Source organism: Bidens hawaiensis, unplaced genomic scaffold (genome assembly GCF_021521415.1).
Source record: "Bidens hawaiensis isolate Kalapana, Puna unplaced genomic scaffold, B.hawaiensis_p1.1 tig00031104_1, whole genome shotgun sequence".
NCBI lineage: Eukaryota > Viridiplantae > Streptophyta > Magnoliopsida > Asterales > Asteraceae > Bidens > Bidens hawaiensis.
Window position 1 is genome coordinate 1 of NW_027495211.1, and position 72089 is coordinate 72089.

General features: G+C 33.9%; 3 protein-coding genes across 3 annotated transcripts; all 3 read left to right on the forward strand.

Annotated features, from left to right (window-relative positions):
- Window positions 1-5862: 5862 nt before the first annotated feature.
- Window positions 5863-8571, forward strand: LOC143581580 (transcription factor MYB83-like). The gene is made up of 2 exons (XM_077064338.1): window positions 5863-6360; window positions 7748-8571. The coding sequence occupies exons 1-2, from the start codon at window positions 5957-5959 to the stop codon at window positions 8451-8453; spliced, it is 1110 nt and encodes a 369-aa protein (XP_076920453.1). The 5' UTR covers window positions 5863-5956; the 3' UTR covers window positions 8454-8571.
- An 8686-nt stretch (window positions 8572-17257) lies between these two features.
- LOC143581581 (ATP synthase subunit O, mitochondrial-like) lies at window positions 17258-19445 on the forward strand. The gene is made up of 5 exons (XM_077064340.1): window positions 17258-17384; window positions 17495-17738; window positions 18726-18838; window positions 18929-19015; window positions 19106-19445. Exons 1-5 carry the CDS (start codon window positions 17313-17315, stop codon window positions 19229-19231), a joined length of 642 nt encoding a protein of 213 aa, XP_076920455.1. The 5' UTR covers window positions 17258-17312; the 3' UTR covers window positions 19232-19445.
- Window positions 19446-32275: 12830 nt separating this feature from the next.
- LOC143581582 (transcription factor MYB83-like) lies at window positions 32276-34854 on the forward strand. Its single transcript, XM_077064341.1, has 2 exons — window positions 32276-32643; window positions 34031-34854. Exons 1-2 carry the CDS (start codon window positions 32276-32278, stop codon window positions 34734-34736), a joined length of 1074 nt encoding a protein of 357 aa, XP_076920456.1. The 3' UTR covers window positions 34737-34854.
- The last annotated feature ends 37235 nt before the right edge of the window (window positions 34855-72089 follow it).

The window sequence follows — 72089 nt, forward strand, 5'->3', positions numbered from 1 at the left end:
TCACTACACCATTAGCTGAAAATATAATTCACTAAGTTTATAAGGAAATGCAATTTAAACATTTGACATATGTAAATAAACGTTTTTCTATAAAACACTAAACATTTAGATAATTCTAAATATTCTTTTACTCAAACTAATATTATTTGATACCGTAAGTAACAGTATCTTCATATAGAAGCAATATCAAAATATGGTAAAAAAATGTAGATTGATAAGAATGGAAATAGTTTACAAAGATAACCACAAAAACGTAGATGAATTATGAACTAAGCATTCTCATTTCTAAATAATCTCTGAGCGAATATTACAACTAGCATGATTTGAAACATGCTAAGTAACTCATAGTAGATGAGATTATCCACGCCGATTATGCCATTATTTGATCAGTCACTTAACAAACATATAGGGGCCATCGTGAGAAAAGTGTCGGAGATCAATCAAATTTCGATAATGTACTTAACATATAAGAAAAATCCAAAGTGTAGTGCGATAGCTTGAGCCCGTATCGCAAACTGATTTATGTGCAGTTTCTTTCTATTGAATTTGAATTTGTTTTGAAAATATGCAATAATATGTGTTATTGTAGAAATACTTGTTATTTGCCATTGATATATTATATAGGCATATATGCTGATTTGTGCTAGTTTATAGAAATTTAATATATAATATATATTTGTTAATGTGCTAAATCATGTTAACTTGAAAATATGAATCTGATCGCTCAAACATTAAAAGGGTAAAAAAAAAAACATGTGAGGTTGTAAACTTGTAATTAAGTCAGATGATAATGTTGTTGGGGTGATGATTATGGCTTGAGATTCTAGCTTGAAGTCTCAGGTTTAAAACATGACTTAATGGAGTTTTCACACAACAGTCAGTTTCCTCATTGATGATGCTCTTGGGTGAGTCAAACATGAGACATCTAATTAGTATGGACGGTTGATAACCAGTCTCAGAAAAAGTCACTTGGGTATTGAGAGTAATTTCAACGGCTATTAAGAAAAAGGTGAGAAAATAATGTATTAATGTTATTACTAAATTTGAAATCATATAAAAAATATTGGTGAATCGATCTTTCTTTATACCAGTAAACCATGATGCATTTTTTAGAAAGGGAAAAGATCTAATAACTCATAGAGTTATAAGACATTTTAGCTTATCATGTCGACAAATAAAAAAGCGATCAAAATACCTAATTCGTCAACGATAAGATTTTTGTTAAAAGTTAAGAACTTTTGAAAATCAAAATATCTAATAAACACCATCATTTGATGTGCATCTTGTTCATATATTGTGAATCGACATGATGCAAAAGCTATTTCATTTCCTCCAGGTTATATATAATATTCATCTTTTTAAAATAAAAATACCAAAACAAGTAAGTAAAATAGATCTTTGGCCATTCATTTACACAATTATCGTCACAAAGGATGGAGATTATCCCTAACTCCCTTAGTTCAACACTCATTTAGCCACCACATCTTAAATTATGCACGAAGCCATCTTTGAGCAACCAATGAGCGGCCTGTTAACACAAAAAAACAAGTTGAGGCTCGATCTGGGCTCCATATATGTAATAGGCTGTTAGTTTGTAGTCTAGATCCGTACATCATTTTCGATTAATTAGTTGAATATGCATGGTTATGCAACTTCTAGCCTAGTAACATATTAGAAAGTGTCGGATAAGGACTTTATGCCATTTTTATCTTCGTGATTTTGGGCATGATCGAATAGATGATTAGGGATTAACTTCGCTAATTTTCACGTTTTGACAAGGAGAACAAAACATTAGTATACATGGAAGAATTTTCTCTAAACTAATTTAACTATTATTACCATTCCAATATGATCCAAGGTGTTAAGATCCTAGGAAAATAAATATATATATCGTTTTATAAGAAAGAATCCATATTTTAGAATACCAAAAGGTTGAGCTGCCAGCATAGCGCTAATTAAGATTCATTTTATGAAGCTTGGACGCTATAGTAGGTCTCACTTAGCAGGCATCTAAAGAAAGATGATAACATAGAATATCAACTGGTATTGGCACCTGTAGGATCATCATAATTTTAATATTTTATGTTGTGGTTTTCTTGTCTTTATGACCAAGTACCATGTTGCTTCGCATGGCTTCATAAGCATGCAGACACTTTCATTCCAGCTGTTATTTTATTTTGATTTATGGGAACCATTGAGTAACTTGACAGTTTTTCTTCTTACTTTATCTATCTTTTATTAATCTATATAACAAGATCGATCGAGTGATTATCTATATATAAATTGCTAGTCTCAATCCTCAGGCAAGATCCTAGAAATGCATATATAACTAATTAATTCTGCATGAAATATTCCGCCTATTTAATATTTTTGTTTAGGTGTTGTTCCTTAACATCCACATCACAAATAAAGTCTTCAATTGTACTATAAGAAAAATACAGAATGTTTTCAATTAACCAAAACCTATCGTACACTTTATAGAGATGCAACACAATTCCCTTATGCTTATGGTAAACGTTCAAATATTAAGACTTCTAATAATTAGCGAGTTAATATTCCACGTTCAAGATTTAGGTTGGCTAGAGGTGGACAAATAAACCGGTTAGCTGAACCGACCCAAAAATTGAACCGAAACCAAACCGCTTTGAAACTGATTATATATAAACCGGTTTGGAACTGATTGAAATTGTCACCGGTTTGTAATTTTCTCCCCACAAAAACCAGTTAACCGAACAGAAACCGTCAAAACTCGAACCAAAACCGATCGTAACATGGTCAAGAAGCCAGTTTTAACCCGAATCAAAACTGATCATAAACTGGTTTTGACTTCTTGTTGACCAAACATAATCAGTTTCAACCCAAACCGGTTTATGCACCTCTAGGTTGGGCGCTCTTACACTTCTACCTTAATATATGATGTTTGCCATTATTATTATTATTATTAAGTTATATAATTATATTTACTTATAAGAAACAGATTATTTCAATTACAACTAGTCAAATAAACAATTTTCATAATCATTGCTAAACGCCATATAATTATGTGAGAGGTAGGATCCAATACAAATAGATCTTACAATGACAAACGTACAAATACCTTATGCACCTAACATTAGAGTAATTATTATTACATTTATAGTTTTTTTTTAACTAGAGCAATTGTAATTATGCTACAACAAAAAAAAAAAGCAAAATAATAACATTCACTTTAATTTAAAAACTATATTGTAATAATAATTAATCTAGTTATTTGCATGTTCTTTATGTTTGAAGTTATTTGTAATTGACCCTAACACTTGAATCTATTAGCCTAATTGGTATTAAATTTTGGGGATTTATATTTTAATTTTTTTACCATGTTAAAACGGATATTAATCTTATATTTTGTTCAATTTGCAATTAAATTTTACATTTAAATTTATTTTTATTTATGCTATTTAAAAGTGTAGAGTAATAACAATAATAACAATTTTAGAATAGTTTTACGAAGGTAACATTAAAATAATAATTTGTCCATTTACAAAATTGAAATCGCGTGACATTTTCCTTTAATTCGTGCTATTCATATGGAAATTTCTACTTGTATTGATCCTAAGTAAGTTTATCTCTCTCTCTTTCTCTCTCTCTCTCTATATATATGTATGTGTGTGTGTTTGTGTATATATATATATAGATATTCACATATATGGGTACCGTGTGTATATCTAACTATCTATATAATTGCCTACCATAAAATCCTAGGTGTCATTCTCAGGTTGTTCCCCCATTCTCTAGAGCCACCAGATTGCTTGATTTATAAATGGAGGCTTCTCATGCATTTGACCCGAAATCATGGGAATGAGTCTTACCAAACCTAGATAGTCTTTAAATGGGTTATAACATCTCATTTATTTCTGAAACTCCTTCATAATCAAACAATAATTTTTGCGGGTCATGGGTTTCACCAAACATGGATAACTCTTAAACGGACTATAAAATCTCATTTATTTGTGAATTAACCCCTTAATCATCAAAGAATAATTTTCACGGGTTATAGGTCTTACCAAACCCTAATAGCCATCAAATGGGTTATAAGATCTTATTTATTAGTAAACACTTTCATCATCAAACCCTAATTTAATTTATCTCCTTTACATGTTTTCCGTTATTGGTCTATCATCACCATCGCCGGTTAAATTCTGATATTACCCACCATCGTCAACTACATCAACGCCCCCTTTTTCATTATATAAATATTTATATTTATTTAAAAAAATAACATGCTCATGTTCGTTTATATTTGTTCGTTAAAAGTCTAAAAAACCTACACATCTCAATTGAAAGTACCCAAACGCTAAAAATATCATAACAAACTAATATATATGTAATAAATTAAAACAAAACTACGTTATAAAATAAAATAAATCATTATAAAATAACAAAACGATTAAAAACAAAAACTTAAATAAACCCCCGTAACACGGGAGAATCAAACTAGTGTATGTATATGCATTTACGGGGAGATTTAAGTACCATCAAATAGTAATTAGTAAAAAAAAAAAAGAAATCAAATTTGAATCATTTAATTTCTAGCCAGGGATCTGTGTTTGTGTATATTTATATAGATATTCACATATATGGATACTGTGTGTACATGCATTTATGGGGAGATTAAGTACCATCAAATAGTATTTAGCAAAAAAAAAGAAATCAAATTTGAATCATTTAATTTCTAGCCAGTGATTTATATTTTTAAAATGTTATAATTCTTACATAGTACATGTTTAGATTATGCACATACGTTTGTTTCATGAATGAGAATGCTTCATTAAAAATTCATTTGAAAATAAATTTTATGATCATGTCACACACATAATCATGCATAAGTATTAAATGAAGTCAATATTAATGAGATACCTATTTTCAAGGTTAATTAATTGCATAAGGCAGTTATCCTAACCCTAACTAGATACACATACATTATGTTCGTACAATTTGGTCTCCTCTCTAGTTCATCTTTCACCAAAAAATTCATACTTATGAAAGTTTCTTGTCTCAAATTCAAAGTTTTACCTGATTAAATTATTGAGGAACCGCCAAATAACTTCTAATATGAATGTTTCCATACGACTCTCTGAAAATTCAAGTATAATTCCCAAAATCCCCAACATTTTATTCATTAAGTGGAGATTTATAATGTATATCAGAAAATTGAAACCAGATTGATCAGTATGGTCTTTATTGAGAAATGAAGTCCACATGTGATGGATAAAATAAGAATATGTTCATGTCAAATCGTAATAAATTAATGATGAAATAAACGAACGACAAAGAGTGGTTTGAGGAAACAGTAGTTAAAGATAGATTGGTTGTTATTATATGTAGTGTGGTTAGCATCACTCATCTTTAATGATACATATATATGATTTTAAAGGGATAAAACATTAGCTGCCGACAGTTATTTTGCTTAGGAAGTGGTTTACCTCAAAACATAGACATGCTTTAATGCGTTACTGTCTTTTTTTCACGTAACCTTTAACTACTCCCATAAACACATTAACCGTAAGTTTTCACAAACATCATCGTATGCACAAAGAGCTAGTACTTCTGTACTATCTCTCATATTTACACGTGTATATACATAGGGTGGGGGGGGGGTGGCTTCTCGAAGTGGCAATGGTGATGATGATAGTGATGCTTGTGGGCCCTTGTTAATTTGATAGATAGAGTAGAAAACGGATTGGAGGGGGACCTTTGTAGGGTCATAGAAAGATGAATATTATGTGAAGTGGAAGCAAAATGGTTTGTTTGTAAATTGTATGAATTAATTCTCGTACACATATGATGATTACCTTGTGAGTGAAGAAAAATGCATCGAAAAAGACAAGCTTGAGTTAAAAACAAGACGACCATCCATCTCTTTCTCTTTCTCTCTCTATCTCTAGAATTGCTTATATGTACTTTGTGATTTCAATCAATGACCAACTTCATTCTCTTGTTACTTAGAGCATTAAAAAACTTAATTGTCTTTCCAATGAGAAAGCCAGAACTAATAGGGGGAGACAAGGTGGGCAAGAATAATAATAATAATAATAATAATAATAATAATAATAATAATAATAATAATAATAATAATAATGTTGTTACAAAGCTTAGAAAGGGGCTGTGGTCACCTGAAGAAGATGAGAAGCTAATGAATTACATGTTAAGGAATGGTCAAGGTTGTTGGACTGATATTGCTAGGAATGCCGGTCTGCTACGGTGCGGGAAGAGTTGTCGTCTTCGTTGGATAAATTACTTGAGACCTGATCTCAAGCGCGGCGCGTTTTCCCCTCAAGAAGAACAACTTATCATTCATCTGCATTCTATTCTTGGCAACAGGTGTGTCTCTCACCCTCTCTTTGTTTTTATGGCAAGTAACAAATAATGTTTAGAAGTAGGCGCATGTAGGTGTTTACACCAATTCACACAAAGGTGAAAGGTACATTAATTGATGCCTCATTTTACTGTCAAAAACATTCGTTGAAATGCCAAAGTTGGCTGTAAATTTATGTGTTACACACATGACAAGTTGTACAACCAATACCTTCCTAGCTAGTAACAACATTTTCATATATATATATATGATAACCTGGATTGATTTCTCTTGGTTTCAAATATCAAGAAGGTTTTATGATTCCCATTTGCTTCAGAGTTTATTTCAAATTTGGTGGATAGATATGTATACTTATATTCTTGAATAATTCTTAGATGAACTGTTTGATGTTCATATAAGATAACATAATATATTTGATGGATGTTTAAAATAATTCTGAATGTGATTAAATCTAAATATATTAGTTTAACACATGCAATGGCCATGTGGTCTAACGGCATGTTAAGTTTGAGATCTTTGTGGTCTCAGGTTCGTAACCAAATTCAAATGATTTTTTTCAAAGTGATGAATTTCCTCTTCAGCGGTATATTTGGGTGAGTTAGACCATCTGGCTTCTGTTAATAAAAAAAATAACACATGCAAACACAGTATCATTTGTCGTTCATTAGTCAAAGTACAAAAAGTATCTAGTATCTAGAATAAGAGTCGCGAACATGGGTGTTACGTTGGTCAAGTTGCTACCTTAAAGTTTGATCATGTTTTGCTGTCTGTTCTAATTTTTCTGTTTAGTTAGGCATTGGTCTTTGTATCTTCAAAATGCATGGTTTTTTTTCGTAATATTTATATAACCGGTGTTCCATATTCATTTTCTAAAACAAAAAATCTTTTGCTTAAATTACACATCATCTCAATAACTACTATATACAAGTATACAACTTAAAACTTATAATGAACTAATATAGAAATTCATGTATTTTTAACAAACAAAATGCATGTTAAATGACTTGATAATGAGTTTTAATAGCGACAAGAAAAAGTCATTTTCATTTACTTTCACAAACTTTATTGAAAGTTATACAACTCTACGACCATGTTTTGCTTAAGAAAATATAAATCCCTAAAAACTTTTTATTTCATTTTATATAAATTAAGCTCAGGACTGGAAGGTCGAAACTACAATATACTTTTTATATTGGTTTTAACTTATCTAACACTAGAATTAAAAGGGTCCCATATAAGAAATGATAGATATTACTATGTTACATAGTTTTATGAATCAAAGCTGTTAATGACCAAGTTGTCAAACCGAGCCCTAGAAATTATATGTCATTAGGCACAATTCCTTTCAATGTGTTGTTGACGGCATGTTACTTATTATGTACAAAAATTCAGGTGGTCTCAAATAGCATCTCGTCTTCCCGGAAGGACAGATAATGAGATAAAGAACTTTTGGAACTCAACAATCAAGAAAAGACAAAAAGTTAGCAACGTCTCTAAAAGCTCACCAAACAATAACACTGACGAGACGTCCCCCGACCCAAGTAGAGATATCATGGGTGCTGCTATGTTCATAACCATGCACGATCACGACCATACGGCGATGTGCATGGAATCATCATTAACATCAACCACGACAACATCATCATCATCCATGCATAGTAATTCTATGCCTATGAAAGGCCATGACCACTTTGGTCTATTGCCACCACTTCTTCAAAATAACACCAACCATGAAGCAAATGGTACATCAAGCTTGTTTAATGTTTCCCCATGCATAGGAGATGTTAGCATGGGAGGATATGATGATTGTTGTATTCTTGAAGTACCATACATGATAGGAATGGAAAATGACAATATTAACCTTGGGTGTGGGGTCATGGATGGAGATGTTAATGCTAATCCTACTAATTACATGGTTGATAAGAGATCAACTAATTTTAACCACCACTTTAATAATAGGGATATTGATGGTAAGGTTAAAGTGGAGGAGGTAGTTGGTTTTGAAAATCATTGGGCAGGAGAAAGCTTGAAAATGGGAGAATGGGATTTGGAGGGCTTGTTTGCAAGTATCCCCTCGTTACCTTATCTTGATTTTTGAACACACAGGCATCCTTAATTTTTAGGAAAATAAGAACTTGGAGATAGAGACATTATACCTTCTTTTATACTATTTTTTATTGAAAGATGAACATCAAAATTTGGGGCATATAGGGTCGGATATATACGTGATTCGGAACAGGTCGATCGATTTTGACGAGCTAAACTAAGTTCCTGGATCAAGTGGCATGTTACGGATATAAATGGAAATGTGAATAGTGAAATGTAATTAAAAAAATAAAGAGAAGATGTGAAAAGTGTAGTATTGTGTACAACAGAAATAAAGTGAGACATGAAAATGAAATTGTGTAACGGTGCATTTGGTCTTTCTATGTACATGTTTATCATTTACATAGATGCAAATATTTTTTTAGAGTTAATTACTCTTATAGTCGATCTCTATGTGTTTGCTTATTTAACACTTTCAATCTAAAATGAAATATTTTTGCATATGATCGATGCCATTATGTTTAAATTTTATAAGTATTTCAGACTCTAGTCTTAACTTCTTTCATTTTTTCAGCAAATCTGATTATGTGTGTCTCACATGTAAGACATTTAAAAAGAAATTGAAAGAACAACTAATAAAGTGAATAAAAAAAAGAAAGGTAAATTGAAAATAAATAATCATAACTTTTATGTATTGATCGATAATAATTCTAACTTTAAAAATCACTATCAACATTCCAACTTTTAACTATTTTTGTCTCAGTGTACTTCTGTTAAATAATAGATAAAGTTGTTAAGTTTTTTTCCGAGTTTCAGACCGATGTTTTAGGGATTTTGATCGAAAAAACGATACGAGTCGACCGATGTATAACTTCTCTCGCAACGGTACACAAAAGTTGGGATTATTATCCGTGCAACCCACATGTAAATCACTAGTAAAGATTAAAGAAGATATTCTGTGCAGCAATAGCTTTCATTTGGTCAAGTGGCAGAACACCACCGAGCCACGTCAATTTTTATATTATTGTTTTGTTTTTTTTTAATTTCGGTATCGTAATGAAAATAACTGAAACCGACTGAATTTGTGTCGACTCATCGCCACAACGCTTGGATTTTACCAACACCTGGGTTTTATCGAGCAAATAAATATTGTTTTAAATATTTTAATTTTTTTATAATCCGCTATACATTGTTTTAGTTTTAAATATCGAGCAAATCTGTCGAGTGCTGCTATTTTTTGAGTTTTTATTTTAAATATGACGAATTTATTTTTAGGTTTATTTTTGGTACTGTAATGAACATAGCCAATACCGACCTGATTCGTGTTGGCACGCTCTTGCAACGCGCACAGGAAGATCAGTGTTGTTACAATTATGAACTTTCTAATATATTAATTTTTCTATTATTATTATAAGTTATACGAGCGCTGTTACTATTTTCTTCGTTGACAGATTAATTTTTTTAATTTAGTGTCGGTATCTTAATGAATTTAACTTATACCACCCGATTTCATATTAATGCACCTCAACAACACGACGGGTACATAAACAGACCCAACTGAATAAAACACAAGTTTGTTGCACGGGGTAAAACACTTGTTCAATTTAAGATCAAACGTTTCCAATATCTTCATTCCCCTTTTCATGTTTTGGATTGGTTTGATCTTCATGGGCTTTCCACCTCATCGGTGGGCTAAATCGCTAATCAAGTTTCACCCGTGTAAGTGTGTAACCAACCATTTGGGGTTTTAAATCTTATTAATGAATCATACCATTCAATTTTGACATTAACACCTTTATGTGAAGTTTTTACTTTTCATGCATATGAATGTAGTTTTAGATACTTTAAGAAAATAGGAGCTTTACTTAACAAATTATGGAATCTATCACATGAAACTTACAAAAGTTACTAAAAAAAATCTACAACTAAGTTAATCTGAAAATTGAAAAATGTATCACATTAATTTGAAACAGTTTTGTAATTAAAAAGGTATAAATGTGTTGGTGATCGATATTTAGATTTAATTGACAGCATGTTACTTAAGTTTTAAACTAAGAGGATGGACCATTATTAATTTAAAATTTAAAATTGTTATGTTAGCGATTCAAATCATTCCAACTTTTAAAATACCTTTTTATAATATATATTATTTACGGATGATAACTTATCTATTAACAAGTTGATCTCCGTTCAAAAACAATAAAAAAAACTATCGACTAGTTGGTAACTTTATAACTTTTTGATACATATTTTTTTGTTCAAATTTATACAAATAAAAAAAACACAACAAACCTACAGCTAGACGCCGAAAAGGCCCAACTATATTTAAACATCATTTTTTTTAACCGTAAAATTCCACATTTATCTTGATTTGAACTCAAAACATCGTAATCGTAAAAATGGACTTCATACCACTAATAGGTTAGTGTCATGAGAACAACACTTATTGGGATCACAAAGAAATCGGTATTGTCAAAAAGTGTGTTTGTACTTTTGTAGCAATCCATGGCCTAACAATTACAATGGGCTGTGTAGCAACTTGGAGAAGCCCGTGAACCAAGAGAGAAGCCCACACATGAAATAAAATAATAATAAACAATTAACAAACCATTATAACAAAGCTTGAAATTAAAACGAAAGATATTTATGTTTTGTTACACAACCCCTCAACTTAATAAGTTTATATGAAAACCAAGTCAAATAAATTAATACATCTGAACTGCTATTTGTATTCTTTTGTGATGGTTTACCTAGAGTTCTTTTGTAAAATTCTGTCAATTGGTATTTTGACTCGGTTATTTTGTTTTTTACTTTGATAAAGTCAGAGGTGATTTTTTTCTAAGAAAATAGGTCAATTTGAAAATGTTTAGTCGTATCATGAAAGACAAATTTACAATGGTATATACGTTCTCAACATTTTTACGTTTAACTTGTTAACATTTTCACTAGGTTAATAGGATCTAGAAGTAGAGACCAATATTAACAATGAAACGTGACATGCGTAGCATATAATGCTTGCTTACAATACATATTTTTCCATGATAAAGAGACGTTTTAGGATATAAAAATGAAAATAAGCAATAAGCAATTTAGGAGTTCAGAACTGATGTGATCAGTGACGGATCTAGGAATTTTTTAAAACGGGTTCACTATTTGGGTTGGTATGACGGTTCGGGTTGGTACTTGGTTTGACGATTTCGGGTCATTTCGACGGTTCATGTCAGTTAATTAAGGTTTATCATATAATAAAAATACGATTCAATAACAAAAAACAAACATCGTCATTAGAAATTAAAAATAAATAATATCTCTTTATATTCATAATGCCTGCAAATCAAATTTAAAAGTATATGTAGATTTAGAGATTAAAATGAATCGTTAGTTTGATACTTAGTTAGTAGATGTTTAACAAGTATTTTTTTACAAATAATCTGTAATAAGTATATACATATTTTATACTCTGTTTAACAATTATTTTATTACAAATAATCTGTAATATGTATATTACATAACCTGCACATTGGTTCTATCCCACTATCGCAAAATAACTTAGATAAAAAAACAAACGTGCTTTCAAATGAATTAACTAGTTTAAAGAAATAAAAATAAAATAAAAAGATGAATAATGAGAAAACGGGCATACACCGTGAATCAAACTTAGATTCTCACATTAAGAAGAAGGGATGTTTACCACTAGAACAAGAATCCACTTTGTTTATTGATTCACTCACAATATATATATGGGTTCATTCTCATGTTTTATTTATACGTTCTATATAAAATCCGAATCTCAGTGGGTTCTCGTGAACCCGGTCTCGTATGCATAGATCCGCCCCTGGATGTGATTTTCTATGTTCTCATACAAGCATGATTTACTCATACCCTTTAATTTACATCATGAGACGCACAACCTAACGTATAACAACCGGCGCTAATGATTGTCCCTAAAATCATAAATCAAAAATACATTTTTTATGGGCACGCATTTTGTATGAAACTTTATTGATGTATTTTTTTATTAGCAAATTATCAATTATAATGATTTAGATAGATCTATGTGTTTCTGTGTAGAATTCAGTTTTTTCTTTCTTTCTTTTTAAATTATATTTAAAATAAAACTTAGACTATTTTGTCAAGACATGCACTAACGGTATTGTAGTATAATGGTATTCAGGAGTTCATAGAGTGGTGTAGGGCCGTCCAAACTGCTCGCCGCTCGTTCGTCGTTCGCTTGAAAATTGCTTGAAAAATGCTCGTTCGATTTCGGCTTGGTTTGAAAGTGAGTCGTTCGGCTCGGTTCGGTTTAAAAACAATCCAAACACGAGCAAAGCTTCGCTCGGTTTAGTTCGGTTCGTTTTGCTTGAATTATTTTTTATTTATTAGTTTTATATATAAACTTTATGTGTATATATAAGAGAAATCTGCATTATGTCTCCCTGGTTTATATTCACATTCGATGGGTTTACCCCTGAAAAAGATTTTGCGAAGTATGGGCCCCTGTGTTTCTCCGGCGGGTTCCTCTGACTCCTACCATCAGTTGACCCGTCGTTTACCCGTTAAAAAAAAAGGAAATTACTTTATTACCCCTGATTCGTTTATAACTAGTCGATCTACCCTCTTTCCCTTTATGTTACCATCTCCGGAGATTCTCTCAACCTGTAATTGAACGGAATTATCCGGCGACCCGATTGACGGATGTCTCAATCCAAGTCAAGTCAATTCTCCTCGGTTCACCTTCCAAGCCTTGCCGTGTAGATGAGCTTTGTGTGAGATGTTCATGTGGTGCCGCGACATGTTACCGGATATCCAGGAACGATGCAAACGTGGGGCGTCGATTCTTGTGCTGTGTAAGTTTTAATTACTCACGAATTAAGGTTCTAGTCTGTTAATCGATGATGATTTGGTCTGTCGTGTTTCTTAGGTCAATTTTAGGGGTAATATGTGAATTGTGAATCGAATTAGGGTTGTTTGTTTGTTGATATATTTAGTCCGTTACAGAAGGGGAGTTGTGGATGGCTAAAATGGGCTGATGATCCCACATGCCCTAGTTGTGAAAAGGTAATTCAAGCAATGGTGAAGATGATGAACAAGAAAGATGATTTTGCAAGAATGAAAACCAAAGAAGTAACAAGCTTGAAGATGTTGCTAGCAATTAGTTGGTTTTTGTTCTTTGTTTATGTTTGGGTTTATTGATTAGTTGTTGACATTGTATTTTTAGTATTGGATAATGTAATCTTTGTTGTTGTTATTGTAGTTTATGTTAAATGTTTAGAGTTTCTTGTTTCATATATTTACTTTAAATTTGTGTTCCACATTATCAGTCATGTTGCAGTCATGATGAAACTGAGAATGTTGAGTTAGGGAAGGATGATGAGAATGTTGAGTTAGGGAAGGATGATCATATTGTTGAGTTAGGGAAGGATGATCAGAATGTTCAGTTTGACCAAGACAAAAGTCAAATGGAAGACAAGGAATATCAATTGGGTGAAGATGAGTTGATGGCTTATTTAGTGCAAGAAGATGACTTATTTAGAACAAGTGAAGAACATGAAATGGATCCTAGTGATGATTATGACCCTGAGGTTGTGAAAGCAGCTTTCAAGTACACCAGTGAGCCGGAAGAAGATTACTATCATGATCCATATGAAGACGATCCAGTGTGGGACTCTGACTGGTCAAATGATGATTATCATTGGAAGTAACATTGTAGTTGGCTTCTAGTATTGTTTGCATTTGAATTGTACTTTAATTTGACATGATTAAATCTATTGTAATGTTTGCATTATTTGCCTACATGCTACTAGTTTTAAAAGCATTAACCAAAATACTGTCAAAATAACATACAAACCATCATGTCCCAAATCAAACATAGCATACAAACTATCATGTCCCAAATCAAACACACATGCTACAAGTCTTAAATTGTTTCAAACACAAATCATGACATGGTACCAGAAATTTCAAAACAAAAGTCTTAAGTAGTCTCAAACACACACCATCAATCTAACTCAAACACAACTTTATGGTTGACATCATTATTGTTGAATTGGTGCCCTGCAAGTTCTGAAGTTGTGTCCGTAACCTCCACATCTTTCACAACTTTTTTCATGCCCCAACCTGGTAAGTCTTCCTCCTGCAGAAAACACTTCCTGAACCTCTTCAATATTCCTCTTCCTCTTCTTGCTAGCTGCCAATTTCTTCTTCTCACCTAGTGCCTTCTTCCTGCTCTTCTTCGGTCTGCCAATCTGGGTATGATGTTTTGGAGGAGTTATTATTGTTGGGAAATTTGATGGTGTCCACATATCAGGGCCTGGTATGGGCCTGATTTGGTGATTATACACCTTCTTCCAAGTGTCTAACCAGTAAGCTTCATCAACCCACTTCTCCAATGGACCGACATACATGTTGTTTTCTATCATGTTATATAGGGCTGCCACAGCATGTTTGCATGGCATACCTGTCAAGTCCCATCTCCTGCACGTGCAAGTTCTATCCCCCACATTCACCACACATTGGCTTCTTAGACTTTTAACCTATGAACATATTTGCATATAACAAAAGATTGATTGTAATATCATAGTCATGCAAATTTTCATACCTGGTAAGTTACATCATCAACCATCATAACCGTCAATTTGCTTGCTTCTGTTTGGATTTCATCCCATGCTTTTGTTGCTTGCGGTGTTAATGGGCCCCTTGCAGTGGCTTGCATCTTCTTCACAGTCACAATCCTCATGGTCATATACTCTATAATATACTCCAAGCATGTAATGATCGGCTTGTCTCTTGCTCCAACAAGTTGCTTGTTGAAAGATTCACAAAGGTTGTTCAGCAACATATCACTTTTTGCCCTTCCTGAAAAATGTGATCTTGACCATCTTGCTGTCGGGATCTCACTAAGCCAGAGAAACATATCAAGATTTGTTTTCTTAATCTCCTCCATTGCCATGTTGAAATAGGGGACAGAAGTGGCCGATGCTGCCCTATAAAACAAGCCTTTATACAAATCTCCCCTTCAGGTTTGCCTCAAGTTCTCATGGATGTGTCTACAACAAAACCGATGCTCTGCCCTAGGGAAAACACTCTCAACTGCTTGAATAAGTCCCTACAACAGTCAAATCACCATAATTAGTGTACATGAGTTAGCCTATTACAAATATATCCTACGTGTACATACCTTTTGTCGGTCACTTATGAAAGTAAAATTGGCATCATGAGGGTTTTGATTTTATGCTGTGTTTTGATCTGGGTTGTGATTATTTTTGCTTAATTTTATGGATTAACATGATTTGGGCGAAATGGAATTAGGGCACTAGTGGGTTTTTATTTTTAATTTTTATTACACATATAGAAATGGAATACTATTTTGATTTGAATTTTATTAGTTTTTTGAAAGTAAAGATTAAATGTAATAGTTTGTGGTAATGATAGACACTAGAATCTTGTCACGAGCTCGATGTTATTAAGTTAAAGACAGTGTAGATGAATGAATATTACCACGTTGTTAAGATGTTGGACTTAAGTTAACTTGATGTGATTAAGAGATTATTCACGAAACAGTTAATTTATTAAATTAAGATTAGTATATACTTGAATGCTATACTTAATTAACTAATATTGTTGATTTTAATCATAGTTATCAAATGCGATAAACGCTCGTTTAGTGAGTAAGTTAAAAGGACAATGAGGCTTTGAGCAGAATTATCATCGTTTTTCGGTTGAACGCACAAGTTTTTCACAATGTGCCACGCCTTTTTTTTTTTAGTTTACTGTTTAGTCTACTGATGTGGCTGTTATCATGCCATGTTTCTTGTCACATGCTCACATATCTTGAATGCTACGGTCATATGTTGACTGAATATAAATGAGGTTATATCATGTTAATCTTTAGCTTTGATGAAGAAACTTCTAGTTTCAGTCATAGTTGTCAATAGCGGTGATAGCGGGTGCTACGTAGCGATGCGCTATAGGCCGCTATATACTATATACCGGTCATTTAGCGTGATTATAGCGGTATTTAGGGTTTTACGTATTTATTTTTTAATATAAAAAATTTTAGAAACTTATTTTTTAGGTTTGTTTATCGACCAAACAGTTGCACCTTCTACAAGAGTCACTTTAAAAGCTTATTTTGTGAATATAAACCCTAATTATTTGCTTAAAGATTTTCTGCTCCTTTATCGCTAAATATGAAATAGCGGTTGCTATTTACCGCTATTCGCTACGTAGCATATCGGTGACCTGTCGCTATTTACCACTATTCGCTATTGACAACTATGGCTTCAGTTCGTTATAAGACAATAATCATTTGTACAGTCTTATGGTATGTTTGACAAAGTTAGCTGTAGCTATTAGTTGGAGCTGTGGTTGTAACTATCAGCTCAGCTGTACAGAAATGTTTGTAAATTTTTTTACAGTAAAATGTTTAAAAACCAAATTGTAAACACAGTTAAATAAGGCTGAAAGCCTGAAACAATAGTTTTACTTTATTAGAAGCTCTACCTTGTGAAAAAGCTACTGACTTAGCACTTTTTATTAAAGCTAAAAGTTTTGTTACATCATCTAAACACGACTCATATATATAAAACAATAACTAAAGCTTCTATAAACTGTGTTCCAAACATATCTTTAATCTTGTCCCCTGAGTATTTGTATTGATCATTTCGTATCTTACAACCTCCCCTCTACATTTATAACAACTTTATAGTATTCCTTTTTATTCCATCTTTCAAACATGCATTCTGATATATTATAACTGAATGCACAACAATTATTTAAAACTAGAAACTCGATGATCTAAAGTTTTGAGCATTGGTGGCGATGTGAAATTGTTATAACTTACTTTATTCATGCCATTTTCTATGATGGTTTGATTAATGAATTACATTTTTTGTTGGGCGTGTGCTAATTTATGAATCATATATTTTTGCAGCAATCAAGAAACTTTTCCTCTGCCTCTCCACCAAAGGAACCAAAGGTTAAGGTAATACAATTCAGCTTTAACAAACTATACAACACTTTATATCATCAGAAATATTAAAAAACTTATTTGTTCTCAATCACAATTATCTTTTTATTATTTTATAAATGTAGGTTCCTGTGGCTATGTTTGGAGGATCTGGAAACTATGCATCTGCATTATACATTGCAGCAGTAAAAGCCAAAGCATTAGACAAAGTTGAATCAGAGCTTCTTGATCTTGTTGCTGCTACTCAGAAGTCTCCCACTTTTTCTCAATTCATGAAGGATTTGGCGGTCCCCGCAGATACTAGAGTCAAAGCTGTCACCGAGATCTGTGATCAAGCTAAATTTTCAGAAGTAACAAAGAATTTCTTAGGTACCATGGTTTATATTCTTATAAACTTATAAAGTACGACTAATGGTTAACTTGGCTGGGCTGTTCAACAAACACATTCTTTATTTGTTTTTTTATTACATTTTTTATAACTTTAAAGCCATTTGACCCATTTTGTTTAGAGCCTGACCTGTTTGATATGCTAGAGAAAAAAAAAAAATAGCTGTAACACATTTCGAGTATATAGGCTTGTAAATGAACCAAATGTACACAAACGGAGCATGTTCGTGTTTGTTCATTTAGTTTTAACAAACACTCAAACACGAATAATTAAACAGATGGGGTTTCTATATGTGTTTGTTTGTTTGTTATGAAAATGGACATGCTCGTGTTTCTTTTTGTTAGTTAGTAGTATCAACGAATGGTTACATCTTTACGAATGTAAATGAACGAATATGACCTGACATAGATGAACACCAAGTCACCAATTAAAGGTAAACTAAGAATCAATTTGTTGGGCCTAAAAGGTTATTAAAACTTTTTCATTAACTAGACGAAATTATAATGGGTCTAAAGAATTATGTGAATATATAAACAAACATAAAACAAATGCTTGCTAACAAAAATGAACGAACGAGGCACGTGTTAACGTTCGTTCGTTTAACTGAATGAACCGAAAAACTTGTTCATGTTCGATCAATTATTAAATAATGAACGGTTCACTGAATGTTTAGTACGTTTACAGACCTACAAGTAAATGCAGGATACATGTAGGATATTTGTTACATGTTACTAGGTAACCATTTTTTTTTGCTGATTACGTGTTAGTGGTTCATTTTGACATTTGTGAGATGTTAAAGATTGCAACTTTTTTCTTTCAGTTTTCTAGAGTTTATTCAGTTTAAGCTAAGAACTCAAGATTGTCAATTTTCTTTTCCAGAGACAAGAGTTTTTAGTTTGGAACAGTAACTGCTTTACATTTTTGTTGTATCAACTATCAAATCATGTATATCTTTGTACATCGTACAGTTGTTTTGGCTGATAATGGGAGATTGAGGCACGTTGACACTATTGCAAAGAGGTTTTCAGATCTCACTATGGCCCACAGGGGAGAGATCAAAGCCATAGTTACTACTGTCATTGTAAACTTCTTACCATTCACATATCATTTTTTTCATTACTTTTTATACATCAATGTTACATGTTTACAATATATATTTGATTTTCATCAGCCACTTCCTGCCGAAGAAGAGAAAGAACTAAAAGACACTTTACAAGAGATTCTTGGTAAAGGCAAGAAGGTTAAGCTTGAACAGAAGGTAAGCGCGACATGCTTTTGTCTTTTAATCGTCACATGTTTTGGCTTTTCACTGATAAATGTTTTTGACGTTGACTTTTAACTGTCATAGATTGATCCAAGTATTCTTGGTGGGCTTGTGGTGGAATTCGGTCAAAAGGTCTTTGACATGTCTATAAAGACCAGGGCTAAGCAAATGGAGAGGTTCTTGCGGGATCCGGTCAACTTCGATGTCTAAACGAGGTCTGTTGTTGCCTTTTGTACTTTGAATTCACCATCTTGCCCTCAGAAAGAAGCCTTTTGTTTATTTGTTTTATTTTCTCCTTGGTTCGGGTTGGTGTTTAACCCGATTCGTCTTCAGAATAATTCACTGAGAAGCTCTCATATGTTTGAATATTTTCTTGGGCCATAATGTTTTTAGAATCCAGAAATTTTTGGGTTCTTAAATCTTAATGTTGTTAGTCATGAATTTGCTGAATGCTTTACTGATTTTTGACGTCTATCTGCTCAATGTTTCAATATGCTTTTTTATATAAGTTTAAAATAGTATTTTTTGGCCATTTAACAGTTTTTTAACACAAGATGCAGTATTTGGTAGATTGAATTTCATAAAATAGCGATCTTTTTTTAGTTTGATTACTGAGTGTATATGGATCTTTACGATTTGTCGGCTTTGTAATGGGTTATCCAACTTGTAGTTAACTTGGTCTAATCTAGCCAAGGTATTTAGCATTAGGATGCGAAAGGTGAATTCAAGCATGCCCACTAAAACATGCAAGTAAGTTGGACGGGGTGATGGGGTTGGGTTTGGTTATGTCAGGACGGGTCATTTTAACATATGGTACGTTTTCGTTTCGGATGTAAATAGGTTTTCATTCACATTTTCTTAAGCTTTTGAACCATATCTATTTATTTGCACAAATCCATCTGTAAATACGTAAAATTAATGACATTGTCGCTCCTTTTTACTCTTACCAAATAATTCGACATAATACGTGTCTTTGTATTAATCTCATAATTTTTCCCAGCATAGTTATGTGAAGCGATGGCTATGAACTGCAACTAGCCCTATAAACCGAATCAGTATTCGTGTTTGGTTGACGAATGCTTTTTTTAATATGAAAATGTGAATACTAATCGAGATGGTTATAGACGTTACCATTTGTTTCTATATCGGGATTAGCTCTGCTTTCATTTCTCTTCATGGAATATAGATGGATTTGAAATTACTCATTTCGACTCACTTAGGTTGTGTGTTGTGGAGACGTTACCATTTGTTTCTATATCGGGATTAGCTCTGCTTTCATTTCTCTTCATGGAATATAGATGGATTTGAAATTACTCATTTCGACTCACTTAGGTTGTGTGTTGTGGAGAAATGCCCAAGGTGCCACCGCTACCAAAGTCGGCCGCACCCTTAACGCCCACCTTTGTGGCCCTTCCAATGTTAACCCATTACCGCCGCACACTTACCACCCCTATAACGCCCTGTTACACCTCTGGCTTGGTAATTTGGGCTTTTTTTTTTGCCACATCGGACGTGCTAACACCTTGTCTTTATATCTAAAATGACGTTAGCCTTGGAATTTTAGCTCAACCCTTACCCAACATGTCTTTATATCTAAAATGAAGTTAGCCCGAATTGTTTGGGTGTTTGGGTTAAGATTGCCGAACACAAAGATTGTTCAGATAAGAACTATCTTTAAAAACGCGTATGATGAGAATAAGTGTAAGCTATGTATCAAACAAATCAAGGATTCGTAACAAATGTGTTATTCATGAGAAAATCAGACCTATGAGGCTATGAGATAAACGTGGTTTTTTTAATTTAAACATATCAAACTAGTCATGTTAGAAAGAGTTACTTCTACAAGATACCGCGTTGAAGCTATGGCTGTATATCCTACTTATTCCATCAACGATAAGCAAGAATCACGTCATATGCATATCACGTATTGTGTGTCATCTTTTTGTTCGTGCGCCATCAACAAGCTGGAAAAAAATCAATGCCTTCTCGAAAGAGACTAGCGACGTTATTATTGTTTTATCCAAGTACAAGCTGGAAAAAATCAGTACTATTACTTCACTATTTAAATATACAACCATGGTTTCACATGTTGTATGACCATATACGTATTTAAACTAGGCCATGACTATATATTTAGGTAGAAGACATGTGAAAAATGACCACATATATCCGTGATTTTCTCTTTATAATTTAATGGGTCACACTTGGGACTTTTCAGATGCAATCATAGAGATGATGATTTGGTTGTTATGGAAAAATTAGGGAAGCTATAACTTTATTAAAGAAGCATGCAACCTAAAAAGAAATGAAGAATCGGGTGTTGTTAAGGCTGTAAATGAACCGAACGAACACGAACGAGACCTTGTTCGTGTTCGTTCGTTAAGGAAATAATGTGTTCACGAACGGTTCACGAACACTTACCGAACAAGATCTTATGTTCGTGTTCGTTCATTAAGGAAATTAATGTGTTCACGAACGGTTCACGAACACAAACGAACACAAAGAAAATAGGCAGAGACTAGAGATTAAGACCAATGTATTCATCAATGTGAATAATGGAAACATGTAAACGAACTGAATGAATACGAACAAGGGCATGCTCGTGTTTGCTCTTTTAACTTTTAACTTTAAACGAACACGAACACATAATCAAACAAATATTTATGTTCATGTTCGTTTATTTAAAAAATAAACATTTGTGTTCGTTTGTTTAAAATATAAACGAATATAACTGAAACGATAAATGAACATATATGAACACAAACAAACATAAACAAACATAAATGGAAACACTTAAATGAACACAAATTAACAAATATAAAACTTTAAGTAACTCATCCAAATAATATTTAATTATTTTTATTAATACATAAACTAACATAAATAAACAGACAGAAACGAACATAAACGAACGTTCATGAACATAAATGAACGAACAGAACTTGTGTTCATGTTCGTTCGTTTAATTAAACGAACACGAAATTTTTGTTCATGTTCGTTCGTTAATTAAATAAACGAACATAAACGAACTTCCCGCCGAACAATTCACGAACAGTTCACCGAACGTTCGCTTCGTTTACAGGCCTAGGTGTTGTCTGTAGACAGTACTTCCAAGTGGGTGTAGATATGTTAGTTACAAGTAAGAAATGGTTCTTTTTGTGGGGGCTAATAAAGAGACCACTCGGACCCAAATCAGATTCCATTCAACAAAACGATGTGGTGGTTGGAATCTTTTTACAGGTGGTGGTCGGGGTGTCATGGACGGCTATTAACTGGTGTCGGTTGAGACCAATGACTTATGTCGTCAGGGCATTTGAAGTGGAGGGGGTAAAAACGTTTTTAATTTTCATGCCACGTCAAAACCACATAGACACAAGGGCCTTTTCATTTATATGAGTAGTGGTTGAAGTTCTTTGTAATAATTAAATGTTGTTAAAATTAATTAAAAAAAAAGAGAAAGGAAGAGATTTGATTGGTCAAAGACCAACCTATTTATTCGGCCTAGACGCTATAGCCACCAAAACTTGGAGACCATCTTTTTTGGTTCAAAAATACCCAAGGCTGAGTGGTGTGGGGGCGACATCGGTGTTTTTCGGGAATCGGTGTAGCCCACTACAAATGCTATGTATATATATCACACACACACGCATACCGTTAAAATAATAATATAACAAAAGCATGAGTGGACGGTAAATACTCCTCCCCCCATCCCCAACACACACACACACATTTCGCCCCTTTGTAGCCCAAAGGGGGAGGCGTTCCACAAAGTTGTCGTCTCAAAGCTCCCAAAATTATCGTCCCATTACATATATCCTTGGAGACAAGGAGAGTTTAAGGGTTTTACTAAGTGGGAAAAAGAAAACGGGAATTAGGATGGACTGATTAAGTGGACTTAGGGATTATATGACATAAGCGGAGAGCTTGTTTATAATGAGTTACAAATATTAAAAGATTTATTAGGATTACACGAAGACTCCTAAACTAAGGGTTTTTAACTAAGGAGTCAAGCGAGCGAGTTAACAAGTGAGCTATCAAGCGGGGCAATGAACGAGCTTACAGTGGCTCGAGCTCGACTTGCATACAAACCCATTCAACTCGCCTTTATAGTATAATATGTGTGAGCTTCGGGTCAGTAGCTTTTTAATAATCCTATATGATGTTTGCCCAACGCATGATGTGATATGTTTGCAACTTATCAATCGTTTATTGTTCTCGATTGTTGTTAAGGGTACGATCGATGGTGATCATCTGTATTATTTCTTTAGAACTGTTCTTTTCTATCACATTGAAACTCATATATATATCTGGATGTGACAAAAGCCATACTTTATGAGTTGTTTAACCTTCGATAAAAATGTCAAATAGATTGTCCTCTTAGACCTTGCTGGGATATTAAGATTTGTTAAATGATAAATTATTAAAAAGATTGAATTATATGGATCTAAATATATAACATTTCACACATGAGAATGATGCTTATGTCATGGATGATGGTTTGTCACACATGCACATATTTTCGTCACAAGTCACAAACTTTTGTTTCTTTTATAAATACGAAATTACAATTTTATGTTGCTTGATCATTTTCGTCACTACTCATCGTTGATGTTTCTAATGCGTAACCATAAGGATAGGTAGGAGGAAAACCTGTTTTTTGAACGAAAGTAACGTAACTAACCAAACCACAATAATAAAAATGACGGGTTTACTTTTTATATTATTTTCGTTACTTTAGTAAACTGGATTTTGTTTACTGAAAAGAACACATCTGCTCAAGCATGCATGAGGTAATGTTACCAAATTCGTTGAGTCATTGTTACTTCCTCTCTCCAAATATCTAAATTTGAACTGTTAATTTTTTTATAAAAAATTAATTAGGCCATGTAATATTTTTTAACAATTTTTTAAAATAGCTAATCTCAGCAGTGTTAATTTTATTATTCCATTTACTTTCAACAACTTTAGTTTTAAATGTTTGTTCATAAATTTGATATTATTCTCTAAAATGCTGATCCGAAGGTGTGAAAGAAAGAGGAGACAGACCGACGTAAAAGCTGGTCTCAAAGATCTTCAAAAATCAAGTTCAACCACTATTAAGTCATTATCTAACACCACCACTAGAAAATTTGAACTTGAATACCAATGAATACAAAACACGCATAAAAGCTTTCACACACACTTGGAATTTCACACAAAATTATAAACGTGAAAACTGAAAGCAACTATTAAATTCAAAAGCAAAAAAGAAAAAAATAATAATAATAAATAGTGATTATACCTTAAGTCATTTCTTGCATTCGTTAAACAGTGATTAGCTATTAACTCTAATTCAAATATTTAAGTTATAAAATATTTATAGTTTTTGGTTTTTCTTTTTACGAGTGTAGGCGTGTAGCTTATTAAGGACCCAGGGTCCAGGCACCCCTTTGTTATCCTTTTCTTCAGTATGGTAAATTTACCGGATTACGTTCGAAATTTTCGTATGTAGTTTAAATTTATCATTTTTTGTTCGAAATTTTTGAGCTTGAACACCCTTCGCATCTTCGTTCAAGCTTAACCACTGTTAATGAGTGTAGTATGTAGATTTTTTAACGACGGTATTGCATTTAAAGACATTGACTAGCAAACAACTAGCTGAGTAAAAAAACAAAGAAATTACATGACTAGAAGATATCCAATAAATTCTACACTTTTTTTCCTACTCGAGTACAACAAAAACAAAAAATAAACGTCATCAAAAAGGAATTTTGACTTAGGCTTGCTCTCAGAAGAAAACCGTGCCATCTCGAAGTTTTCAAATGGGCCTTAATCACGCCCACGATTTCTTTCTAAGCCAAAGTTAATGTCGAGTTATCAAGCCAACTCGCTCATAAGATTTGAAGAGAATCTCAATACCGAGAAATTTAATTCTAACCACTATTCAACCAACTCTCAAATCTTTTTAACAGAATTGCACTCACCAAACATATGAAGATTTGTTTATGAACCTTTCGAACACAGTGGGCAATTAGTTAGGAGACAAGTTTATATTTGTTGGGAGACGATTTCCTAGCACCCCCACCCACAAATATTGATTTTTTGAGGTAAGTATGATAACTAAGTCGTTTTACTCAAACTAATTGAAAGAGCTAAAGCATTAATTCGCTCCCCCACTCCCCTAACCGAGAATTTGGTCATACCCTTCATCGACCATACCTACTTGTCTCTCTCATGTAGGGGTGTTCAAGAAATCCGAATAAAACCGAAATCCGAACCGAAACCGAAACCCAAATAAACCGATCCGAATTCTTAAACAGATATTCGGATCGGATCAATCTGAATATCCGAATAACTAATTCGGATTCGGATCGGATTTGGATATGGAATTTTAAAAAATTCGGATTATTCGGATATCCGTTTAATCCGAATAAAAAACATGTTTTTAGTGATATTTTCCGGTTTGGTATATTAATTAGACTATTATTTTAAGTTTAAACTTTTAATTTGTGTTAAGAGTAATTCGTATTTTCCGGTTTGTATGTTTATTGTGATTCTAAAATATTAAATGTTATGAACAAAAAAATAGGAAAATTTTTTAGGCTTAATTCGGATTATTCGGATAAATTCGGATTTTTCGGATATTATCCGAATCCGATCCGAATTGAATTCGGATATATTCGGGTCGGATAGGAATATTCCTAATTTGGATCAGATCGGATTTCGGATAGGGTCCAAAAAATTCTCAAATCCGAATAACCCGAATAATCCGTTATCCGATCCGATGAACACCCCTACTCTCATGTGAAAGAGAGCCGCCCTTAATCAACTTTTGTAATTCATGAATTAAGTCATTTATGCATCCCACATATTACATGCCACCCTTTGGACTATCAAACAATCTTTTCTCAATTCTAATGCATACAACCTTGGAAATTTCTTAGCTAAGCATCAATTTTGGCACCACGTATGACTACAAAAACTAGTCTCGTTTTCACAATCAATTTGTTTCTTAATCGAATTAAAAGGAACGACACCCGATTCATTTATCTTAATTAGTAAACTCCTTTAACATTCTCTGCCACACACCGGGTATTGCCCCAGTATTAATGGAAACAATGTGGAAATAGTGGGACAAGAATTGAACCTGAGTTACATGGAACACCACTTTTCCTTTGGTTTATCGAATATTGAAACTAGGATAAAACTAAATACTAGGGCATGAATCGAACCTTAGTTACATGAAACACCAAGTCTCTTTCTTATCACTACACCATTAGCTGAAAATATAATTCACTAAGTTTATAAGGAAATGCAATTTAAACATTTGACATATGTAAATAAACGTTTTTCTATAAAACACTAAACATTTAGATAATTCTAAATATTCTTTTACTCAAACTAATATTATTTGATACCGTAAGTAACAGTATCTTCATATAGAAGCAATATCAAAATATGGTAAAAAAATGTAGATTGATAAGAATGGAAATAGTTTACAAAGATAACCACAAAAACGTAGATGAATTATGAACTAAGCATTCTCATTTCTAAATAATCTCTGAGCGAATATTACAACTAGCATGATTTGAAACATGCTAAGTAACTCATAGTAGATGAGATTATCCACGCCGATTATGCCATTATTTGATCAGTCACTTAACAAACATATAGGGGCCATCGTGAGAAAAGTGTCGGAGATCAATCAAATTTCGATAATGTACTTAACATATAAGAAAAATCCAAAGTGTAGTGCGATAGCTTGAGCCCGTATCGCAAACTGATTTATGTGCAGTTTCTTTCTATTGAATTTGAATTTGTTTTGAAAATATGCAATAATATGTGTTATTGTAGAAATACTTGTTATTTGCCATTGATATATTATATAGGCATATATGCTGATTTGTGCTAGTTTATAGAAATTTAATATATAATATATATTTGTTAATGTGCTAAATCATGTTAACTTGAAAATATGAATCTGATCGCTCAAACATTAAAAGGGTAAAAAAAAAAACATGTGAGGTTGTAAACTTGTAATTAAGTCAGATGATAATGTTGTTGGGGTGATGATTATGGCTTGAGATTCTAGCTTGAAGTCTCAGGTTTAAAACATGACTTAATGGAGTTTTCACACAACAGTCAGTTTCCTCATTGATGATGCTCTTGGGTGAGTCAAACATGAGACATCTAATTAGTATGGACGGTTGATAACCAGTCTCAGAAAAAGTCACTTGGGTATTGAGAGTAATTTCAACGGCTATTAAGAAAAAGGTGAGAAAATAATGTATTAATGTTATTACTAAATTTGAAATCATATAAAAAATATTGGTGAATCGATCTTTCTTTATACCAGTAAACCATGATGCATTTTTTAGAAAGGGAAAAGATCTAATAACTCATAGAGTTATAAGACATTTTAGCTTATCATGTCGACAAATAAAAAAGCGATCAAAATACCTAATTCGTCAACGATAAGATTTTTGTTAAAAGTTAAGAACTTTTGAAAATCAAAATATCTAATAAACACCATCATTTGATGTGCATCTTGTTCATATATTGTGAATCGACATGATGCAAAAGCTATTTCATTTCCTCCAGGTTATATATAATATTCATCTTTTTAAAATAAAAATACCAAAACAAGTAAGTAAAATAGATCTTTGGCCATTCATTTACACAATTATCGTCACAAAGGATGGAGATTATCCCTAACTCCCTTAGTTCAACACTCATTTAGCCACCACATCTTAAATTATGCACGAAGCCATCTTTGAGCAACCAATGAGCGGCCTGTTAACACAAAAAAACAAGTTGAGGCTCGATCTGGGCTCCATATATGTAATAGGCTGTTAGTTTGTAGTCTAGATCCGTACATCATTTTCGATTAATTAGTTGAATATGCATGGTTATGCAACTTCTAGCCTAGTAACATATTAGAAAGTGTCGGATAAGGACTTTATGCCATTTTTATCTTCGTGATTTTGGGCATGATCGAATAGATGATTAGGGATTAACTTCGCTAATTTTCACGTTTTGACAAGGAGAACAAAACATTAGTATACATGGAAGAATTTTCTCTAAACTAATTTAACTATTATTACCATTCCAATATGATCCAAGGTGTTAAGATCCTAGGAAAATAAATATATATATCGTTTTATAAGAAAGAATCCATATTTTAGAATACCAAAAGGTTGAGCTGCCAGCATAGCGCTAATTAAGATTCATTTTATGAAGCTTGGACGCTATAGTAGGTCTCACTTAGCAGGCATCTAAAGAAAGATGATAACATAGAATATCAACTGGTATTGGCACCTGTAGGATCATCATAATTTTAATATTTTATGTTGTGGTTTTCTTGTCTTTATGACCAAGTACCATGTTGCTTCGCATGGCTTCATAAGCATGCAGACACTTTCATTCCAGCTGTTATTTTATTTTGATTTATGGGAACCATTGAGTAACTTGACAGTTTTTCTTCTTACTTTATCTATCTTTTATTAATCTATATAACAAGATCGATCGAGTGATTATCTATATATAAATTGCTAGTCTCAATCCTCAGGCAAGATCCTAGAAATGCATATATAACTAATTAATTCTGCATGAAATATTCCGCCTATTTAATATTTTTGTTTAGGTGTTGTTCCTTAACATCCACATCACAAATAAAGTCTTCAATTGTACTATAAGAAAAATACAGAATGTTTTCAATTAACCAAAACCTATCGTACACTTTATAGAGATGCAACACAATTCCCTTATGCTTATGGTAAACGTTCAAATATTAAGACTTCTAATAATTAGCGAGTTAATATTCCACGTTCAAGATTTAGGTTGGCTAGAGGTGGACAAATAAACCGGTTAGCTGAACCGACCCAAAAATTGAACCGAAACCAAACCGCTTTGAAACTGATTATATATAAACCGGTTTGGAACTGATTGAAATTGTCACCGGTTTGTAATTTTCTCCCCACAAAAACCAGTTAACCGAACAGAAACCGTCAAAACTCGAACCAAAACCGATCGTAACATGGTCAAGAAGCCAGTTTTAACCCGAATCAAAACTGATCATAAACTGGTTTTGACTTCTTGTTGACCAAACATAATCAGTTTCAACCCAAACCGGTTTATGCACCTCTAGGTTGGGCGCTCTTACACTTCTACCTTAATATATGATGTTTGCCATTATTATTATTATTATTAAGTTATATAATTATATTTACTTATAAGAAACAGATTATTTCAATTACAACTAGTCAAATAAACAATTTTCATAATCATTGCTAAACGCCATATAATTATGTGAGAGGTAGGATCCAATACAAATAGATCTTACAATGACAAACGTACAAATACCTTATGCACCTAACATTAGAGTAATTATTATTACATTTATAGTTTTTTTTAACTAGAGCAATTGTAATTATGCTACAACAAAAAAAAAAGCAAAATAATAACATTCACTTTAATTTAAAAACTATATTGTAATAATAATTAATCTAGTTATTTGCATGTTCTTTATGTTTGAAGTTATTTGTAATTGACCCTAACACTTGAATCTATTAGCCTAATTGGTATTAAATTTTGGGGATTTATATTTTAATTTTTTTACCATGTTAAAACGGATATTAATCTTATATTTTGTTCAATTTGCAATTAAATTTTACATTTAAATTTATTTTTATTTATGCTATTTAAAAGTGTAGAGTAATAACAATAATAACAATTTTAGAATAGTTTTACGAAGGTAACATTAAAATAATAATTTGTCCATTTACAAAATTGAAATCGCGTGACATTTTCCTTTAATTCGTGCTATTCATATGGAAATTTCTACTTGTATTGATCCTAAGTAAGTTTATCTCTCTCTCTTTCTCTCTCTCTCTATATATATATGTATGTGTGTGTGTTTGTGTATATATATATATAGATATTCACATATATGGGTACCGTGTGTATATCTAACTATCTATATAATTGCCTACCATAAAATCCTAGGTGTCATTCTCAGGTTGTTCCCCCATTCTCTAGAGCCACCAGATTGCTTGATTTATAAATGGAGGCTTCTCATGCATTTGACCCGAAATCATGGGAATGAGTCTTACCAAACCTAGATAGTCTTTAAATGGGTTATAACATCTCATTTATTTCTGAAACTCCTTCATAATCAAACAATAATTTTTGCGGGTCATGGGTTTCACCAAACATGGATAACTCTTAAACGGACTATAAAATCTCATTTATTTGTGAATTAACCCCTTAATCATCAAAGAATAATTTTCACGGGTTATAGGTCTTACCAAACCCTAATAGCCATCAAATGGGTTATAAGATCTTATTTATTAGTAAACACTTTCATCATCAAACCCTAATTTAATTTATCTCCTTTACATGTTTTCCGTTATTGGTCTATCATCACCATCGCCGGTTAAATTCTGATATTACCCACCATCGTCAACTACATCAACGCCCCCTTTTTCATTATATAAATATTTATATTTATTTAAAAAAATAACATGCTCATGTTCGTTTATATTTGTTCGTTAAAAGTCTAAAAAACCTACACATCTCAATTGAAAGTACCCAAACGCTAAAAATATCATAACAAACTAATATATATGTAATAAATTAAAACAAAACTACGTTATAAAATAAAATAAATCATTATAAAATAACAAAACGATTAAAAACAAAAACTTAAATAAACCCCCGTAACACGGGAGAATCAAACTAGTGTATGTATATGCATTTACGGGGAGATTTAAGTACCATCAAATAGTAATTAGTAAAAAAAAAAAAGAAATCAAATTTGAATCATTTAATTTCTAGCCAGGGATCTGTGTTTGTGTATATTTATATAGATATTCACATATATGGATACTGTGTGTACATGCATTTATGGGGAGATTAAGTACCATCAAATAGTATTTAGCAAAAAAAAAGAAATCAAATTTGAATCATTTAATTTCTAGCCAGTGATTTATATTTTTAAAATGTTATAATTCTTACATAGTACATGTTTAGATTATGCACATACGTTTGTTTCATGAATGAGAATGCTTCATTAAAAATTCATTTGAAAATAAATTTTATGATCATGTCACACACATAATCATGCATAAGTATTAAATGAAGTCAATATTAATGAGATACCTATTTTCAAGGTTAATTAATTGCATAAGGCAGTTATCCTAACCCTAACTAGATACACATACATTATGTTCGTACAATTTGGTCTCCTCTCTAGTTCATCTTTCACCAAAAAATTCATACTTATGAAAGTTTCTTGTCTCAAATTCAAAGTTTTACCTGATTAAATTATTGAGGAACCGCCAAATAACTTCTAATATGAATGTTTCCATACGACTCTCTGAAAATTCAAGTATAATTCCCAAAATCCCCAACATTTTATTCATTAAGTGGAGATTTATAATGTATATCAGAAAATTGAAACCAGATTGATCAGTATGGTCTTTATTGAGAAATGAAGTCCACATGTGATGGATAAAATAAGAATATGTTCATGTCAAATCGTAATAAATTAATGATGAAATAAACGAACGACAAAGAGTGGTTTGAGGAAACAGTAGTTAAAGATAGATTGGTTGTTATTATATGTAGTGTGGTTAGCATCACTCATCTTTAATGATACATATATATGATTTTAAAGGGATAAAACATTAGCTGCCGACAGTTATTTTGCTTAGGAAGTGGTTTACCTCAAAACATAGACATGCTTTAATGCGTTACTGTCTTTTTTTCACGTAACCTTTAACTACTCCCATAAACACATTAACCGTAAGTTTTCACAAACATCATCGTATGCACAAAGAGCTAGTACTTCTGTACTATCTCTCATATTTACACGTGTATATACATAGGGTGGGGGGGGGTGGCTTCTCGAAGTGGCAATGGTGATGATGATAGTGATGCTTGTGGGCCCTTGTTAATTTGATAGATAGAGTAGAAAACGGATTGGAGGGGGACCTTTGTAGGGTCATAGAAAGATGAATATTATGTGAAGTGGAAGCAAAATGGTTTGTTTGTAAATTGTATGAATTAATTCTCGTACACATATGATGATTACCTTGTGAGTGAAGAAAAATGCATCGAAAAAGACAAGCTTGAGTTAAAAACAAGACGACCATCCATCTCTTTCTCTTTCTCTCTCTATCTCTAGAATTGCTTATATGTACTTTGTGATTTCAATCAATGACCAACTTCATTCTCTTGTTACTTAGAGCATTAAAAAACTTAATTGTCTTTCCAATGAGAAAGCCAGAACTAATAGGGGGAGACAAGGTGGGCAAGAATAATAATAATAATAATAATAATAATAATAATAATAATAATAATAATAATAATAATAATAATAATAATAATAATAATAATAATGTTGTTACAAAGCTTAGAAAGGGGCTGTGGTCACCTGAAGAAGATGAGAAGCTAATGAATTACATGTTAAGGAATGGTCAAGGTTGTTGGACTGATATTGCTAGGAATGCCGGTCTGCTACGGTGCGGGAAGAGTTGTCGTCTTCGTTGGATAAATTACTTGAGACCTGATCTCAAGCGCGGCGCGTTTTCCCCTCAAGAAGAACAACTTATCATTCATCTGCATTCTATTCTTGGCAACAGGTGTGTCTCTCACCCTCTCTTTGTTTTTATGGCAAGTAACAAATAATGTTTAGAAGTAGGCGCATGTAGGTGTTTACACCAATTCACACAAAGGTGAAAGGTACATTAATTGATGCCTCATTTTACTGTCAAAAACATTCGTTGAAATGCCAAAGTTGGCTGTAAATTTATGTGTTACACACATGACAAGTTGTACAACCAATACCTTCCTAGCTAGTAACAACATTTTCATATATATATATATGATAACCTGGATTGATTTCTCTTGGTTTCAAATATCAAGAAGGTTTTATGATTCCCATTTGCTTCAGAGTTTATTTCAAATTTGGTGGATAGATATGTATACTTATATTCTTGAATAATTCTTAGATGAACTGTTTGATGTTCATATAAGATAACATAATATATTTGATGGATGTTTAAAATAATTCTGAATGTGATTAAATCTAAATATATTAGTTTAACACATGCAATGGCCATGTGGTCTAACGGCATGTTAAGTTTGAGATCTTTGTGGTCTCAGGTTCGTAACCAAATTCAAATGATTTTTTTCAAAGTGATGAATTTCCTCTTCAGCGGTATATTTGGGTGAGTTAGACCATCTGGCTTCTGTTAATAAAAAAAATAACACATGCAAACACAGTATCATTTGTCGTTCATTAGTCAAAGTACAAAAAGTATCTAGTATCTAGAATAAGAGTCGCGAACATGGGTGTTACGTTGGTCAAGTTGCTACCTTAAAGTTTGATCATGTTTTGCTGTCTGTTCTAATTTTTCTGTTTAGTTAGGCATTGGTCTTTGTATCTTCAAAATGCATGGTTTTTTTTCGTAATATTTATATAACCGGTGTTCCATATTCATTTTCTAAAACAAAAAATCTTTTGCTTAAATTACACATCATCTCAATAACTACTATATACAAGTATACAACTTAAAACTTATAATGAACTAATATAGAAATTCATGTATTTTTAACAAACAAAATGCATGTTAAATGACTTGATAATGAGTTTTAATAGCGACAAGAAAAAGTCATTTTCATTTACTTTCACAAACTTTATTGAAAGTTATACAACTCTACGACCATGTTTTGCTTAAGAAAATATAAATCCCTAAAAACTTTTTATTTCATTTTATATAAATTAAGCTCAGGACTGGAAGGTCGAAACTACAATATACTTTTTATATTGGTTTTAACTTATCTAACACTAGAATTAAAAGGGTCCCATATAAGAAATGATAGATATTACTATGTTACATAGTTTTATGAATCAAAGCTGTTAATGACCAAGTTGTCAAACCGAGCCCTAGAAATTATATGTCATTAGGCACAATTCCTTTCAATGTGTTGTTGACGGCATGTTACTTATTATGTACAAAAATTCAGGTGGTCTCAAATAGCATCTCGTCTTCCCGGAAGGACAGATAATGAGATAAAGAACTTTTGGAACTCAACAATCAAGAAAAGACAAAAAGTTAGCAACGTCTCTAAAAGCTCACCAAACAATAACACTGACGAGACGTCCCCCGACCCAAGTAGAGATATCATGGGTGCTGCTATGTTCATAACCATGCACGATCACGACCATACGGCGATGTGCATGGAATCATCATTAACATCAACCACGACAACATCATCATCATCCATGCATAGTAATTCTATGCCTATGAAAGGCCATGACCACTTTGGTCTATTGCCACCACTTCTTCAAAATAACACCAACCATGAAGCAAATGGTACATCAAGCTTGTTTAATGTTTCCCCATGCATAGGAGATGTTAGCATGGGAGGATATGATGATTGTTGTATTCTTGAAGTACCATACATGATAGGAATGGAAAATGACAATATTAACCTTGGGTGTGGGGTCATGGATGGAGATGTTAATGCTAATCCTACTAATTACATGGTTGATAAGAGATCAACTAATTTTAACCACCACTTTAATAATAGGGATATTGATGGTAAGGTTAAAGTGGAGGAGGTAGTTGGTTTTGAAAATCATTGGGCAGGAGAAAGCTTGAAAATGGGAGAATGGGATTTGGAGGGCTTGTTTGCAAGTATCCCCTCGTTACCTTATCTTGATTTTTGAACACACAGGCATCCTTAATTTTTAGGAAAATAAGAACTTGGAGATAGAGACATTATACCTTCTTTTATACTATTTTTTATTGAAAGATGAACATCAAAATTTGGGGCATATAGGGTCGGATATATACGTGATTCGGAACAGGTCGATCGATTTTGACGAGCTAAACTAAGTTCCTGGATCAAGTGGCATGTTACGGATATAAATGGAAATGTGAATAGTGAAATGTAATTAAAAAAATAAAGAGAAGATGTGAAAAGTGTAGTATTGTGTACAACAGAAATAAAGTGAGACATGAAAATGAAATTGTGTAACGGTGCATTTGGTCTTTCTATGTACATGTTTATCATTTACATAGATGCAAATATTTTTTTAGAGTTAATTACTCTTATAGTCGATCTCTATGTGTTTGCTTATTTAACACTTTCAATCTAAAATGAAATATTTTTGCATATGATCGATGCCATTATGTTTAAATTTTATAAGTATTTCAGACTCTAGTCTTAACTTCTTTCATTTTTTCAGCAAATCTGATTATGTGTGTCTCACATGTAAGACATTTAAAAAGAAATTGAAAGAACAACTAATAAAGTGAATAAAAAAAAGAAAGGTAAATTGAAAATAAATAATCATAACTTTTATGTATTGATCGATAATAATTCTAACTTTAAAAATCACTATCAACATTCCAACTTTTAACTATTTTTGTCTCAGTGTACTTCTGTTAAATAATAGATAAAGTTGTTAAGTTTTTTTCCGAGTTTCAGACCGATGTTTTAGGGATTTTGATCGAAAAAAACGATACGAGTCGACCGATGTATAACTTCTCTCGCAACGGTACACAAAAGTTGGGATTATTATCCGTGCAACCCACATGTAAATCACTAGTAAAGATTAAAGAAGATATTCTGTGCAGCAATAGCTTTCATTTGGTCAAGTGGCAGAACACCACCGAGCCACGTCAATTTTTATATTATTGTTTTGTTTTTTTTTAATTTCGGTATCGTAATGAAAATAACTGAAACCGACTGAATTTGTGTCGACTCATCGCCACAACGCTTGGATTTTACCAACACCTGGGTTTTATCGAGCAAATAAATATTGTTTTAAATATTTTAATTTTTTTATAATCCGCTATACATTGTTTTAGTTTTAAATATCGAGCAAATCTGTCGAGTGCTGCTATTTTTTGAGTTTTTATTTTAAATATGACGAATTTATTTTTAGGTTTATTTTTGGTACTGTAATGAACATAGCCAATACCGACCTGATTCGTGTTGGCACGCTCTTGCAACGCGCACAGGAAGATCAGTGTTGTTACAATTATGAACTTTCTAATATATTAATTTTTCTATTATTATTATAAGTTATACGAGCGCTGTTACTATTTTCTTCGTTGACAGATTAATTTTTTTAATTTAGTGTCGGTATCTTAATGAATTTAACTTATACCACCCGATTTCATATTAATGCACCTCAACAACACGACGGGTACATAAACAGACCCAACTGAATAAAACACAAGTTTGTTGCACGGGGTAAAACACTTGTTCAATTTAAGATCAAACGTTTCCAATATCTTCATTCCCCTTTTCATGTTTTGGATTGGTTTGATCTTCATGGGCTTTCCACCTCATCGGTGGGCTAAATCGCTAATCAAGTTTCACCCGTGTAAGTGTGTAACCAACCATTTGGGGTTTTAAATCTTATTAATGAATCATACCATTCAATTTTGACATTAACACCTTTATGTGAAGTTTTTACTTTTCATGCATATGAATGTAGTTTTAGATACTTTAAGAAAATAGGAGCTTTACTTAACAAATTATGGAATCTATCACATGAAACTTACAAAAGTTACTAAAAAAAATCTACAACTAAGTTAATCTGAAAATTGAAAAATGTATCACATTAATTTGAAACAGTTTTGTAATTAAAAAGGTATAAATGTGTTGGTGATCGATATTTAGATTTAATTGACAGCATGTTACTTAAGTTTTAAACTAAGAGGATGGACCATTATTAATTTAAAATTTAAAATTGTTATGTTAGCGATTCAAATCATTCCAACTTTTAAAATACCTTTTTATAATATATATTATTTACGGATGATAACTTATCTATTAACAAGTTGATCTCCGTTCAAAAACAATAAAAAAAACTATCGACTAGTTGGTAACTTTATAACTTTTTGATACATATTTTTTTGTTCAAATTTATACAAATAAAAAAAACACAACAAACCTACAGCTAGACGCCGAAAAGGCCCAACTATATTTAAACATCATTTTTTTTAACCGTAAAATTCCACATTTATCTTGATTTGAACTCAAAACATCGTAATCGTAAAAATGGACTTCATACCACTAATAGGTTAGTGTCATGAGAACAACACTTATTGGGATCACAAAGAAATCGGTATTGTCAAAAAGTGTGTTTGTACTTTTGTAGCAATCCATGGCCTAACAATTACAATGGGCTGTGTAGCAACTTGGAGAAGCCCGTGAACCAAGAGAGAAGCCCACACATGAAATAAAATAATAATAAACAATTAACAAACCATTATAACAAAGCTTGAAATTAAAACGAAAGATATTTATGTTTTGTTACACAACCCCTCAACTTAATAAGTTAATATGAAAACCAAAGTCAAATAAATTAATACATCTGAACTGCTATTTGTATTCTTTTGTGATGGTTTACCTAGAGTTCTTTTGTAAAATTCTGTCAATTGGTATTTTGACTCGGTTATTTTGTTTTTTACTTTGATAAAGTCAGAGGTGATTTTTTTCTAAGAAAATAGGTCAATTTGAAAATGTTTAGTCGTATCATGAAAGACAAATTTACAATGGTATATACGTTCTCAACATTTTTACGTTTAACTTGTTAACATTTTCACTAGGTTAATAGGATCTAGAAGTAGAGACCAATATTAACAATGAAACGTGACATGCGTAGCATATAATGCTTGCTTACAATACATATTTTTCCATGATAAAGAGACGTTTTAGGATATAAAAATGAAAATAAGCAATAAGCAATTTAGGAGTTCAGAACTGATGTGATCAGTGACGGATCTAGGAATTTTTTAAAACGGGTTCACTATTTGGGTTGGTATGACGGTTCGGGTTGGTACTTGGTTTGACGATTTCGGGTCATTTCGACGGTTCATGTCAGTTAATTAAGGTTTATCATATAATAAAAATACGATTCAATAACAAAAAACAAACATCGTCATTAGAAATTAAAAATAAATAATATCTCTTTATATTCATAATGCCTGCAAATCAAATTTAAAAGTATATGTAGATTTAGAGATTAAAATGAATCGTTAGTTTGATACTTAGTTAGTAGATGTTTAACAAGTATTTTTTTACAAATAATCTGTAATAAGTATATACATATTTTATACTCTGTTTAACAATTATTTTATTACAAATAATCTGTAATATGTATATTACATAACCTGCACATTGGTTCTATCCCACTATCGCAAAATAACTTAGATAAAAAAACAAACGTGCTTTCAAATGAATTAACTAGTTTAAAGAAATAAAAATAAAATAAAAAGATGAATAATGAGAAAACGGGCATACACCGTGAATCAAACTTAGATTCTCACATTAAGAAGAAGGGATGTTTACCACTAGAACAAGAATCCACTTTGTTTATTGATTCACTCACAATATATATATGGGTTCATTCTCATGTTTTATTTATACGTTCTATATAAAATCCGAATCTCAGTGGGTTCTCGTGAACCCGGTCTCGTATGCATAGATCCGCCCCTGGATGTGATTTTCTATGTTCTCATACAAGCATGATTTACTCATACCCTTTAATTTACATCATGAGACGCACAACCTAACGTATAACAACCGGCGCTAATGATTGTCCCTAAAATCATAAATCAAAAATACATTTTTTATGGGCACGCATTTTGTATGAAACTTTATTGATGTATTTTTTTATTAGCAAATTATCAATTATAATGATTTAGATAGATCTATGTGTTTCTGTGTAGAATTCAGTTTTTTCTTTCTTTCTTTTTAAATTATATTTAAAATAAAACTTAGACTATTTTGTCAAGACATGCACTAACGGTATTGTAGTATAATGGTATTCAGGAGTTCATAGAGTGGTGTAGGGCCGTCCAAACTGCTCGCCGCTCGTTCGTCGTTCGCTTGAAAATTGCTTGAAAAATGCTCGTTCGATTTCGGCTTGGTTTGAAAGTGAGTCGTTCGGCTCGGTTCGGTTTAAAAAACAATCCAAACACGAGCAAAGCTTCGCTCGGTTTAGTTCGGTTCGTTTTGCTTGAATTATTTTTTATTTATTAGTTTTATATATAAACTTTATGTGTATATATAAGAGAAATCTGCATTATGTCTCCCTGGTTTATATTCACATTCGATGGGTTTACCCCTGAAAAAGATTTTGCGAAGTATGGGCCCCTGTGTTTCTCCCGGCGGGTTCCTCTGACTCCTACCATCAGTTGACCCGTCGTTTACCCGTTAAAAAAAAAGGAAATTACTTTATTACCCCTGATTCGTTTATAACTAGTCGATCTACCCTCTTTCCCTTTATGTTACCATCTCCGGAGATTCTCTCAACCTGTAATTGAACGGAATTATCCGGCGACCCGATTGACGGATGTCTCAATCCAAGTCAAGTCAATTCTCCTCGGTTCACCTTCCAAGCCTTGCCGTGTAGATGAGCTTTGTGTGAGATGTTCATGTGGGTGCCGCGACATGTTACCGGATATCCAGGAACGATGCAAACGTGGGGCGTCGATTCTTGTGCTGTGTAAGTTTTAATTACTCACGAATTAAGGTTCTAGTCTGTTAATCGATGATGATTTGGTCTGTCGTGTTTCTTAGGTCAATTTTAGGGGTAATATGTGAATTGTGAATCGAATTAGGGTTGTTTGTTTGTTGATATATTTAGTCCGTTACAGAAGGGGAGTTGTGGATGGCTAAAATGGGCTGATGATCCCACATGCCCTAGTTGTGAAAAGGTAATTCAAGCAATGGTGAAGATGATGAACAAGAAAGATGATTTTGCAAGAATGAAAACCAAAGAAGTAACAAGCTTGAAGATGTTGCTAGCAATTAGTTGGTTTTTGTTCTTTGTTTATGTTTGGGTTTATTGATTAGTTGTTGACATTGTATTTTTAGTATTGGATAATGTAATCTTTGTTGTTGTTATTGTAGTTTATGTTAAATGTTTAGAGTTTCTTGTTTCATATATTTACTTTAAATTTGTGTTCCACATTATCAGTCATGTTGCAGCCATGATGAAACTGAGAATGTTGAGTTAGGGAAGGATGATGAGAATGTTGAGTTAGGGAAGGATGATCATATTGTTGAGTTAGGGAAGGATGATCAGAATGTTCAGTTTGACCAAGACAAAAGTCAAATGGAAGACAAGGAATATCAATTGGGTGAAGATGAGTTGATGGCTTATTTAGTGCAAGAAGATGACTTATTTAGAACAAGTGAAGAACATGAAATGGATCCTAGTGATGATTATGACCCTGAGGTTGTGAAAGCAGCTTTCAAGTACACCAGTGAGCCGGAAGAAGATTACTATCATGATCCATATGAAGACGATCCAGTGTGGGACTCTGACTGGTCAAATGATGATTATCATTGGAAGTAACATTGTAGTTGGCTTCTAGTATTGTTTGCATTTGAATTGTACTTTAATTTGACATGATTAAATCTATTGTAATGTTTGCATTATTTGCCTACATGCTACTAGTTTTAAAAGCATTAACCAAAATACTGTCAAAATAACATACAAACCATCATGTCCCAAATCAAACATAGCATACAAACTATCATGTCCCAAATCAAACACACATGCTACAAGTCTTAAATTGTTTCAAACACAAATCATGACATGGTACCAGAAATTTCAAAACAAAAGTCTTAAGTAGTCTCAAACACACACCATCAATCTAACTCAAACACAACTTTATGGTTGACATCATTATTGTTGAATTGGTGCCCTGCAAGTTCTGAAGTTGTGTCCGTAACCTCCACATCTTTCACAACTTTTTTCATGCCCCAACCTGGTAAGTCTTCCTCCTGCAGAAAACACTTCCTGAACCTCTTCAATATTCCTCTTCCTCTTCTTGCTAGCTGCCAATTTCTTCTTCTCACCTAGTGCCTTCTTCCTGCTCTTCTTCGGTCTGCCAATCTGGGTATGATGTTTTGGAGGAGTTATTATTGTTGGGAAATTTGATGGTGTCCACATATCAGGGCCTGGTATGGGCCTGATTTGGTGATTATACACCTTCTTCCAAGTGTCTAACCAGTAAGCTTCATCAACCCACTTCTCCAATGGACCGACATACATGTTGTTTTCTATCATGTTATATAGGGCTGCCACAGCATGTTTGCATGGCATACCTGTCAAGTCCCATCTCCTGCACGTGCAAGTTCTATCCCCCACATTCACCACACATTGGCTTCTTAGACTTTTAACCTATGAACATATTTGCATATAACAAAAGATTGATTGTAATATCATAGTCATGCAAATTTTCATACCTGGTAAGTTACATCATCAACCATCATAACCGTCAATTTGCTTGCTTCTGTTTGGATTTCATCCCATGCTTTTGTTGCTTGCGGTGTTAATGGCCCCTTGCAGTGGCTTGCATCTTCTTCACAGTCACAATCCTCATGGTCATATACTCTATAATATACTCCAAGCATGTAATGATCGGCTTGTCTCTTGCTCCAACAAGTTGCTTGTTGAAAGATTCACAAAGGTTGTTCAGCAACATATCACTTTTTGCCCTTCCTGAAAAATGTGATCTTGACCATCTTGCTGTCGGGATCTCACTAAGCCAGAGAAACATATCAAGATTTGTTTTCTTAATCTCCTCCATTGCCATGTTGAAATAGGGGACAGAAGTGGCCGATGCTGCCCTATAAAACAAGCCTTTATACAAATCTCCCCTTCAGGTTTGCCTCAAGTTCTCATGGATGTGTCTACAACAAAACCGATGCTCTGCCCTAGGGAAAACACTCTCAACTGCTTGAATAAGTCCCTACAACAGTCAAATCACCATAATTAGTGTACATGAGTTAGCCTATTACAAATATATCCTACGTGTACATACCTTTTGTCGGTCACTTATGAAAGTAAAATTGGCATCATGAGGCATGTCAAGATCATCTCCAAGGAGATCTAAGAACCATTTCCATGAGTCTGTGCATTCGGCTTCCACTATTGCAAAGGCAACAGGATACAAGCAATTGTTACCGTCCGTTCCCGACAGCAGTCAAAATCTGTCCGGGGTATTTCCCTTTTATAAAACAACCATCCAACCCAAGAAGCACTCTACCAAGCAATTTAAATCCTTTAACCAAAGCAGCATAACACACATATATCCTTCTAAATTGCCTTGTTTTAAGGTTAGGGTTAGCACATGGTTCAACATCTAATTTAATGGTACTACCTGGGTTTGCTTTAAGAAACCCATCAATATAGGATCTGAGGTGGGTGTATTGTTTGGTGTGGTCACCATCCTTCCTTTGCAAGTATTGTCTTTGCTCTTCTCATCTTGGATTCAGAAAGTTGTACTTGATGCATCTGCTGGAATTTGGCCTTCAATTCTTTGGCAGATAAGTTGGGGGTGGTTTGTAGCTCAACCTCAATCTCTTTGGCAATAGTAGACATTGTGTACAAACCAATTGTTCTACTTCTTAGACAGTCGTGTTTTCTGGGAATGGCCTTCACACACCAATTATCCTCAACAGTTTGTCTTGAGATGTGCAGCGTCCAAGGGCAAGTGGGTTTCATTTCCCATTTTTTTACCTTCAACTTTTCCTGACTTGACACATTTGACCCCTCACCAACAACCAAATTAGGATTGGTCCCCAAACAAATCACCCTAAACATTAAAGGATCATTCTTCTTGATATACACATCTCTTCTAGCATTAATAACATAGCTCTTAACCATTTCATTCAATGCTTCCTTTAATGGTATTAACTGACCAACATAAAATGGACACTCATCATCATTATTCCTTTCCTTACCCTTGAACTTTCTTAGCATACTATTCAAGACACTCAAGCGCTCATCATCAGAGCTCTCATAGGTATCCATGCAAGGATTTTGTGACAATCGTCAATTTCAGGTTAACTCCATTAACTCAACTCCGTCAATTCAAACTTAAGATCATTGAATCTATAACGCACACTTCATTACATTTAAACTAGGGTTTAAATGACGCTTAACACTTACTACAGGTGTAGTCTTTCGGGAATTGCACCGAAACGCAAACGAGTTGACGCAAACGATTGATGAATAAACGAAAAACGTGAAAACAGTAATTATGTGATAATTATGTGTTAGACTTATGTGTTATGTGATAACATGGTTATAAACGTTAACTCAAGATGTAAACAAGTTAGTTAAGCTAGATAAGTAATACTTAGAAGTGGAGGGGCTAAAGTGTAACATAGTATTCTATAAATACTATGTTATAATAAACCCTAACTCTTATTTTTCTTTCTCCCAAAACCGATCAGCCACCCCCTCCATCCCTCTTGGCTGCCGTCACCTTCACACACACATAACACCAAGAAATCAAGCCTTTGATTGAAGAACTAGGTGCTAGGAAGGTATAATTGATTATCCTATACATCCTTGTTACTTGATTTTGATGTTTGTTGGGTTAATAACAAACCCTAAGCTGCCGATTTCTTGTATGGTGTGTGTTAACATGATTGTTGTTGAATTAATGATGATTGATAACTAGTATTGATGTTGTTACATGTTGATTGTTGTGTCTATGATTTGAGTTCAAACAAAAACCCTAATCATGTATGTAATGGGTAATTGATGTGCATGGATGGTGTTTATGGAGTCTAGAGTGTTATATGAATGCATGATAGTTCATAGATTGTTATTATGTTGAGTTTGGATGCAAACAGTTTCTGGACAGAATGTGTATATGATGTTTAAGTGACTGTAACGAAGTGTAAACGTAAAAATTGGTTGAGATTATTGGTACTACAGTAAACTAGGTTGAGTCTAGTTTCTATAAAGTATAAATTTGTAATTTTTGGACAAGTAGAAGTTAACTTTTATGATTTTACAAAAACGTTGTGCAAAGCTGAGGTGTTAGACCTGCTGTTAGGTTGTTTTGTAAATGTTATATCTCATGAACTACGAGACCAATTGGGTTGGTTCCACTTCTGGAAGTTGACTTATTGAGTTAGAAACCTAACCCAAGTGGTCTTGCATTTATTGGATTTTTCGTTTAACGGGAATTGCAAATAACATTTTGTTGCGTATGAATTTGACTGTTATGAGTTTGCTGTAATGATTTGATGATTGTGAGAAAACTATGTGGAATAAAAATATAATTAAATATGTTCTGGAAACCTAAGACATATGTTCTTCTGTGATGATTTTTGGTAAATTAATTGAGATGTTATGATCAGTGAAATAGTACAATCTTTCTAGTAGGATTTCTGTCTCGGTGAAACTAGCTGCTGAGTTGTGTAAAAATGCATGAAACATGATACTTGCTATATAATTGTTTTGTTTTGACCAAAATACCCTTGCGGGGAATAATTGCTAATTGATTGCCATGATTTGACCAAATTGCCCTCATGGGGAATAATGGCTAGTTAATTGTTATTTGTTGACCAAAATGCCCTTACGGGGAATAATTGATAGTGATGTACTTTATGAATACATGACACGTATATGATTGCTTACACATGTAATGTGTCACAAAAACACTTGTTAAAGTCACACACGATTCACAAACGAAACACGAAACATGTTATGTGCATAGGTATTATGTGCCGGGTCTAGAGACTCGATAATATTCCGACACTTAGAAAAATCTCTTTATTGTTTTAGAACGCTAGAGAGAGTTTTTCGGTGACGCGCATCTTGGTGATTTAATTTGGGAAATTCTTCGCAAACAGTGAGTTTCACTTACCCCTTTTAAACTGTTTTAAACGCTTTTCTTTTGGGGGAGATAACATACTCCACAACGCATTTTTAAGATTTTGTTAGTAAATTATATATCACTTGTAAAGGCTAAGTGGCAAACGAAACAATTGAAGTCCTACACATCGAATCGGTTAATATTTTGAATAGCGAGTTACTGTTGAGTAGTACTACTGGGTTTGACAAACCCCACCCAACGCTAAACTCGACTGGAGGTCGAGCGGGTGTAATTTTGGCTAACACGTACCATGGTCTGGAGGACCTGGTGACAAGGCACTTAATAAACGAGTCAGCTTCGGTGTCGAACACTTAGTAATACTTGTTGTATAGACTAGCTACCTATCGATATATAATTGACATAACACTATCTGTAACGCAAAACGCTGTAACGTTGTAACGCAAAACGCTGAACGCAAACGCTAAACGATTTATTTTTATATAACTTGTGAACTCACCAACCTTGTGTTGACACTTTTAGTATGTTATTCTCAGGTAGCCGAGGCGGACGCGCGGTTTAGGAACATGCATTGCTTGAAAAACTTTTAACTATGCAAACTTACTGTTAACTGTTATCATTGGTTTTAAATCGTCCTGCGTGACGTAACATTGTTTCTATGGTTTTACGCTTCCGCACTTATTTTCATTTAAATGTTTTTATGGTTTGATTATAACTGATGATTCCGATCCTGTTCCGTTAGTGGATTTTGAGGGTGTGACAGATTTAAGCCATCATCATCACTAATGTGAACAGCTGCTGCTTCTACCACATCAAAATCTACAATAGTGATGACCGTCGTTCGAGTCATGCAAAAACCTAAATAACCTAAGTAGATAGGGTAAATAAGGTATCGTATCCACCAGGAGTATGTGGTCAATGTAATCGTGTAACAGATTTATAAGATTATGAAGTAGCAGATTTTAGTGCTGATCACACAAGCAATTAGTTTTAGTTTAGAATTAAGCAACGAACAAGTGAACAAGTTTCAATCAATTAATAAAAGCAAATCACACCCGGGACTTCAAGTAAGTAACTTACAGTAATCTCATGCAACCTAACAGATTAATCATTAACGGTTAACTACAGACTGATCAATTAGACAAAACCTTAGACATCAATAATCGCTTTACACACGGCACTGGTTATCAAACAGTCCCTGCCAGTGTGACTCAGTTAAGGGAAATCATATGTTTTATCGTATTCAACCTAATCAAGCAGTCCTATGATCAATTATTATAGCAACTGGTAACTATTCGTTCAGATCAACGTAAACCTAAACCGATACACAGAAATACTAAACATCAATAATCATAGATTAACCATAAAAAGTTATACATAAACATTCTTAGTTACATGAGAAAACTGAAAATAATACAAACTTTACATCCCGGTATGATTCGGAGAAGTTAGCCGAGCATCGACATCATGGAATCTTCAATTATGATGATATGGAACATGTATGTGATCTCGATATGAATCGGAATGGTGGAATCGCCCTCTTGTAGCTCTGGTAACTGCCAGCTAGAAGTCCCCTAATGAAACCTTAACTTTATCCTTATATAGGGTTTTAAAAATGCGAATCCCGTAGTTTATTTTGGTCAAGCATATGGTACTCTAGTTTTAGCAAATGGTACTCTGGCTTAGCAAATGGTACTCTAACTTTAGAGTATGATACTCTATTTCAGCATACCATACTTTAAAGACACCTGGTGTACGCTCCCTCTTATGCTCAGCATATTATACTCTGTTTTCAGAAAATGATATGCTAAACCAACTTTTACCCAGATTCATCAGTTTTGATCATACACTATCACACATCATCCCAGGTCTTCATCTCGTGCTCGTACATGTCCAGATTAGGTACTTTAACGTCTATGACCTGAAATACAATAAACACTTATGAAGTATCGAAGTTTCCACAATAAACAGTTAAAACTAATAAACAAACGAACTTAATTATATACAAATTAACCGACCATCACATCCCCACACTTATCTTTTGCTTGCCCTCAAGCAAAACTCTAAAGCAAACATCAACCTCCATCATAGGTATGTAGATTATCGCCATTAATACCAGTAAGGTTTAAGGTCATACCCAGTTTCCCAGACTGACACTGTTTTTAGATTAACATCTCACAAATACGGTTAAGTGCTATAATAAAACAATAGAGCCGCCCAGAAAAGTGAACTTTGTTTCCGGTTAAGGCACACATGCTCATACCCCTCCTAATATAACATCTCTCCTCTCGGTTTAATATATGGACTAGCAAAAGATGTGCCAGTATCACTCTGCTCTCAGTATCACTCATAAACAGGTTTCTATCCATAAAACTGCTTTGACACAAATGCAAATCAAGAGGTCTTAAAAGGGTTGTAACGGGGCCAAGTGTAAGGGTATGGAAGGGAAATATTTAAGTAGCTCAAACGATCCGACCCGGCTTATTACAAAACATCTAAATAAACGAAATGCTATACAAACTAACTGACTTATTATAAAACCTCTAAGTAAGCAAACTAACATACATACTGATTTCATATTTTTTTTTCTTTTTTTTTTACATAAACGAACTACTGAATACATAACTAAATATAAACAGACATCTATTTGGCTTTTTCCTCAAGTTTTTTTTTCAAGCATAATAACGTGATGCTTAATAATGGAACAAATACAAATACAAAAACAAATACAATTACAAATAAACCTAGTAAGCCGGATCGTCTCGTAACATAATGTCGGGGTTAAACAAATGAAAAATAAGTCCAAGAAAGGTTTTCTAAGGGACCCAAACCCCCCGCTCCTCACATTAACCATCCTCATATGTATAATGTATGAAGCCCCAACCCCCCAGTACCCACACTCGCGCTCATCCAGACGAGGCTTAACCTAATTGCCTCTATCACTTTTGCATTTTGCCAACTACGATCCCGTAATCCATGAACATTAATGAAAGCACTCAAATGACATGTGTGTACTATATATTATATGTGTATTATATATATTTGGGTCAACTCACACACGTACCGGAGGAATATGGTTGACGATATAAACATGTGTACCTGTCCCCATGACTCGTTATCCCCGCCTAAACGACCCCATTTTCAACTTCTCTTTATGAAAACATTTGTGAGTAAGACTATTGAGAAGCTGAAAAAACAATCATGACTAGAAGCCTATGACTTGGCATTAGTGGCAATAATTAACAGTTAACAACTTTGGTTTCTGAACGCTCTTCGAGGTACTATCGGGCTAAAATTTTTCAAATTTTCCTCATCCCCACACTTGATGTTTACATTATCCTCAATGTAAGAATACTTAACATTGTCCTCAAAGCTAAAATAGATAAAACAATTAATGAACACTTTAGGGACGGGGTTGAAATTGACTTTTTGACTACTAAGCAATTTTAAAATTCGGGGCTCAAATGTGGCGGTTCAACTAACAATTATACAATTACACTTTTAACGTTTAAAGTAATAAAAACAAAATAAATTATGAAACTGAAATCGCCTGATATTAACGGGACCGGAGAAGGACCAGTCGGCTCGCGAACTCTCATAAACACTCGCATACTCTCGTCTCGACCAAGTACCAAACTTGAGACGTGTAGAAGCAAGCTTCTCACAAATGTAAGACATAGGTCTTTTAAGAGTTATGAAAATGAATTTTTGTTAATTTTATTAAAACAAACTGAGCCAAATTAAGTCGTTTCATAATAAATTCTGTTAAATTAGTTAAAAATGTTAAAAGACCTAACTCACTTTTGTAGGAATCACGATTGCATTTAGCATATACAACAAGCCCTTTAAACCCCCCGATAGCCCGGGAGGACGAGTGGGGTCTTGTGAGGGTTTATAGTGAACTACACCCACAAAGTTCGGTTACAACATAATATACACGTACCTGGATTAACCACAACAAAATGAACATGAAAGCACTCTGGGTAGTTTAACTGTAACCTCGTTGTCGGAAAAAAAACTTTACTGAACGCATCAAAATCCCAACTTTTCTCGTGCGGTATCCCCACACTTAGCTTTTGCTATGATGGTACGCTTAAAATACAATTAGTAATATAAAAACTAAAACAGAATAGAAACTAAAAATATACAAAATGTACAATTACCACCCTTTTGAAATTTGTATGCCATTTAAGGTAGGCGTCTGGCCCGATCCCGTGCAACCTTCTCATTATAAGCACGCTTTTCTTCAATCATTTGTTGCCAGTCTTTCGATAAGCCAGGATCTGGCCCGAACATCCTCAATATCGACTCTCGATCATTTTTGTTGGGTGGATGTTTCACTTTCTTCTTCCTTGGTCGGCTACCTTTCTCTTCCACCTTCTCACTATGTTGTTTCTCAAATCCCTTTTTATCTATCCTGTCAATCACAAAACATTCATCTTTTGTGTGATCCTTGTCCAAGGATACACACTTGTCAACAAGAGGGTTAATAGCATTTTCAAACAATAATAACCGTTTATCACGGTCTCCACACTTAATTCCCAAAACCCCCTTAGCACAGTCAATTACCGCATGTGTTGTGGTAAGGAATGGCCTACCCAATATGACTTGTGGTTGTGTATTATTCACACGTTTAGCATAGTCAAGTACAAGAAAGTCAATTGGGTAGAAAAATTCCTCCACCTGAACCATTACATTAGTCACCATGCCCCGGGGAAGTGTATGAGTTTGGTCTGCAATACCACGGTGGTGTTTACCCTTTCTAATGGGCTAAATTCATACTGATCATATAAACTATCGGGCATGATACTAACACATGCTCGAAGATCTAGAAGTGCCCGATCAGTTTTAAATTTCCCAATATGAATTGATAAAAACGGCACTCCCGGGTCTTGAAGTTTACTTGAGGTGGTATTATTCTCCACCCCTTCATCCCTTGTGTTGGTCAATTTTTCATTAAAACATTTATCACAAGAACAATTTTCACAAAAAGATTTTTCATTTGCTTTTAATTTTGATCTATTTTGGAAAACCGTTTCATTTTGACCAACACCATCATTCTCATCACTAACATCTTCCACCACCCATTCAACAAACTGTGGTGGTGAATTAACTTCAACACTAGAAATTTCAAAATTAGGTAAAAGTCTTACCGCATTTATGTGCACATTGTTTCCCTTCTTGGAGCTTGAGCAGTAATGGTTCGGGTTGACTGTAGTATCACTCGGGAGTTGACCTGCGCTCTTTTGCAACTTTTCCATATCTGCTGCGAGCTGACCAATCTGCTTTGACATTGCCTCTGCTGACTTGTCATGTAACTCAAACTATTTCTTCGTTTCAGCCTTATGATCTGTCATAATCTTCATCAATGCATCCAATTTTGAGTGCACCGACTCATCCGCAATTCCTGAGTAGCCCCTCTGCTGGTCCTGATTACCCGATGAATTTCCACCCCGGTTATCGTCTCTGTTATACCCCCGATTCTGATCATACGAACCCTGCTGACCACCTTGGCGGTAATTTCCCTACGATCTGTTCAGGCTAGATCCCTGAAAGTTCGGGTTCAACTATGTCGACGCGTTCCCGTAATGAAAATTCGGGTGATTCCTCAAGCCCGGGTGATAGGTGTTTGAATTCAACCCCTGACCCTTGGAATCCCCGTAAGCATAATTAACTTCTTCGGGCTCATCTTCCTCGTCATCATCAAACTCGGGGAAATTTTCTGCCTTATGCCCGAGTTCTCCATAATCTTCACAAACCGGGAATTTAACACCAACTTTCCCGACTTCTTTCTTCTTACCCTTTTTTAACCCAGCCAGTTCATGGTGTAAATAGGGAATAGACTATATTACCCTTCGACATTAACGGTCAACTGACGGTAGGAGTCAGAGGAACCCGCCAGAGAAACACAGGGGCTCAAACTTCGCAAAATCTTTTTCAGGGGTAAACCCATTGAATGTGAATATAAACCAGGGAGACAAAATGCAGATTTCTCTATATATAAACTAATAAAAGTCTACTATTTTTTTAAAGTTTTTAAAATTTCCCTCTTTTGTGTTGAATTCAAAGTTCATATTTAAACCATAGCAGCTCGTTTTGTATATGTTTTGTTGTTAACTTTGAGCTTTATACATTTTAAAGATGAAAATTTAGACAATATAGAGTTGAAAGTCTTGAACTAATGATATTTTGAAGTTTTAGAAATTTAAAATTGAAAACTTTATATGAAATCAAGCAAAACTAAACCGAACCAAGTCGCTCGATTTCAATACCAAACCAAGTTCAAGCATAAAGATATCGCTCGTTTCTTTAAATTCAATCCGCTTGATTCGGCTCGCTTTCAAACCAAACCAAGTATGAGCATACCCGCGTTCGGTTCAGTTCGTGAACAGCCCTAGAGTGGTGTCCCTAGCTATAAGTTGAGGATCCAAATTTCAATAGTATTATTATTTCAATTTTTGTTCGTCATGGAACTTGAACCCTCGTCATTTCTGTCACGCCCCACCTATCGATATATAATATTTATGTAGCGTTTTGAATGCGGGATTGAGAGGAGGAATGGAATGGATCGTGTGAACAAATGAAAAAAAATAGTGGTTGATTGGTCAATATAATGAAATCACCTATTCCCAAGTTCATTTTATCCATCCTTTTTTTTTCACAGTGATTTCAATCTGAAACTTTGTAAGTTTGTTTATACTTTACTAGTTTTTATCCTCCGTATTACGAAGGTTGTTTTATATTATTTGTTCTAATATTTATTTATTTCTTGAGTTTATATTTTTTATTGTATGAAAGTTAATAATATACGTATGATTAGGTGATAAATTGTTTCACAAATAAATGAGATGTTATAACCTGATTTAAAAGCTATATGGTTTTGATAAGACCCAAGACCCGTTTATTTCTTTTACTATAAAATTAGTTTTTTAATTATAAATATATTTATGAAAGTTAATAATATACTTATGGTTTGATGAGACCCAAGACCCATTTATTTATTTTTACTATAAAATTGTTTTTTTAATATAAATAATATATATATATATATATATATATCTTTTTTAAAATAAATAAGATATTAATTTTTAGTATATCTTATTTTATAGGATTTTTATACCAATAATTTGATGAGAATAATTTTTAATTTAATTAGATGTTATAACCCGTTTAAGGAATATCTGGGTTTGGTAAGACTCATACCCATGAATTCGGGTCAAATGCATGAGAAGCCTCCATTTAAAAATCAAGAAAATCTGGTGACTCCAAAAAAAGGAGGAGCGACCACCTCGCAACACGTAGGATTTTTATGTTTTCATTTATATCTATACTAATTAATAAATAAAGATTTTCTTATGCCACATGTCATCACTATATTGATTCTTACAAAATTTTCCCTCCTCTCTCTCATATTAAATACATTTCTCTTTTTAATATTCATTTTCAATTTTTAATAATTCCATCCTAATTTAATAGAATTAATACCATCATAAATATGTTAATTTGTTTAATACAAAATATATTGTATTAGTTATTAATATTATATTTTTATAGGTAACAAATACGAAACGGGTGAGTTTCGTTAACCGGTTAAAGTATCAAACATTGTTCATGTCAAAAGAGTTTAAGATTAAAATGATTTTTGTTTCACGAGTTGGTTTAAAAAAGTAGTCATTTACAACTAAACTTTGATATAGAAAATAACAAAGAAAATTTATGCTTTATGAATTTTCTAACGTTTTCTTTTCAAATTACGTAATGTGTAATTTTTTTATCGTACAATATATTTTTATATATGTGATACATTTTTTTGTATTTCACATTATGTTATTATTTAAAAAAAATTATTTATTTTAACCCGTCTGCTACACGGGTAAGTAACCTAGTATATTATAGATAAGTACATGATTGCCACGTGATTTCAACATGATCCAACGAAAGACTGTTAGTTAGTCCTTTTAATAAAGTTTATTTTTATTACTTTCTACAGAGTTAAGTGATTTATGTAAGCTCTATTTTCTTTATAAAATACTCTTTATTATCTTCTTCGTGAAGTGTTGTATTCATGTGATTTCGGTTTTGTTTTAGCACACCTTTAATATCTTCCTTTTGGAGTTAATTTTATTAACCATTTTTAGAAACGATGAAATATATATTCAAGTGAAATTGTAAAGCCCTACCTAGCCAAAGCCATTGATTGCCTTGTTTTCTTTAGCTTTAAGTATATATTGTCTAACACCGAAATGTTTTGCTTTTCAAGGCCAAAGATATGATACCAAAAGCAACCATGCTTTTATCATTAACCCTATTCATATATATATATATATATATATATATATATATATATTATTATGTACAATTCATATTTATTTATGCTTTTTATCATATTCATTGACCAATTCAAAAATATTTATATGTATAATTCATATTTTATTAATTCTTTTATCATTATCTAAATACACACATGTAGAGGACGGTTCAAACAAAAATCTTTGAAGTACTTGAAAACTCACGAAAATAACTTTTAATCACTAATTTTTAGTATTTTATTGTTTTTAGTTCTTTTTTATGTGAAGTTAATCTTTACCAAAACTAAAAAAAAGTAATAAAAAATGCATGTAGTTCGTAAAAGTACATATATATAGCTCGTAATCTACATAAATTTACCTCGTATTAGATACAAATATGTAGCTACGTAAGATACATATATGTAGTTTCGTGAGCTACATTTTTCTAATTTCTTTTAATAGGATTAACACGCACTAGTTGAACACAAATACGAAAGAAATAAACGATAACACGAGTATTTAACATGGTTCAAATATATAAAAAAGGTGTTATAAAAGTATAATGTTCACAAACACTTTAGATTAGACTAGGCAAATAAAGAGATCGTGGGATCGGTCGTGGATGGCTAGTTCCTAGTTCGGGTTTTGTGATGTATGACTTGTGTCTATAAGTTAGAAGTTTTTATAAACCATTTTGCTCACCACATTTGTTCTAAACTCACATATAATCACTTAATATATCTCTTTAAGATACTTCATATCTAATATCATTTGAAGAAAATAAATCGAAAAAGAAGAAAAACTTCTACAATATCATTCAAATATTGTTGTATTATTGAAGGGGCATCATTAGTGTGGAACTAGTTGTTTGATTGTGAGTGTTTGTAATTTGTTGATGATTTGAGAGAGGAAAAACATTATCTTGATATAGTGTTTCTAAAATTAGGACCGGAAACACTATCTTGATATAATGTTGTTTTTGTTGTGAGGGTTTAACACTATTTTGACATAATATTGCGAGCATTCACTATCTTAACATAATGAACGTTTTAGGACTTGTTAGTACGTACACTCTCTTGACCAAGTGTTTTGAAGAGTGTGATCACTACATTTATCTAATTGCATTGGTGATCCATGCTATTTAGGAAAACGGCTAGTGAAGTAAACTCTCGGTGAAGAACTGGGTAGAGGATAGAGAATGAATTCGTTAACATTCACTTGAAACTCTATAAATTAGTTTTTTCATATCTAACCCTTAAACTCTTTACTAATTGCTTTCTTTGTTACTTGAATTACACATAGAGTTTACAAATAAGATTAGCAATCTTGTACATGTTTAAAACAAGTAAAAAGGTTTAAAAACATATTCACCCTCTCCCACTCTAGATTTCTACACATACCTACGAATAGCCGTCGGTAAACATCAGTTTAATCATACGACACTTTTCCATCGGTAATCAGTTGGTGAATACCGATGAAAACGACTATTCATTACAGTATACATTTAGTGGCGCAATTGCTTGTCGTGGGAGTTCCCTTACAATAATTATCAACTAAAACATCAAGCTACACACCACTAGTGTGACTCAAAACTTTTAATTGACTTTTGGTAAATCTTTCAAGACAAAGAAATATATATTTTTGCCAAAATATGATAAAAATATATACCAACCTGTTTTCCACTTTTTGTGTCAGCTTTAAAACCAAAAAATAAACCCCCTCATTTCACTATATCACCATTAGTATATCATAATTCACAATCTAGAACTCTAGATCATGAACATGGAATCATCGGAGGAAGAAGCATTGTTCCGATCCCACCAATACACCGCGCTATACTTCGTCCAAAGTCCGACCACCACCGTCTCATTTCACTCACCAACTACACAACGTCGCCTCACTCTCTCCCACTACTCCTCATCTCGTGGATCCTCCAACTCCATGCATGACAAGAAGTTGATCTCTCGATAAAGCATGGACCATGAAACCGGTGGTGATGTTGGTGGAGAGGTGGTGAAACTTGGTGAAAAGTGTGTGGAGAGTGAGGATGAAGAAGAGCCATGGGAAGAGAAAGATGTTGGAAAGAAGATGTGGGATTTTGTTTCGTTTTCGCGGTCGGATTCATGTGTTTGGATCATGTTTCAGATAAGTTTAAGATTGATGGCCAGCTTTGGAGTTGCATTGCTGTTCTTCTATCTCATTACAAAGCCTCCTTCTCCAGTTATCTCTCTTAAGGTCACCTTTCTCTCTCAATTACTCTTGTTCTCTCTAGAGTCTAGATGTGTAAACATGTTGGTCGTTTGCGAACTACTTGAGCTCGACTTGCTAAAATCTAGTTTTTTTTGGCCCATTATGTTTCATATTATATATAATTTAATATAAAATAATTACAATAAAGTGGCATGCAAACGGGCAACAAGCTGCGCCGCAACCCCCTTTTGAATAACAAAGCCAATCCTGCTAAAAACGAAGCTTTGGGATCTAGTTTAATAAGTTGGCTAAAGAACAACACTCTACTCTCAAATCCGTTTATTCAACCTATCATGAGGATTGAACACTCGACCTCCAAAAAAGAAAACACATGTTAGAAATACCTTTCGGTACAAGTATAACAAGTAATAAAAAAAATTTACCAAAGATATTTGAAATTTCCAACCTCATATGAAAGAAAAGTTTTAGATTACTTACATGATCAATAAGAGTTTAATTCTAAATAAAAGAAAGTATCCTTGAGATTTTTAGGTTTTGAGTTATAACTTTAAATAAATTGTTTGTCAACGTTTTTCTAATTCATTATTAATATGGAAACGACATAGTAAGTGAGATTTTTTTTTTTTTGTTAACTTTTCTGAAATTCCGATGTGTGAATGACTAAAAAATTAAACTCCAAGATCTTTTAAAGTTATAGACCTTAGCTAAAACCTTCTTTTTCATATGACCATCCAGTGGTTCTAATTACATGCGTATGTGTAACATCATTAATTATATACTTTTACTCGTGGCCACTACAATTTAATTAATATTTCATTTAGTTTAAATATATATTTACAGGTATACCTTTTATTAAATATATAAGCTATGTTTTTTTAACGGCAAATTCGAATCACTGACGGATTACTGGCTCATTAATTTTGTTCTCTATCATGTAATTACATAATTATTCTACTTATATATAATTACTCTTTGATTCTCACAATTAACACGTTAATTTATTTGTATTGGATCCAAACCATAAATAATTAATATATATGGTTGATAAGTACACTTTTTAATGTTACTTCTAAATCTACGATTTTTAATTTTACTTCTAGTTCTGCACCACTATTTACCAGGAGTTAAACCCTCAAACTTGTAAAAATGAACACCACCACTTTATACACATGGGTAATGCTAGCCAAAAGCATTTGGTCAAATATTGATGTTCCATCCCTAACAAAGTTAATAGAAACTATTTTTGAGCGTAATGGAAGACTAACCCAAGCCCATATTTTGATGGTTGAAACAATCACAGGTATTGTACTACTGAATAAGCCTAGCCCAATTTAACTTGATCCATTATGATAAAAGATTAAAATAGTATTTGAGTAATACAGTATAACTTATTAAACATTCTAAAAAAGGAAAAATAGTTTTCATAAGTTAGGATTTTATAACTTATGGGAAACTCCTTATATAAGGTATAAGAAGGTGTAAATACAGAATCCCAAACATGCCCTACGTATCACATCTACAGGTACACAAATCGGGTTCTGGCTCGAAGCAAATTTGGGCTGAGTTTGATATGGACAAATTGGGTTTTATTCAAACTGGTTCAGATTAAAACCGGGCTTTTTAAGAGAAAAAGGATGGTGTTTGATCACTGTTTTGAAACCGGGTTTAAACCAACATGATTCAAGTTTAAATGGTTTCAATCATGTTCCAAAAGCATAGGATTATCAATCGATTTTAGCACTACAGTTCGATTAGGCTACAAACCGGATTTATTTTGAAAAGCCTTGCCGAATCTTATAAAAACGTGGTTTATATTTTGTGATACTTTATTTAAAAATTTAAAATTTACATACAATATTTTTAGAAATTCAAGTTAACATAATGCCATTTACTCATTTATTGCATACTAAGGCTACTCGTACTGGGCGACAAGGGGCGCGAAAACCGCCCCTGGGGCGACAAAATGGGCAATAGGGGGGGGGGGATGAGAACTTGTCTCCTGCTCTTGTTTATGTTATATTATTATTTTAATAGTGTGTGTGTGTGATATATATACATATATATGTATATATATGACGCAAGTCACCCCATTTTGTAGCCTCTCCCCTACACATAGCCTAAGACCAACTTGTATACCTCCCTAAGCCACACACTAGGGTTCTGCGTGGACAACTCATCATGCAAGGGTCATTCATTACCACGTACGGTCATGCCAATCATTCCCAAATCCACCAATCGAATCTTTTTTTTTCTTTTCCTTTATTTTTTATTTATATTTCATATAAATATGTGTTGAGGATAGGGTTAATGATGGAGGAAAAGTCGAGTTGGCACTAACATGGCGTAGATGTAACGAATGATGAAAAATGAGAAGAATGACCATAACAAATGTTCTAACATCACCATCAAATTGAAAATGAGATCCAATTTTCATTTGTGTATGTATAAAAAGTTAATTCAAAGAAACAAAACATAGTATTATTTTCTGTATAGTTTTTTTTTTTCTAAATTTTTTTTCTAGAATTACATAGTCATGAAAATATTTTATTATTTTCCTTTTAAAATTATTATATCGTCTTAGTTTCTTTCTTGTATGATTATAGATCGAAAGACTGAACGAGTTTCAACTAGGAGAAGGAGCAGATAACACAGGTGTTACCACAAAATTTCTCACATGTAATTGTTCAATAAATCTACTTGTAAACATCAAGTCTAGACTCTACGGTCTTCATATTCATCCAATCGTCTTAACTATGTCATTTGACGATATTCCTTTTGTAACGTCGACTGTAAGTCACTTCTTTAACCTGTCAAACAAACCATGACAAGTAATGTTAACCACGATTGGCCGGCTAATATTGTTTTGGCAGGAAAATCTAGCACTCTATGCATCAAGTAATGGGCCAACTTCTTTCTTGTTATACATTGGTGCAACAAATAAGCCTATGTATGGTGCCGGAAGAAGTATGCAAGACATTCTAGACTCCGGAAAGGGTCTATCTTTGGTTGTTCATGTGAAATTAAGTTCAAGATTTCATGTTGTCGGGAAGCTTATTCGCCTTAAATATCATCACCATGCCGAGTGCATATTAATCATCAATAGATCACAAAATAAACAACATAAAACCTTGATTTATGATCATCGATGTAATTTGTTATGATTCCAAGAGTGCAAAAGTTATATGTCCTCGAAAGAATTTAATTAACTATATAAAGTTTCTTCTTGTAATTAGAATATCATTGTTTTTCCTTTTCTCATTCATATAGAGTTGGATTTAATTAACTAGTAGCGGAAATTCCTCACATGGCAAGAAACTAATCAGGTTTGTGTCGGCTAATAGTCTAATACGGCCTCTTTTATCAAACGTGTTAACCCAAACGCGAGCCGTACAATAAATAGATTAAGCCAAATATGTGATTAATTTAATGAATCTTATTGATTAAGTTTCTTAACTTTATTCTTGTTAGTACAATAAATTGTGGTCGTAGTTGTTCGAATAGGCTAAGGGGTAGTTTAGGGATTAATATGTAATGGGAATGGTTCATATGCTTAAGTATGCATGTATAGATGACAATTCGCTTAGTTATAGATAGTTATACGCTTACTTGTAAGCATATGAGCCTCTTTACGCTTAGATATGCTCCCATGCGCCTAGGTTATGATGTATGAGAAGGCCATTCATTTAGGTTATTATCAAATGACCGCCTATAATGACCCCATACGTTTAAGAGTTCTATGTATGGCGGTGGATGCCTATAAATAGACTTATTCTAACGAATATGCAATACAATGTTCTATTGTTCTATAATCATTTAAAAGATAACATGAATAGTTAATCAATCCAAGTTCTCGTGAACCGGTCAATCCCTCATCCCTCCATCCCATCTAGGTTCTCCTAGAAGACAATAATAATCGCTAAATTTAAGCATGTATGTCTTTTCTAATGTGTAGTGGTGGGTTCGATCCTCACAGAAAACCTTTGTGGAGGGCATTGGTATGTGGCTCAATGAAGAAAGATTGGAATTTTTGTGATATTCGGTTCAATCCTTAAGGTATCCGGGTTTTACAACCAGTGGGCCTTTGGGCGGGAGAGTTTTCCCTGAAACTGAAGATAACTTAGAGGCGCTCAAGGGAATTCGTACGACATGATTGGACCACCTGGCGTTGGCCTTTTACCATTAGGTCACCTCATACAGAGTACCTAATCAATTATCTATTTATTTGTTGACCGTTAAAAAAAACAGAAATTTCTAAAGCATCTATCTTTGTCCATATGCAAACTTAGTTTATTACAAATGGACATGCATCACGTTTATTTACTTTTCACATTATTTGTATTTAAAAATTTGAAATATAAACTTTAGTCTTATTCATTACTTTGCCACTTTAAAGAATTTTTAAAAAATCACAAAACATTTTTATTGTAAAGCAAATTGTAGAAAAGGAAGAGCATGATACAATGTAATTTGAATAAAATTAATTATATTATTGGCGCCATAACTTTCTTTATATTTTGTTGCTTGTGTGTGGCACACACCACTTAGTTTAAATAATTATATTATTAAGTTTCCTCCTCAAAACTACTTATTCTTGTTGGATTTAATGGTCGGTTCGGGTTAAGTCAACGCGAACCGACCCGAATGTGACCCGGTATGAGTTACACCGGGGGTAATGAAATATATAAACCCACTTAAATGTTAATTGAGCCCGACACAAAAGATTAGATGTACCGGAAGATGGTTAAAGGCTTTGTTTGGTTAATTGGGGAGCCCAATTGGTTTAATTTGATTAAACCCTAATACTATTACTATATAGAATATAAGATATTATTAAAAAAGATAACCAACAACAAACAACAAAACCCTAGCTGCCACCTTCTTTCCGGCGCCGAATTCTGGCAGTCGTTTTTCCGACGACCAATTCCGGCCACCGGAATTTCATTCTCATCACCATCTCCGACCATACAGTTGCATACCACCACCATATTCCTTTTTTAACCAATGGTGTTGCTCCCTGCTTCTATCCGTCCGTCTGTAGCTCCATTTCGGCCAGCCCGCTTTTCCGGCGAGTTCTTTTTCTGGCCGCCACCGCCTCGTGTCACCACAAATCACCACCACCGCCTGCCTTTTGTATCTGGTGCTGCTGTTCAGTGTTGTCACAAGCTTGTAGTTGCAGATCCGACGAGCCGCCGCTGCACTCTACCGCCGTCTGCCGCAGGAAGTGTTGCCGGGTTGTTTTGTGTCCAAGTCTAGCTCATTTCGTTAAGCCCTCGGTGTCTTCCCGGTTTCGATAACCGAGGTATATCGACTACTTTAACTATGGTTGTTTTATTATTGTTTAATCGTACTCGTTTAACGTTGTAATCGGATCCGGGGTTTGGGTTTCGGTTTATGGTTCGCTTAATCGTTTAATCGTCCGCTGCGTTTTTATAGTTCGATTATATATTTGATTATTAATATTGATTAATAACTATTAAACGAAACCATTATCTAAAACGGGTCATAAAGGTTTATCCGTTTTCGTTCCGAACCACCGTTGAAACCCAACAGTGGTATCAGCGCCGCGGTTACAACGTACGAGTCGATTCCGGTTCGTTTAAAACCGGATCTACATCTTAAACTTTAAATCATTTAAAGTTTTGATCTAGATTTATTTTCGGGTGATTTTAGATTTGGTCAAAGTTTTATTTATTTTATTTGACGAAGTCAAAACGACCCGAAATTTTATTTATTTTGAATATGTAAATCCGGCCCCGACCTATGTGTTTGTTTGGTTGTGTTGGTTATTGAGCTTGTTTTTGGCCATATGGATGGTTCAAAAGTTGTAAACGGTTATTATTTATTTTTCGGTTTTCTTTTGGCTATAAAGACGGTTCAAATTTGTAATAGGGCAAATAATTGTTAGTTTATAAATTTGTAATAAAGAAGACGCGAAGATAACTGAGGACGAGCTCAAGGATTTCTTGGAGCTAGTAGGAGTTCGGGCAAGATGACGGGATGCACGAAGAAGTCCATCCTTGTGGTTGTTTTGTGTTGTGAACCCCTTGACCCGATCGGTCTCCCTAATTGGCTCTTGCGAGACCGATCACCTTTTGGCCATAAGGATTTACATATTATTATTTTCTATTGTGGTTGCTTGGATTGTTTATAATAGGATTATAATATCACCGACCTAATATCAAATATATTTGAAAATAAACATTTTATTAAGCAAGTAAGTTTTGCAAATTAAAAGCGTTTTGATTTCCAAAACTAATAACTTAATAGATTTTCTATTAACTTAATATTGGTTAGTTATATCGCGACAAACTTAGTTTTTAATAGGTTATTTAAAACTAAGTGTCCTGAGAGATGAAAGGGTTCATCAATTCGTCACGATAATAAATACAGTAAAATTTGACTTTTACTCTATTTGGTAATTTTAAAATTAATCCCAATTTAAAAACCAATAGTTTATGCCAATCCTACTACAAGTCACACTTGAGGCATAATGCGACATTTCGAGTGTTTGGAGCTACAGCACTGCACTTTTTTTCTAGCCTATCCCATCAAGGTGAAAGCGTTTCATTGACACATCCGACCCTTTCACACGTCACGGTACTAGGACAATTATTACTTTACTCTCCTGTTACGTGCAAAAGTTGTCTGGAGACTTAAAGTGGCAAAGATGAGGCTAAACATATCTATACAGACAATCGTTGTCTCTATAGGCCTCATAACCGAGAGTTGTGCTCTATTCACAATTGACAATCGTTGTCAGTCTGCCTAACCACTTATTAATGTTGTGTGCTATAGCTGCCTTTAATAACTGGAAGCCAGATTCTCACGCTCCTATTTTATTATTGTTATTGGGTCATTAATAATAGGTCTACAACGTCGAAAATACTAATTAAATTTACTTTTGCTTAATTAATCAGTTGTCGTCAAACGAAAACTCACCCTACGCCCTTAATACTATCCTTGAGAAGGATAAACTGAACGGTACCAACTTCATCGAATGGCACCACAACTTGAGACTTGTTCTCACCATGGCAAAGCGCCTGTATGTTCTCGATGGACCTGTTCCAACCGAGCCTGAAAACAACACAGCCGCTGCTCGAAAATTTCTTGAGAAGCATAAGGATGACTCGGCTGATGTCTCCTGCATTATGCTAGCCACCATGACTTCTGATCTTGCTAAAGGCTTGGAAGACTTTGGTGCCTATGAGATGCTTGAGCAACTCAAGGGCATGTTCCAGAAACAAGCCCGTGAAGAACGTTTCGACACCATGAAACAACTCATAAGTTGCAAGATGGCAGAAGGGTCTCCCGTCAGTGCGCATGTTCTTAAGATGAAGGGGCACATCGATCAACTCAAGAAACTTGATTATCCCATGCCCGATGAGATGGCATCTGATTTCATCCTCAACTCTCTTCCCAAATCATACGACCAGTTCGTAATGAATTTCAATATGAATGGTTGGGTGAAGACAGTGTCGGAGCTTCATAACATGCTCAAGACGGCTGAGATGAACATTCCTTCTAGGACCAATCAAGTTCTGATGATTCGATCTGCTGGTTTCAAGAAGCCAAAACCAAAGAATCGAGGTTTTAAGGAAAAAGGCAAGAAGAAAGTTACTGTTGCTGCCAAAGTTGCCACCAACACTAACAAGAAGGTTACAAAGCCACCACCGCCGCCCTTTGAGGAGCGCCGGTGCTACAAATGCAACAAGATGGGGCACTGGATGAGAAACTGCCCCGACTACCTTGCTGAGATTAAGATGAAGAGAGCCAATGGTGAAGGCTCTTCTCGAGGTATTTCCATATACGTTATTGAACTTTTCACTGTCTCTAGCAACACATGGGTATTTGATACCGGATGTGGTTACCACATCGTTAATGTCTTGTAGGAGCCTGAGAAGTGGAGGAAACTGAATAAAGGCAGCATGGAACTCATCGTTGGAGATGGGAAGAGAGTACCAGTTCTGGCAACTGGAGTATTTCTTTTTACTTGTCCATCTGGCCTAGTTTTTCCTTTGAATAATTGTCTGTATGCTCCTGGATTGACCAGAAACATCATTTCAGTTTCGTTGTTGTTTGAACAAGGATTTAAGTATGTTCTTAATGGCATGGCTATTTCTGCTTACTTAAATGATATCTTTTATTTTGAGGCTAAACCTCGAAATGGTATTTATGAGATTGATGTTCAACCTGATAATAACGTATATCATCTTTCAAAACGTATCAAGACTAGTATCAATGATACTTTTCTATGGCATTGCCAACTTGGCCACATAAGCAAGGCAAGAGTTAAAAGACTCCAATCCGAGTCTTGCTTAGCTGGCAAACTCGCCAAAGACTCCTTCACTAATAAAAGTGAACGAGCAAGTGATCTGTTAGGACTCATACATACTGATGTATGTGGACCTTTCAGAACCATGACTAGAAACCATGAAAGATACTTCGTTTCTTTTATCGATGATTATAGTCGATACGCTTATGTGTATCTTATGAAACACAAGCACGAAACTTTTGAAAGTTCAAAGAGTTTCAAAGCAAAGTGGAAAAACAACTTGATAAAACCATTAAGATACTTCGATCAGATCAAGGTGGAGAGTATCTCAGCTCAGAGTTCATCACTCATCTAAAAAAGCATGGAATTGTTTCACAGCTCACTCCACCTGGCACACCCCAACTTAATGGTGTGAGTGAGAGGAGAAATCGAACTTTGCTAAACATGGTTCGATCGATGATGTGTAGAACTAACTTGCCTCACTCCTTTTGGGGTTACGCCTTTATGACCGCCGCCCGAATTGTCAATCTAGCTCCAACTAAGAAGATAGACAAAACTACATATAAGATATGGCATAAGGGAAAGAAGCCCAAATTGTCTTATCTTAGAATATGGGGATGTGATGCTTATATCACAAGTGAGTCTGATGACAAACTTGATCCCCTCGGCGTAAAAGTAATTTCCGCGGATACTATAACAAAAGCGGTTATTACTTCTTTCATCCTGATACAAATACGATTTCTATCAAGAGAAAATGCCACTTCCTTGAAGAAGAATTTCTTAATCAAGGATCTAGAGATAACATTGTCGATCTTGAAGAGATTCGAGAACCACAAACAACCGCTGAAGAAGTTGGAGCGTCTAATCAACAAGTTATTGTTGCTGACACATCAGATGTGAACACAAGCGTTTGCAGAAGTAGTAGGACTCCCGTACCAAATTCTAGATACTTATGTCATCTAGATGGTCCCGAAGTCTTATTAGTAGCCGAGTCTGGCGACGAGCCTACTAACTACAAATCTGCTATCTTGGATCCGGAATCCAAGAAATGGCAAGATGCCATGAACGCCGAGATGCAATCCATGCAGGATAACTGATGCATGTTGTGTAGCTTGTATAAAATATGATAGATTGGATATTTAGCTTTTTCACAAGATCGTGTTTTAAATTTATAAAAGTGATTTCTACAAAGACTAAACACACACAAAATAGGCAACTGTACCTATCGTATATGTAGAATAGTATTGGTAAGAACCAAGTATCGATCCGTGGACACAAAGGTTTCTAATAATAAATCGTTGTTTTACTTCAATCGGAGGTTTTAATCATTTTGAGGTTAATTTTTGAACTTTTTATAAAATATAAACAATTATATATATATAATATATAGGTGACCAAGATAAGAAATTCTAAACGAGTTGTTCAATTATACGAAGGTTACCATCTAAGATCAAGAATCCACTCCATTTTAGCATTGATAATTAATATGTAGACATGTGATAAACTTACCGTAGCAATACATGATAGATAACTCCTTAACCCAAAGTGAGCATCTTTGGCACTAAGGAGATGATATGCGCATTTTAAAGTCCACCATTTCCTAATGTCATACCATCTCAATGATGTCAATTTAAGTTGGCAAGTAGTTTCGTTAAGTAGAAAGATTAGGATTGACTTCAATTTCTCGAATACCAATTCTAACAACTTCGGGTGATTGTAGTTCATCACACAACCTCCCCTTGGTTGATTTAAGTAGGTTATTATTACACATTCCATTAACATATGGTTTCTTTAGCTAATTTGATATCCTAAGCAAAGCCATTTTCGGATTACCAAGGTTTAGAAAAATACACCATAACTTATATCTCATCATTTCTAAGTACAATATAAGGATCCATGTTTCGATAATGTATCAAAGTATTTCTATCTTTCAAGAATATGAATCAATCATGAACGATTGCCAAAGAGATTGATAACCACCAACTTTGAATTAGTAATTTAAGATGGTGAAACATTTCTCATCAAAAGATAATTGTAATATAACCATGTACTTAACTAGACTACATCACATGTCTTGATTAATTATCAAGTAAAACAAAGCTTCTTCATAGATTTTAGATGGTAAAAGGAGTTTAGCTCATAATGAGCATTATGATGAACATTAAGATGATTGATAATAACAAATACATTATTAAACTTGGAACAATCTAACCAAATGTAGATGAATTCTTCTTCTTAATGATGGGGATGATGTTTGATGATGATGATTAGTGGTGATGACCTCCAAACCTTCAAACTCTTCACTAGATCTTCAAGGTGAGTATTAGTGTGTTTTTATAAGAGAGAATCGGATAGAAATCTTTTCAAGGCACACTTGATGAATGCAACATTAGCCACTATTTATAGGCAATCTGGATGGTGAGTGTAAGGCCCCGTTACCGGTAACCCTACTTTCGTGTTGGATTTACTCATAAACACAGTTCTAAATATCAGAGTTAATTAGAACATTTACGCGGAATATAAAACTTTCATAAAACATTACAATATTACATAACTTGTCTCAAAACGTCCTTTGTCTTTCACATTAAAACATTAAAATTAAAACATCGTAAGTCTTCAGATGCCAGGCTCTTATTCTTCTGCCATGTGTCCCCGCTCAAGCCAGCTGTCTCATCCTACTCACCTGCGTGCATACTAAAAGTCAGCTACGCTGAGTGAGTTCTAGTTAATCACATAATCATACAATACATTCTTTACACTTCATACTTAACCTCTTAACTTTCTTTCATACACACTTAAGTGCTTTTACTTTCATTTTTACCTTCATACTTTCTTTACATACATAATCATACGTTTTAAAGAGCCTTTCGCCCTATAACCTCACAGATATTATAAGGGTCTGGTCCCTAGTTTTCGAATATTAGAGGGGTTCGATTCCCTAACATCACAGATATTATAAGGGTCTGGTCCCTAGTTTCGAATATTAGAAGGGTTCGATTCCCTAACATCACAGATATTATAAGGGTCTGGTCCCTAACATCACAGATATTATAAGGGTTTGGTCCCTAGTTTCGAATATTAGTAGGGTTCGATTCCCTCTTCGTTCCATACATTATACCCCGAGTATTTTTAGGGCTCGGTACCCTTTTCGTAACCATACAACCATACATCATACCTCGAGTATTATTAGGGCTCGGTACCCCTTTTCGTAACCATACGACCATACATCATTATTTCCTTCTTTTATTATCTCTATCACGTTTATACGCATAAGCATACATATCATACTTACCTTATACTTAGCGTTACAACTTGACAGTATGTGCAATATCCGAAGATCGTTCACGTACCATCAAGCAATCATTCATACATATCACATCATTCACATAAGGCATACACTTATCTATTAGGATAAGCGTATTAACAAACATATCGAGTATGCACACAGCCCCGAAAACATAACACATAAATGGGGCTAGAAACTCACCTGAACACGGTTACGTTCACCGTTAATCGTAATCTCTTTCTTCAGTTGTGCACGGCTGACTGTATAACAAGTATACGTATCAATTAACTATCACTTCTCATAATGTATTTCTATCTTTATATGACCCACAACGAACGGGGGTCCGGGGGCAGCGCCCCTGGCAGCGGGGTCTAGGGGCGGCAGCCCCTAGCAGGGTCCAAGGGGCAGAGCCCCTGGCTGGGGTCGAGCTGCCAGGTCAGCTTGGAAAAATTTTATTTCCATTAACTGTCTTAACACATTTTTCATTAGATTTTTAGTTTACTTCCTAATCGAACTTGGCTTTAGGCGAAGTTAAACCTTAGGCGAACTTAGCTTTAGGCGAAGTTAAACCTTAGGCGAACTTAGCTTTAGGCAAAGTTGTCATCAGGCGAACTTGGCTTTAGGCGAAGTTGTCATCAGGCGAACTTGGCTTCAGGCGAAGTTGTCATCAGGCGAACTTGGCCTCAGGCGAAGTTACCAGTTAGGCGAACTTAACTTTACAGCGAAGTTGCCATCAGGCGAACTTAGCTTGCAGGCGAAGTTCATCAGGCGAACTTAGCTTGCAGGCGAAGTTCATCGCTTTGAAGGCGAAGTTGCCCAGTTGCAGGCGAAGTTGTCCAGATCAGCCGCTGTTCGGTTTCTGACCAGCATTTCGAGCGATTTTAACACCCTTGCTATGGTTCAACATCACCCACTACGCTTCCCGACCATTTTCGGTCGCTTATACACTAAAAAGCTTGGATCTTTAAACTTCAAAGATCAAGAATCATACCTTTTTGAGCTTGTTAGGATCTCGTTCAACTTGTTAACACACTAATCGCTCTCTCTCTCTCTCTCTTGGATCTGCCCGGTTCTTCCCTTGGTCCGGCCGGCGAAGTGTGGTGTGTGTGTTTTTCTTTTTGGAGTATTAGAAAATGAAAGGAATGAAAGATATCTTGGGTTTAGGGGATATTTATATCCCTTAGATCCCAGTCTCATTTAACCCATCTCAATTAATCTAAGTCCATGATCCGCTCCTTACCCGATATTAATTAATAACACGAAATCACTAAACAAAGCTTTCTTTATTCATCATTAAAATTTTAGGATGTTACAGTGTCCAAGTCTAGCTCATTTCGTTAAGCCCTCGGTGTCTTCCTGGTTTCGATAACGGAGGTATATCGACTACTTTAACTATGGTTGTTTTATTATTGCTTAATCGTACTCGTTTAACGTTGTAATCGGATCCGGGTCTTGGGTTTCGGTTTATGGTTCGCTTAATCGTTTAATCGTCCGCTGCGTTTTTATAGTTCGTTTATATCTTTGATTATTAATATTGATTAATAACTATTAAACGAAATCATTATCTAAAACGGGTTAAAAAGGTTTATCCGTTTTCGTTCCGAACCACCGTTGAAACCCAACAATTCTTTATATAAGCAACTAACTTGATTCCTTTCCTTAGAGAATTATTTGGTAGAGTGAATAAAAAAATATGTTAACATAAGTTTTATTAACGTATAAAGGTTTAAAGTTAAGTACATAAAGTACCAATACATATAAAGTTTGATATATGTTCATAGTGCAACTTTTATCATATTGCTGTTGAGAAAAAAAAATAAAAAGGAAACAGGTTACATGTGTTGCAAAATAAATTTGAACCATTAAAAAAAAAGGTTTCTAAAGCAGCAATGTGTTGCAAAATACTATTTGAATTTGATTCAACAAATCAATACCTAACTTTTATTTGGTTTATATAATCTTAAATTTAGGACTCTAAATAAATCTAAATATAAATATTATCTAGTTAGTATAATTGAGAAATTTGGTGCTACAAAATTATTTTTTTTAATATTTTATTAGTTTAGTTTTATTTTTATGTAAATCATTTTGATGTTTAACCAATTGTGATAACTTGACATGTTGCTTGTTTATTAGTTTGTTAGAGCTTAAGAAACTAGAAAAATGGTGTACAAGTTCAAGGCACATCTTTAACAAATTTTTTATAATTTTTTAGGGTTATGTGGATACCTGCTTTCTTTGAATATTTTTTTTATTCTTTTGTTTGTATTTTTGTTTAAATATGTTAACTTGTCAAAATTATAATCCGGGTTTATTTCTTATACTGCAACGAGTTGATTTGTTGCTGCAATGTCCGTGTTTTACCAACCACATAAACATCGTTTTACATATTTTATTTCTCGTATCATAAGCTATATGAGTGCCGCTATTATACCATATTCATATCGGTTCTCGCCTATTAGTCCCCAATATTCCTATTAGTCCACTTAATAGCCTATGGTTGACGATATTATTTATTATTTAACTATTTTTTTTTCAAAATATGTGTATTTTTTATAAGTCATTTATACTATTACAAACATAACCGGTACCGATCGAATTTTTGTCGGCCCGCTGTCATAACGCTTAGGTTTTACAATCAACGTCCAGGTTTCAATGTTCAGGTTTTACCAACACCCTCAGGATTTACCAACAACATTAGGGGTTTACCAATGTCTGGGTTTTACCAGTCACGTAAACGTTGTTTATTTTAATTTTTTTAATATGTTAATTTGATAAATTTATTTTTTTAAGGTTAATTATGGTTCAGTGATAAATGTAACCAATACCAACCGAATATATATCAACTTGCCATCACAAAAGTAGAAAATTTGCATTGCAAAGCACACAGGGAAATTACTAGTTTAGATTAGTTATGTACCAATTTGTTTAACAATATTAGAAGTGCTACAATTCACTTGTCTAATCTTCAAAGATACAAGATTAAATGCAAGCTAACATTGAACATCATTGTAGACGATTGCAATTACTCATTTGTGACGGGGCTTTCTTTTGAAGGCAACATACCCCAACATGAAACGAACAGGGGTGTAAACGAACAGGGTTTAACACGAAATTCGTGAGTTTGGATCTCGTATATATGGATTCGGTTCAGTTTCAGGTCAAACCTACAAACATGTTTAGCAAAATGGGTCATGTTCGGTTGAACCCGGCGAGTCACTGATTGACTTGTTTAACACATTTATTTTTAATTTTGTTATTTTAAAATGTATTTTATTAAATAAATTAAACTGGTAAGGTATCTTAGCCAAAGTTTAAAACTAAAAATACAACTAATATGAGATTTATAATATTTTTTTAAAAATGTTGCACTATAAAAAACGAGTATTTTATTCTATTTAATTTGAGTATGGTATTTCTGTAGTTTTTTTCAATTAAAAATAATAATATGTTATGTATGGATGTTCACATCCTGGTTTTGATGGTTTTTAAGTTAAACTTGTAAGCCTAACCGTTAGTAACGATATTCTGTCGTCAAAAATCAAAACTACATCATTGATAACTGAAACCAAAAGTTAACGGAAAAAACTAACCGTGAAACCTAAACGATGACCGGTTTAAATGGTTTTAAGGTATCAAACCGAATCATGAACACTCATAGTTGTTATGTGATGCTTGTCTGTGCTCAAACACCAGCCGTTTCGCACAAACACCCATCTAGTATGTATTTAATTATATATAGGGGGCCCGGGGCCAAATGCTTTTCAATAAGAGAACGCTGATGTTGGCAACCAGATTAATGGCTAATTGGCTAAAGGTGATAAGAGGTAACCTATTTTAACCTTGCTTATTAAAATACGAATCTCTTAATTGTCTCTTTGTCTATATGTGAGCTTAGTTTATTACAAATGGTCAATCACGTTTATATACTTTTCACATTATCTGTATTAAAATTTATACTATAGTCTTGTTACTCACTTTATCAATCTAATGAGAATCGCAAGCCGGTTTTATTGTAAAGCAAACTAGCCGGTCTTTTCGAGCACGATGCCATGGAAAACATGCATGCAATGTACAAAAGTTAAAACAAAAACAAGTAATTAGTCTATGAGGTTTAACAGCACACAAGCTATCTCGTCACAACCATGTATTCAAAATTCATCAGGCAATAAATTACTTTATTGAAATAACAAAAAGTGAAAACGTGGTCACTTTATAAAAAAAACTTAAAATTTTTGTGCCAAACCTTTTTTGAATCTTATATCAGACCTTTAGGAATCTCTTTTTAGTAAACCATAGTTATTGAGGTCGTCGGAACCCTAGAACCACTGTTGAAGTTAGTTGGTATTAACCAAATGGTGGTGATTATTGTTGGTGGTAGTGTTCACGTGGTGGGTGTCAGCGGTGGTGTTCAAGTGGTGATGGTTGGTTGGTAGTGAGTAAGTTGGTGGTGTTCAGACGGCGATTGTCAGTGATGGTGTTCAAGTGGTGGTGGTGTTTAGGTTGAGTTTTCCAACAACAAAAAAAGGTTGAGTTTCCGGCCAAAAACGTCTTTTCGTCGGCCAGCGACTAACAACGTTAGGCTTTCGTTAGTCGTAGATCGTTGGGAGCAAAAATGTTAAAAGATCGTTCAGTCAGCAAGCATTTAGTTAGTTGAGACTGTTATTTGCCAATAGTTAATAGTTGGGATTATTAAATCCAATTTTCCTAAAATTAAACATGTAGCAATTACATACTTATACAAAACATAGATAAAACGCGAGACATCTTCTTCCATTCCTAGTGACATGATAGGGATAAGAAAACCATATTTTAAAATTCATCTCGTCGAGAAACCCATAATTCATTTTCTAGCTGAAGAAACACTAACCAGACCCCGGGCAGATTACTGGTAACCTGGGGGTTGGAGAGCTGTTTCCCACGAGGGGTTAGACCCTTGGAAGATGGTTCTTCTGATAACCTGCAAAACAGACACCGTGAGCTCGTCACTGAGAAGGGGGGGGGTTCCTCCTTGTGACCACCCTCCGGCGTGAGAATCAGACTAGATTGCTCTTTAAATATAAAAGTATATTAAGAGATTGCTAGAGCAGATATCAGGTATATATGATAAGATAAGATGTTGTAAGATGATCATACCATTGGGGTATTTATAGCCGAAGGTAGGTTTCCAAGGGGTTTAGCCGGCCCAACACGCTACCAACTGTAACCTATGCACGTGCCCTGCCTGTGAGTGGTGGATAGGTAGCGGCTGACACAGAGCAGGCGTGTCGTGCACTCTTCCTCTTCTGCCAACTACAGGCTAGGCACGTGGTATGGCAGGAGTTGGTGGGTAGGCGGCGGCTATTGGTCACAGTGC

What these genes read in the sequence shown, in the direction of transcription:
- LOC143581580 (XM_077064338.1), top strand. Translation starts at nt 5,957, where the DNA reads ATGACCAACTTCATTCTCTTGTTACTTAGAGCATTAAAAAACTTAATT. An exon ending in CATTCTATTCTTGGCAACAG is followed by an intron (nt 6,361 to 7,747) that starts GTGTGTCTCTCA and finishes ACAAAAATTCAG; the next exon opens with GTGGTCTCAAATAGCATCTC.
- LOC143581581 (XM_077064340.1), top strand. Translation starts at nt 17,313, where the DNA reads ATGAATCATATATTTTTGCAGCAATCAAGAAACTTTTCCTCTGCCTCT. An exon ending in CAAAGGAACCAAAGGTTAAG is followed by an intron (nt 17,385 to 17,494) that starts GTAATACAATTC and finishes TTATAAATGTAG; the next exon opens with GTTCCTGTGGCTATGTTTGG. An exon ending in CCATAGTTACTACTGTCATT is followed by an intron (nt 18,839 to 18,928) that starts GTAAACTTCTTA and finishes GATTTTCATCAG; the next exon opens with CCACTTCCTGCCGAAGAAGA.
- LOC143581582 (XM_077064341.1), top strand. Translation starts at nt 32,276, where the DNA reads ATGAGAAAGCCAGAACTAATAGGGGGAGACAAGGTGGGCAAGAATAAT. An exon ending in CATTCTATTCTTGGCAACAG is followed by an intron (nt 32,644 to 34,030) that starts GTGTGTCTCTCA and finishes ACAAAAATTCAG; the next exon opens with GTGGTCTCAAATAGCATCTC.